Source organism: Castor canadensis, chromosome 11 (genome assembly GCF_047511655.1).
Source record: "Castor canadensis chromosome 11, mCasCan1.hap1v2, whole genome shotgun sequence".
Lineage (NCBI taxonomy): Eukaryota > Metazoa > Chordata > Mammalia > Rodentia > Castoridae > Castor > Castor canadensis.
In genome coordinates, this window is record NC_133396.1 from 32,496,254 (window position 1) to 32,565,474 (window position 69,221).

The following is a 69,221-nucleotide window of genomic DNA, read 5'->3' on the forward strand; positions in this document are numbered from 1 at the left end:
CACTGGCAACTGTTTGACTTCCAAGAGCTGCTCTTAGTTCTGTACCCTGAGCCCTACATTTTGTAAGATTGTATCACCATTAATCAAACACAGATGAAAGAAAGTCCCTCAGCCTGCACAGGGACCCACATGACTCAAGACCAAAGGCAAGCAGCCCAGAGACTCTGGTAGCCACAACAGGCCCCTGAATCAAAAGGTCAGTAACTTTCTGTAGTTGTTAGGATTGTGTCACAGGCCAAAAGACATTGGGCCCTCTGTGAAAGAGGCAGCAGAGTTCTAAGTCTGCGCCACACTAGCAGCCAAAACACTAAAGGCTGGAGCACTGCCCAGCGGGGACCACCACCAAGATGGTCTGAGTAGTAGCATCAGCCAAGCTGGAAAAGAGACTCATGGGGTACAATTGGCGAGGGAATCCTGCTACAAGGATTAAGCAACTGAGAAGGTATGGTGCACGAAGCTGGGTGTGGACTACTGTTCAGGGCGACGGTGGTCAAAAGACAGCAGTGTGGCTGAGAAGGCCCTCTCACCCTCATCCCAGCCTCCGGGATAAGAATTTAAAAGTGCCTCTCTTCAGGAGTCAGGGTGCCCCAGTGCTTACGGGCAGGCCTGTGTGCCTGAGGCCAGGACTATCTGCGCAGCCTGACAGGCCTGGGACTGCCCTAGCGCTGGGGGTGCCCTGTCCACCCAGTGTAATCCTCTCTACCCAGGCCTGAGTATCAGAAATGGAGTTTCCACAGTTAATGTTTTTTTATGGACTGACTCACTCACTCCTCACAATAACCAGCATCACCACTGTCAGGATTCAAACCCAGATCTTAGCACCACTCTGGTGGGAGCTGTGTAAACAGCCACACCACTTGACACTGGGACCTGCTTAGGAAGCACTTCTCACACAGTTTATCTCTCCAGAGCCTTCCCCCTACCCTTGGCGGTGGGGAGAGAATGCTATTAATTCCACTTGGCAGAAGAGGACAGGGAGTCTCAGAGTTCTGCAGTGACTTGCCTCTGGACACACAACTATACTGGGGCAAAGCAGGGCTCCTAGCCCCAAAGAACAGGCAGGTTCTTTCCTGGAACAGGTGGACACTGTGTCTATACCCAAATTAGTCCTCTGGCGGAGGAGGGTAACTTGAAGGACATGTTTTCAGGTCCAGCTGCTGAGACTCAGGTGGGTTGTGGTGGGGGTGGGGGTGCGGTCCTGGGAGTCCAGCTCAGATCTAGAGAAACAGGCAAGACCCAGGGAGGGCTGGGCCTGAGGGAGCAAGGTCCTGTGTCCTGGAGCCACTGCAAACCTCACTGACCTTGGCCAGGCTCACATCTCCTCTAACCACATCAGGATGGTCCTTGTCCCCCTGACAGTACTGTGAAAGCGACATGTGATCAGGTCACACTTTGGGGCTTACAGTAATATAACAATGGGGTTGGTTACACCCGATTAGCCTCTGCTATGAGTTCACAGAGGTAAGGAATGATCCCCTAAGCCACTAAGAACATGGCGGGCCTGGAAGGCCCTTAGGAATCCCCCTCCTCCTGCTTTTGCCCATGAGGACCCAGGTCCAGGGACCAAATCCATGCTCGAAGTTATACATCAGGAAAAGGACACTATGGTGCAAGAGCGCTGCTGTGAGTAACATCCGGCAATTTCTGGGGCTCTGGCCACCCTCCCTGACCACTAGAACTCCAACTCACATGACCTCAAGCCTCTGAGAATGTTCTGTGCTCTGGACTCTACAGATCTGGATATAGGTCTGGTCCACGGGGAGACCAGAAACCACAAACTGTGAGTCAAACCAACCTCGCCCCCTTGTTTGGCCACTTACTGAATTAGTTCTGCTAAGTTAACTTCTCTGGGCCTCAGTTTTCTGGACTGAGAAACGGAACTGATAATAAATAGCTCTTAGGTGCAGCCAGGATTTAACCAGGGAACAAAGATTACCTCCAGGGTTCACATTTGACATTCAAAACTCTAACACCATCAGATAAGCAGACACTACCCTGCCAGTGACTTCCAGTTTTTGCTTCTGTAAAGCATGTGTGGGGGGAGGTAAGGGAGGCAGACAATGAATGAGGGGGAGAGCTATATAATTTCCCTGCATTGTCATGGGGGCTGCCCACCCCTGGGGTACTGTGGCCCCAAGACAGCCCAGATGGTTGCATCCAAGTAGATTTCAGGCTTAGCAGAACCCATGGCGTGGCATTAATGTCCGCGGTGGCCCCTCTGCACATCCCAGCCAGGCCCATGCTGCCCTCTGCACCCTCACCAGCCATGCCCTACCTCCAGGTCGACACTGGCCTGGCTCAGGGGCACAGTGGAGCAGGCCTTGTGCTCCACCAAGCAGATGTGGCAGATGCACTCGGCATGCTCGGGGCAAAAGAATTCCCGCAGGCGGTTGTGCTGGGGACATTTGCGCTGCAGCAGGTCACGGACAGGCGGTTGCAGGGGGTGGTCCTGGAAGGCCGGGCTGTCGAGGTGCGGCCGCAGGTGCTCCTGGCAGAAGGAGGCCATGCACACGAGACACGTCTTCACAGCAGCCTCCTTCAGGCAGTGGTCGCAGGCCACCTGGCCACCTGCGCTGGGGGCCTTGGCGCGGGCAGGCGGTGTCCACTCGTCTTCGGCAGGTAGCTTCCCCTGCTCGACTTGCAGGAACTGCTCCACCACGTTGCACAGCACCGTGTTCTTCTGCAGCTGTGGGCGCGCATGGTAGACGGTGCGGCACTGCGGGCACCGGTACGGCGCCATCAGGGCCGACCACGTCTCACCCAGGCACGACCTGCAGAAGTTGTGACCGCACGGGGTGGTGACAGGCTCCTTGAAGGGCTCCAGGCAAATGGAGCACGACAGCTCCTCAGCCAGCGGGAACAGCTCAGCCATGGCGCTCCGGGGGGGCACTGGACGTCCGGGACGCGCAGGGACAGCAGTGGAGTCCGGCGCACGACCTTCGCAAGGCTGCCGAGGAAACGAAACTGAGCTGGGGAGAGGCGGTGCCCTTGGCTTTCAGGAAGTCACGTGGGGGTCAGAGGGGCCGGGCCGCGCGGGGGGGGGGGGAGGGGGTCCCTTCCCCGAGCCGGAGGTCACCAAGGCCCGGCAGCTGGCGCTCGGAGAAGAGGGTGGGCGACACTGGCAAGCCCGGTGGCTCCTGCCGGGCGAGGATGGGGCGGGCCCTGGACTCGCGACGAAACCGCCCCTCTGCGGCTTCGGGTCGCTCCGTTGCTGAACTGAAGCTGGGAGTGGGCAATCCGGACCGCGGAGTCGGCGTCCATGACCCGCGGGACTTCTGCGCACACTTGCGCACCGAGGCAAGGCCGCTTTCCAGAACTCATCCGCGATCCGAGGTGTCCCCCACTGCCCTCGCCAGCAAGGATACTCTTGTTACCAGGGCAGGCCTGGACAAAACCAAACCGAACAGGACAAAAAAAAAAAAAAATTAGACGTGGGTAGTGGTAGTGTACGCCTGTAATTACGCCCAGCACTCGGGAGGCCTAGGCAGGAGGACCGTGAATTCAAGGCCAGCCTTGGGGCTCCATGGCGAGTTCACCCTCGCGAGGACTGTGTGGTGAGACTGTCTCAAAAAACTGAAGAGTAAAATAAACGAAAAGTAAATCTGTGTGAACTGCTAAAAGACACTGCCTTTTTTCTTTCCTTCAATCGTTCCTCTTCCCTTATCTTAGACTCGGACGCATGATCATACAAGACCATGAAGCCAGAGTCACACACTCAGAGTCTGTGATTAGTGTATTTATTTATTTATTTATTTGATAGGACTGGGGTTTGAACTCAGGGCATTGTGCTTGCAACGCTGATTTATTTTTTCATTCCATGACAGAGCATGCTTTTTGAAAAAAAAATACCCTTCTACTTACCTTGGATCTGGGGACACCCAAGTTTAACGTTTCCTCTCTCTTACACATACACACACAAACACACAATATTGGAACTGAATTTTTTTCCTCTCAGAATTGTTCATTTAGGCATATTTTATTTTAGTTCTGCTCCCCCTTTTCTGGTCTGGGTGCAGGAAACATGGGTAGACAGGAGGCTACAAGTATTGAAGGGGGGATAGGATTAGGAAGAGGGCAGTTTTAGGGGAGTGTTTGTTTGTTTGTGGTAGGGTCTCCATATGTATCCCCAGGCTAGCCTTGAACTTATATGCTCCTACCTCAGCCTTCCAAGTGCTGGAATTACAGAATGCACCACCACACCCAGCTAAGGAAACATCATTTTGAAGAGTTCATTGGAGTTTGTATTGGATGACAGTTAAAAACAGTAAGGACAAGGTAAATGTCTTAAATTATCTAATAATTCCTACTATTTGTGGGGTACCTACTGTGTCCCAGACAAGTCACATGTATTATCCTGATCTTTATAAACTTTGTAACATAGTGTCATGTCATTTTACAGATGAGGTTCACAAAGGACGACTGGGATTCTAGGTCATAGCTGCTGAATTCTGGTTCCTCTAATTCTTGTCATGTCTCCCATTCCTCAGGGCCTTTTATCCCACTGTACTCTTCCATATTTTATTGTTGTTGCTGCTTGCTTAGAGAGGAAGAAGGCAGAAGGATGAGATAAGAATTCGAGACTCGTGTGTAGTATCTCATTTAATTCTCAGGGTAACTCTTTGAGGTAGATAAAATAATCTCATGTTACAGATGAGAAAACTAAAGCTTAGAGAAACTAAATAACTTGCCTAATGCACTGGATATTGGCACCCAGCCTATCTGGCTCCAAAAGCCAAATATTACCAAATGCTGCCTCCCAAGGGAGGAGCAGAACAGTTTCCAGGAAATAAACACCACAAAATCCACCTCTAACCTAGTTATTGTGGGTGAGGTAGTTTGGTGACTCATGCTAGCTCGTGGAATTCTCGTGGCTGAGAAAGGCTGCTTAGACAATGAAGATGGCTAGGAGGATCACACTTCGTATTTATCAAATTCCAAGGAGAAGATATTTACTAAGAAACAGACATTAGACAGACTTCTTGCTGAGGGAATAAGCCTAACGTGGGTATGTCTTGTAATACAGTGAGAGCACAAAGGGGACTGAGAGACCAGTTCCTGAAAGGGTATGGATTCGTCACTGCAAATCAGGGGGCCCAATAATACCTTTTTTGTGGGGATGTTGTGGAAGCAAAATGAAGCACATGCAAAGTGTACTCAGGTAGGCAGGAGTAGGACACCCCAAATGTTAATCCTTATGATGGGCTCACGGGGGCCAGGACTGTCCCTGGCCTGGAGGGTATGATTACTTATCATCGTGACTTCGGTAGAACAATGTCCTAAAGTCAAATATGACCCAGTTGGTCGGTCACCAGGAAACTCTATGACCCCATCCAGCAGATGGTTGGCAATCCTAACCAGATTCCCACTGTGTATGTGGGAAAGCTAGGTGGAGTAATAAACCTCATTTGCCTGCAAAATAGGATTTGCTTATTATTTCCACCACTGCCATTCTTATGAAATTTAAGGTCAGATTGGGGGTGTGGTTCTGGCACCCACCCTCAAGTCCTCAACCCTGTATAAAGAACACTGGCTCATATTCTCATTTAAAAGATGGCCAGAATGGGAGGAGGGAGGATGTGAGGAGAGGGTGTAGGCGGGTGAATATGGTGCAAATATTTTGTACACATGTATGTAAATGAAAAAATGATAGCTGTTAAAACTATTCCAGGAATGGGGGGTGGTAAGGAGAATGATGGAGGGGGTGAATTCAACTATGATATATAGTTGATATATTGTAAGAACTTTTGCAAATGCCACAATGTACCCCAGCACAACAATACAAAAAGTCAAAAAAAAAAAAAAGATGGCCAGGGGAGGGCTGACAGAGTGGCTCAAGTGGTAGAGTGCCTGTCTAGCAAGTGTGAAACCCTGAGTTCAAATCCTAGCACTGACAAAAAAGTTTAAAAGACCACAGGGGCTGGAAAGGTAGCTCAGGGGTAGAATGTATGTTTAGCATGAGTGAGGCCCTAGGTTCAATCCCCAGTACTGCCAATAAAAGAAAAAAAAAAAAGGTCTAAATAACCTAAGATCATACAAGTGGCTAAAGACAGAGAAGGGCCTGGGATCCTGCTCTCTTCATTCAGATTCTGTATGTGTGGAAAAGACTGGTGTCCATGTCCCCACACCATCAAACTTAGTCATGAAATTAAGTGTAATCAATTCTCACAAAGTTCTTATTTTTTCCTTAAGTACTATGATCTTTTGTTAGCTGAGATACTCAATTTACTATTTTTCCTTCAGTAGTTTGTGTTGTTGAAACTATTGCCAAATGAAAAACCATGAAAAGGTATAAGCTTATGCCTATAATCCTAGCTACTTGTGAGGTGGAGATCGGGAGGATCATGGCTTGAGGCCAGCACAAATAGTTCTTGGAATCCCATCTCCAAAATTACCAGAGCAAAGTGAATTGGAGGTGTGGCTCCAGTGGTAGAGCACCTGCTTTGCAAGCACCAAGCCCTGAGTTCACATCCCAGTTCCAACACCAACAAAAGGTTAAAATTTACACCTACATTTTCTTCTAAGAGTTAATTGGTTGGGTCTTTCACTAAGGTCTTCAGTTTTACGCATGGGTCTGGGTATAAGGGTCCATTTTCATTCTTTCACATCCAGTTGTACAAGCACCATTTATTGAAATGACTACTTTCCCCACCAAACTGACTTTGGCAACCTGTTCAAAACCAATTTACCATAATTGAATGGATTTATTTCTGAACTCTCAACTATATTCCATTAATATACCAGTGCCAGTCTTGATTATAAATTTTGAAATCAGAAAGTGGAGTCTTTCAACTTTCTGTTTTGTTTTTTTACAAGGTCTCCCTAAGTAGTCCGGGTTGGCCTGGAACTCATTATGTAGCCATGGATGACTTTAAACTCTGGATCCTCATGCCTCAGCCTCCTGAGGTTACAGACACTTATCACCACACCTGACTCCAACTTTTTCTTTCTCAAGATTATTTAAAATATTTTAGGTTCCTTGCATTTCCAAATGAATTATACCATCAGCTTGACAATTTCTACAAAAATTCCAGCTCAGTTTTGATAGGGACTGTGTTGAATATGTAGACTAACTTGAGTATTATCATCTTAATATGAAGTCCACAGATTCATGAATATGGGATGCCTTTCCATTTACTTAGATCTTCTTTAATTTTAATGTCCTTTTTTTCTTACTTTGCAGCATTCAATTCTCACACCTATTTTGTTAAATTTACTCATATATTTATATATGAATATGTATGTACATATACATACCTGTGGCCCTGGCTGGCCTGGATCTATGTATCCCAGGCTACCCTCAACTTTGTGATCCTCCTGCCTCCACCTACCGCCACCCACCACACCTTGGCTTTATTCTTTTACGTATTTTAGATGCTATTACGGTGGAGTTATGTTCTTAGTTCTGTTTCAGATTGTTTGCTGCTATGTAGATACACAATTGATTTTTCTTTTTTTTTTTTTTTTTTGAAGCACCAGAGCCTACACCTTGAGCCACTCCACTAGCATTTTTTGTGTTAGGCATTTTCGAGATAGGGTCTCATGAATTACTTGCCTGGGCTGGTTTCAAACTGCAATCCTCCTGATCTCTGCCTCCTAAGGCATAAGCCACCAGCTCCCAGCCACAATTGATTTTAAAAAAAATTTTATTAGTGAACATTAATTGTACAAAATGTTCATTATAACATCTTCATATCACAATTGATTTTTATGTGTTTACCTTCTATCTTGGAACGTTACTGAGCTTGTGCATTAGCTGTAATGGTTCCTGTGTAATGGTTCTTTACAATTTCTCATCGAAGTTTTACTTCTTCCTTTCTCATATTTTATCTTTTTTTTGCAGTGCTAGAGATTAAACCCAGGGCTTCACACATGCTAGGCAAGCACTTGACCACTGAGCAACACCCCAACCCTTTATTTCTTCTTTGACCAATTGCCCTGTCTAGAAAACTTGCAGTACAATGGTGAATATAACTAGCAAACATCCATCCATATTTTACTCCCTATCTTAGGGGGAGTTTTCAGTCCTTCACAGTTGAGTATGATGTTAGCTGTGGGTTTTTCTTTTTGGCAGTACTGGGATTTCAACTTATTGCTTCACACTTGCGGGGCAAGTGCTCTACCACTCAAGCTCCCAGCCCAACTCTGGGTTTTTCATAAATGGCCTTAACTACATCAGACAAGATCTTTTTTTGTTTTTCCTTTTTCTTTTATTATTCATATGTGCATACAAGGCTTGGTTCATTTCTCCCCCCTGCCCCCACCCCCTCCCTTACCACCCAGTCCGCCCCCTCTCTCTCCCCCCCCCAATACCCAGCAGAAACTATTTTGCCCTTATTTCTAATTTTGTTGTAGAGAGAGTATAAGCAATAATAGGAAGGAACAAGGGTTTTTGCTGGTTGAGATAAGGATAGCTATACAGGGCATTGACTCACATTGATTTCCTGTGCATGGGTGTTACCTTCTAGGTTAATTCTTTTTGATCTAACCTTTTCTCTAGTACCTGTTCCCCTTTTCCTATTGGCCTCAGTTGCTTTTAGGGTATCTGCTTTAGTTTCTCTGCGTTGAGGGCAACAAATGCTAGCTAATTTTTTAGGTGTCTTACCTATCCTCACCCCTCGTGTGCTCTCGCTTTTAGTCCAATCCCCTTGTTGTGTTTACCCTTGATCTAATGTCCACATATGAGGGAGAACATACGATTTTTGGTCTTTTGGGCCAGGCTAACCTCACTCAGAATGATGTTCTCCAATTCCATCCATTTACCAACGAATGGTAACATTTCATTCTTCTTCATGGCTGCATAGAATTCCATTATGTATACATACCACATTTTCTTAATCCATTTGTCAGTGGTGGGGCATCTTGGCTGTTTCCATAACTTGGCTATTGTGAATAGTGCCGCAATAAACATGGGTGTGCAGGTGCCTCTGGAGTAACAGTCTTTTGGGTATATCCCCAAGAGTGGTATTGCTGGATCAAATGGTAGATCAATGTCTAGCTTTTTAAGTAGCCTCCAAATTTTTTTCCAGAGTAGTTGTACTAGTCTACATTCCCACCAACAGTGTAAGAGGGTTCTTTTCCCCGCATCCTCGCCAACACCTGTTGTTGGTGGTGTTGCTGATGATGGCTATTCTAACAGGGGTGAGGTGGAATCTTAGCGTGGTTTTAATTTGCATTTCCTTTATTGCTAGAGATGGTGAGCATTTTTTCATGTGTTTTCTGGCCATTTGAATTTCTTCTTTTGAGAAAGTTCTGTTTAGTTCACGTGCCCATTTCTTTATTGGTTCATTAGCTTTGGGAGAATTTAGTTTTTTAAGTTCCCTGTATATTCTGGTTATCAGTCCTTTGTGTGATGTATAGTTGGCAAATATTTTCTCCCACTCTGTGGGTGTTCTCTTCAGTTTAGAGACCATTTCTTTTGATGAACAGAAGCTTTTTAGTTTTATGAGGTCCCATTTATCTATGCTATCTCTTAGTTGCCGTGCTGCTGGGGTTTCATTGAGAAAGTTCTTACCTATACCTACTAACTCCAGAGTATTTCCTACTCTTTCTTGTATCAACTTAAGAGTTTGGGGTCTGATATTAAGATCCTTGATCCATTTTGAGTTAATCTTGGTATAGGGTGATATACATGGATCTAGTTTCAGTTTTTTGCAGACTGCTAACCAGTTTTCCCAGCAGTTTTTGTTGAAGAGGCTGCTATTTCTCCATCGTATATTTTTAGCTCCTTTGTCAAAGATAAGTTGGTTATAGTTGTGTGGCTTCATACCTGGGTCCTCTATTCTGTTCCACTGGTCTTCATGTCTGTTTTTTTGCCAGTACCATGCTGTTTTTATTGTTATTGCTTTGTAATATAGTTTCAAGTCCAGACAAGATCTTTACTACTCCTGGTGTATAGAGTACATTTGTCATGTGAGGGTGCTGAATTTTATCAGATGCTTCTTCTCTATGTCTTCTGTCCTTTATTTTATTAATATGGTTCAAATACACTGATTTTCGTATCTGAACCAACCTTGCACTCCTGAAAAACATCCCACTTGGTCATTGTACAATCCTTTGTATAGGTTGCTGCATTCAGTTTGCTAGTATTTTGTTGAGAGTTTTTCTCTACGTCATTGTGAGGTACTGTAGTGCTTATGTGCAAGCAATCCTCGTTTTACCTAAAGATGGCCCCAAAGTGCGAGAACAGTGACGCTGGCAACTCACACATGCAAAAGAATCATAAAGAGCTTCCGTTAAGTGAAAAGATGAACTTTCCTGGCTAAATAGGAAAAACCTTTTTTAGGGTTTGATGTGATCCACAACTTCAAGCACCTACTGGATGTGTTGGAATATATACCATTTCAGTGTCCAAAACAAGGACTGCATTGCTGGGCACCGGTGGCTCACACCTGTAATCCTAGCTACTCAGGAGGCAGAGATCAGGAGGATCACGGTTCAAAGCCAGCTGGGGCAAATAGTTTGGGAGACCCTATCTCAAAAAACCCTTCACAAAAATAGGGCTGGTGGAGTGGCTTAAGGTGTAGTGCAAGCCCAAGTACCGAAAAAAAAGGACAGCATGAAGAGACCAATTATATCGGTGATAATCATGGAGTTGGAGAGCTGGAGTGTCTCACAAAAAGGGAAAAAACACAGACTCAATTGGACATGGACTGACCAAGTCAGAGCGAGGACAGTCTTTCTTTTCTTTCTTTCTCTTTCTCTTTCTTTCTTAAGACAGGCTCTTACTATGATGCCCAGGCTAGGCTAGCCTCCAACTCCTGGACTCAAGCAATCATCCTGCCAAAGCCTGCCAAGCAGCTGGGACTACAGGTACATACTACCATACTAAGTTCCAGAGTCTTTTTCTTATACAGTTAAAGAATTTTAGAACTTAATGGTAAGGAGACAAACTGAAGATGGACAACACTGAGTTTTGGAGAAAGGAAGTAAGTCAGAAGGCTTATATTCCCAAGAATAATGGCAACAGAGTGGGAAATGTGAGGTAGGTGACCTATTGCACTTGAGACTAGGACAGGGCTACTTTAGGGACGGCCACCAAAACACCCTGGGGAAACAGATTACTGAACATACACCAAGCATGGTGCGATTTGGTTTATAAATATCCCCAGAGGCCATGTATTGAAGACTTGGTTCATAGCTGTTGGTGCTGCTAGGAAGTGGTGGAACCTTTAGGAGGTGGGGTCTAGTGGGAGAAAGTTATGTCATTGGGGGTGCACCCTTGAAGGGAACATTGGGACTCTGGCCTCTTTTTTCTCTTTGTTTTCTGGCTGTCATGAGGTAAACAGCCTCCTTCACCACATGCTCCCACTGCCATGATCTACTGCCTCACTACAGGTCCAAAGGGATGGGACCAAGACACCATAGACTGAAACCATGAGCCAAAATAATTGTGTGTGTGTGTACTGGGGACTGAGCCTGTTGTGTGCTGGGTAAGCACTCTATCAATGTGTTACATCCTCAGTCCTCTTTCCTCCTTTTAAAGATGTTTCTCTTGAGCATCTTCTGACAACAGAGAGCTAACTAACATACCCTCTGCTGGTTGGGTGGTCTTTGGCAAGTTATCCAACACTAGCCTAAGAGGGGCTAGGTGAATTCCACTTTAAACCCTCAGAACAGTCCCACAATAGTAGAAGCTGGCATCTGAGTACTATTTCCTCATCTAGAAGAGCTTCTGGAGCAATAGTCCAGAGACAACAGGCATAGACTTGGTACACAGCATGTACATCTTGCTCATACCTTCATTTTCATCTCTCTGCTTCTCTCTCAATCCTAGGTGGATGGCATCCTGAGTCTAACAGGACAAGGACGACCTTGACTTCAAGCAGTAAAAAGTATGTACACATTTTATATGGGGATCCAGTACACACATGACCATATATAAATGAAAGTTTCATAAAGCAATTTAAATTCACTGGGTGTGAGACACTCATTTTTCTAATCTTCTGTATTTTATTTTTCAAAAAGCTAGTTATGGACCTAATTGATTCCCCCACCTTTCCAGGGGACTCCATTTGTCACTATGGAGTAAGAAGGTAACTCATAAGCTGAGTAAAATCAGAAAACACACCCCAAGGTCAACACTTCCCTTTAGAACTGTCAATACTGACTAGTTACATGAATTTGTTTTCTAAACCCGAAGGAAAGCATGCAACACAAAGCCCACTGAGAAAATTCCACCACTTAGGACTGATGTCACTTTCTGGAGCAATATTCTCATTACAAATCAATAAATGCACACTTTGTTACATATTCATGCCATGCAAATTAACACTAGATGGCATCTTCACTGACTCCATGGCTCCCAGATCTGATTAACTCCACTGGACCAGACTCTAACACTATAGTCTTCTGCCAAAGCAAGCTCTTTGTTATAAAAATTATAATAAACCAAGACAACAATTTGCAGTACTCAACTACAGATCTTGACACAGCATGAACATGTGGTTCAATATCATTTTATTTAAAAATCTGCAAAGCTGAAGGAGGGATCTGATCTTTTGTTGAAAGAAAGCAATTTTCACAGTACATATTTGAGCCATTTTAGCTTTGCATTGAAAAACAGAAAAGGAAATTTCTGTTCAAGATCCTCACTCCAGCACACTGAAGCAGGTGCTTGGCATCTTGTGGTAAAATAACACCTTCCCGTGACAGAGGCTCATAGCAAACCCTCTTACCCACATGGAACACCAGTTCTCCAGGCACACAGGTCAACTCTTATTTTCTACTGCTCTGCCAGGGCACAGAGAACCCTTAACTTTAAAGCTCGATAAGGTGATTCTTTAACTCATCACCTGCAACAAATTCAATTATCTGTTAACTGTGGAGACTTGCAAGTATAAAATACTTGAATTTTATAAGATGTTCCACATTTAATGGAACTTACATGTTAAAAAATTAGGTCAAGTACATGCCTTAGTATGTTTAAGTATTACATTAATAAAACATATTAAAACAAGATATGCAGCACGTTCTTGTACTTGGTATTACCAACTCCTGACGATTGCTACTTGATGTCCAAAAAAACCAGAAAAAGAAACCAAACACACTGGTATATAATAATGTCTGCAGGGAATGTTATGTTTTAAATTTTGTTAACTGAAATTAACCTGGAAAAAAGGTCTACAAACCATATTATTTTAAAAGATGAGGTAGATTTTTTCCTATGCAGTATAGTGAAGATAACAAAAAATTCGTACAACTTTCAAATCCTGTTTGAAAAAAGATTCAGCTATAGTCACTTATATAAACAATACACTTATGAACTTGAGGTGGAGGGGGCATCCTCAGACAGGTTCTGTAGCTGAGCTGTTACTGGAAGATTCAAGAATCAGTCTTGGGTCAATCAACTCTCTCCAAAACACAGTGATCTGAGGAAAAATATAAAATACTCAGATTAAGCACTTTATTTTGAAGTTATATAAATTTTAATAAGTTAGAAATTTTAGCTTAGCCACATAAATTCTGACTTGTGCAGAATGACTGAAGAACAAGAATTTGAGTCTTCATAAACTGAGTTCAATTACGGTATATGAACTAATTTACCTGGAAGGCAGCTAAATTTTACATTAAACATATTTCATCCTTTTTTGATTTAGAGTAGGGGCTGTGGGGCTGAGGGTGGAAGCAGGAAGTTTCAATGTGTCAGGAGGATGTGTCCTGCCAACAGGTGGCCTATGGGCCTCTTGTGGGCTACTGTGGCGGAAGTGGGCATTGCTAGGCTGTTGATGCCCTTCGCTCAGCTCTGCAGCTCTTACAGCCGCCTAAAAATAGGAGCTACTTTACAACTTGCCAAGATTAAGAAACCTGGAAGCTTGGCGACAAGGATGAATTATGACAGCCATCTAGTGTTGGAAAAGGGAACTACAGGCTTTTTATTCTCTTACTTAAAAGGGCAGACAAAAAAACCTCCAAGGTTCAATTTTGCAATGCAGTTTTCCAGGAATACATTTCAACAAAAATGTGGGGCTCATACACTGCAAACAAAGAAGTACAGACTGGGCCAAATCTGCTGATTCTATCACAAACTCTAAAAATGTGTTTTTGGAATATATCCTAAGAGTGTCATCTACCTTAAAAAAAAAAAAAACGGGAAACAGTCTGGTTTCCTGTTTACATTTCAGACAAAATGAATTTTCAGGGTTAAAATTTACAGAACATTACCCATAGTATCCCAAATACACACACCTTAAGAGAGAGTGTGTACATTCTGTGCACTTTAAGGCCACCATAGCCTAACAAGCCAGCAGTGGCACTAACTCTGGTAGACAGCTGTCAAAAAGATCTAACCATGTTTCCTAAAATGGCAAGTTAGGAAAATCCTCCCTTTATGCCATTCTTTACATCCTCTATGACATCCCTAAGGCAGGACAACAGTTAACACTGGGTTAGTAGTGGCTGAAGGGCACATACTGGAGGCTTCTGAGGGCTGCTTACATTCAGTTTTTTTATTTCAATCTGGTTATGTGGGTAAGACCACCTGTGGAAATTGTTCAAGCCACACACTCTCGTGTAACTCTATGAATGGACACGCCAGTAAAAAGTTTTTTTAAATACACTCTCTTCTACTGAAATTTTTATATCACTGTAATTTTAAGCAATCCTATACTCTTAAACAAAAGCTTGTAATTTGTGTATATTGTCATATAGGCTCTTTAGGGGTCTATGATGGGGTCTTAATTTGGCACTTGGCACTTGAGACGCCCCCAGAGCCCAGATCCTTTATGGTTTTAATATAGGCAGTTCAGGAAACTGCAATGCCCCCCTCCAGACCCCATATTTTCAGTCAAAAGAGAATTCCTACCCAAGCAACGTAGGAAGAAAAGTGTGCCTACCCTCTTCTCTTGTGTCACAGCATACTCTACTACCTCAGTTCCGTTTTCGTTGTGATAAACCAAATCAAACTTCCCAGGTTCTTTCATGGCTGAAACCAGAAGATAGGGCGGAAAGACAGCAGTTCAGTCATTTCTCATTAGTTAAAACATTCCTCTAAAGAGAATTATATCATTGGGGAAACAGTCACAAACTGCAAATTGATGGCTTACATGCTAAAGAAAGCGCGGTGTGCTGTCACAAGAGACCCTTAGCAAGCCTATACTAGTCACAGCAGGGAGCGTGGCCATTCATCAGAGACACTCTTTCCCTCATCAAAAAGAACTGAGCGTCATGAACCGTCACCAGTACTTCCACAGTACAGTGCGGAAGCACGAAATAATCCCCAAAGACAATCACAAACACCTACTACTGAGAAACACAGGCAGAATCCAACCTTGCACGGTAGTATGGCATTAGAAAAATGACTGTGCAAACTGACACCATGCAAAACAATCTTAATAATCAATGGGAAAATTAGATTGTCTGACAATTTTGCAAGTTTTTCATCAAAACATTAAAAACACTGACAATACGGGTAGAAGAAAAAACAGTAAAAATAATATTTATATAGTACATGTGAATATAAAACATTAAAAACTGAGAAAGTGTCATTTCTTTGTAACAAACTTATCAAATGTCTTTGAGATAATGCTTGCTTGCCTTCTTGTGTAACTTTCGATGCTGAGGATCAGCTTTCAAATTTTTATCTTTTGGGCTTCTAATATGAAATAGGTTCAAAAGTTTGTTTCTTTTTCACTTTGAAATCTGTGTGAAGTTTTTTGCTGATGTCACTTCTGGGACATTTTCATCTTTTTCATCCGAGTATCCTTTTTCCCAGTGCTGGGAACAGTGCCCAGGCCTTGTGCGTGATAGGCAGGTCTCTGCCATTGAGCTCTAGCCCCCTTTCCTCATTTGTGTCAGGAAGCTCACACAAACCTCAGTGCCAACATTCCCACAGTTAACTCCACTTCAATTCAATCTGGGTGGCATGTCAACATGATCACTTTTTGTATCTTCACTATGCTTTCATCTTTGTTGGATAACTCCCTATTTCAGTTACCCATTTTTACATATGATCTTAGCCAAAAGACCAAGAAGCATTTTTAAATGAAGTGTTTGTGTTTTTGGGGTTTTTTGGTGAGACTAGAGTTTGAACACAAGACTTGCTGCTTGCAAAGCAGGTGCTCTACCGCTTGAGCCACACCTCTAGTCCATTTTGCTCTGGTTATTTTGAACATGGGGTCTTACAAACTATTTGCCTGGGTGGCCTCAAATCTGGAGACTCCAGCTCTTGGTATCCCAAGTAGCTAGGATTACAGGGGTGATCAACCAGAGCCTAGCTTGGTTTTTTTGTTGTTGTTTATTTTATGGGTGGTACTGAGATCTGCACTTGCTAGGCAGGCTCTCTACCACTTGAGCCCTACCCCCCAGCTTTTAAAAGATTTTTGCTTGTTTCTTGCTTGGAGTTTGAACTCAGAACCTCCTGCTTGTTAGGTAAGTACTCTACCACTCAAGTCACACCTGCAGCCCTAATTACACATTTAAAAGAAAAAAAGGTATGTAGCTTTACCACTGAGACGGGAGGCAGCACAACTAAGAGCACTGCTATCTGGATGTGAATGTTAGATGCACAGTGATCAATCACTGTAGACTCTGAAAGAAGTGACATGACTGGTCACTGGTCATGCACCTCTGTTATTTACATAGTGATTTGTGGCCTAAAGAGCTATCAGTACTTTATGTAATTACAGTTATCATACCTATTGTTGTTGGGAGACTGATGTAATTTAATCAAATTATGGCAGCTAAAATTCATGCAAATGGAGTCTATGTGCATTTCTATTAGAGAACAAAAAATGTTATTTCTTGATACCCCTAAAAAGAAAAGTTCTAATTGGATGTCCTCATCATCAATTGCCAGATAAGCAGTTATCAGGCTGTGACCATGGAATTTGATCATGGACAAACTTCTTTGTTTACCATTTCTAAGAAAGGGAATTTAGGCTGGGGAGTGGCTCAAGCAGTAAGAGCTCCTGCCTAGCAAGCATGAGGCCCTGAGTTCAAACTCCAGTGCTGATTTAAAAAAAAAGAAAGAAAAAAAAAAAGCTTAAGAAAGGGAATTTCTAACAATGCAGCCTCATCAGAAGCAAGCCAGAAAGCCAGCGTATGATATAACTAATCATGTGCTTAATTTCATACAGGAATTTTACTGAAAAACTCTTTTGACTGATTTCTATTGGAATTTTGAGTCTTTTACCTTATTAGAAAACAACTAATTGCTTTAAGAGTCTGCTTAAAAAAAAAAAAAAAAAAAAAAAGCATCTCCCCTGCATTCTGAAACACATTCTACAGCAAGCTAAATGCAGCAAAAGCCCTTATTCCAAGCTTTCAGAACCAGTAACAGATGGGACTAATCAGGGATGAAGCAGAGAACCATTTAAAATAACATGATTGCCTAGCACATGCAATGCCCAGCACAACAAACAAAAGTAATATACAAGGTGAGAGTGCCTGCGCACCAGTGGCTCACTGGGAGACTAAAATCAGGAGGATCACAGTTTAAGGCCAGCGGGGGCAAGTGCTACTGGACCCCATCTCAACTGATGGCTGGGCACAGTAGCTCACACCTGTCATCCCAAGGTGTGAGGGAGGCTTGAGATCGGGAAGAAAAGCTGGGAAGGTGGGAGCGTAACATGAAGAGCATGGTCGAGCCCAGCCTGAGCAAAGAGTGAGACCTCATCTCCAAAACAACCAGACAAAAAGAGCCGGGGGCATGGCTCTAGTGGTAGAGCAGCTGCCTAGCAAGCATGAGCCCTGAGTTCAAACTCCAGGACCACTCCTTCCCCTAAAAAATGTGAGTGTGTGCATACACCCAAACTGCACTCACTTTATTTTGACTTAATACACAAGTGTTTTCATTTACCAATCTTTTGAAATAGAGCTCAGCAAGTCTTACAAGTTCACTGAACAGAAATGTCTTTCTTTTATAAACCATGCCCCTAACGTATTATCTACAATTTCCAGTTTGTGTTTTTATTTTGGTTTTGTCTTTGGTTTTTTTGTTTGTTTTTTGAGACAGTCTTGCTGTGTAGCCCAGATTGGCCTCAAACTTGTGATCCTTCTGCCTCAGCCTCCCAAGTGCCAGGAGTACAGTTGTTCACCACTGTGCTCAACAGGTTCTGGTTTTTGGGTTTTTTTTAGAAGTGATGCAAGAATGCAAAACTTAGCAAGGCGATCTAAGTACCAAATCTTCTCAGATTTTTGCTGAATTCCTCCCAATCTTGTGTAGCTGACCCACCTACACATAATAGCATTTTTCAGTGATATTCCTCAATTGGCATTCAACTTAGGTTTCCCAGACATAATTCTTTTTGCAGCAGCTTTCACTAGTACATGTGGTATTCTATGAAAGCATACAATTATAGAGATAGGAAGGAGCCCAACAACTTTGAGAACCAATCCAACATCTCTTAGACCACAACACAAGCAAGGAGTGGTGCACAAGTCCCCAGGATGCAATGCACTGTCAGAGGAGAGCACGGATCAATGGTGGTGCCAATGAAGAGAACATCTGTACATAAAGAAACCACTGGAGATACCAGGAGTCTAAGTTTTCAAATTTATTTCTAAAAGACTCACCAGGTAAGGATGACAGAATTTCTATATCTACTTGCTGGGTCTCTGGATTGTGGCTTAATATTTTTCCTTCCTTTCAAAAATAAAAGTCCAAGTCAAAAATCAACATGTAAAACACTGTGCATATACTACAGATCACTCAAGTATAGACTTTAAAATGGTTACAATGGTGAACTTTTTGTGATATAAATTTTATCTCAATAAAAAGTTAAAAATAAATGGAGGGGAAATTAAAACAGTGAACTCATAAACACTCTAGCTGAATATACAGAATACCTTCAGAAATAAAGCAGAACTCTGCAATCATAACTGACAGATACCTTGAAGAAAGGTAAAGATTACACTAAGTTCCCAAAAGTGACTGAAAGAGGAAAAACAGAGTAGTGTGACATACTCAAGTGAGAACTGACCAACACAGCCTGCATCAGGAGAGGCCACACAAAGCCCAGCGGTGCTGCTTCAGTCCCTGTCACTGTTAGAGCACAGTCCCCAAGCAGACACAGGAGATAAGGTCACAATCTCCTGCCCCCCAGGTCTCCTGGTTTGCAAGCTGGTTTTCAAATGTATCAAGAGGATGCACGGGTGGTGATACACTGTGTAATTTCAGCACTCAGGGAGGCTGAAGTAGGAAGTGTGCAAGTTCAAGGCCAACCTGGGCTACACAGTTGGATCCTGCCTCAAAAATTAAAAAAAAAAAAAAAATGGGTTGGTAGAATAGCTCAAGAGGTAGAGCCCATGTCTAGCAAGTGTGAGGCCCTGAATTCAAACCCCACTAATGCAAAAAAAATTGGTGAAAAAAAAAAAAAAAGAATGCACTGCCCTGCACGTGTATGGGCAATGGTGAGACAAATGGGGGCTTTGGGGCACACAGAAACCAACCAATCAGTTCCTTTGGCACCTACCCTAGATTTCTGAGCACAGTTCATAGGTGCTTTTTATTTTTTATTTGTTTTATTTATTATTTATTTATTTATTTAAAAGATAGGGTCTTGTTAAATTGCTCAGGCTGACTGCTGGCCTTGAACTAGTAATTCGCTTGCCACAGCTGCCTGTAGATGGGATTACAAGCATTTGTCATGGTGGCAGGCAACAAGTGCTTTTATTTATTTATTTTCTTTTCTCATGTCAGATGAGTAATACACCAACACCTTTGAGGGAGGCACATGTCATGCAAAGGCGTGAATACCCAATCACCATGCTTATGAATCAAAACGGGATCCAACACATACTTTTAAAAACCAGATTCAGGACTGGGATGCAGTCAGTGTTAGAGCGTGTGCCTAGCATGCTCAAGCCCTGGGTTTGATCCCAGCACCAAAAAAAAAACCAAAACAGATTCAATGAGACTACATCCTTTTCCCATAGCACTGACAGCTGAACATTCTAGAATGCCCAAGACAGGTCTATATACATACATCTTTCCTTCTAGTGTAATAATAATTAACAATACCCCTTTCACTCATAAATATCCTGACTTAGCAAATTATATGATCACTTCATCCATGGGAGAAGCTAAGTGACCAAGAAGATAAAAAATGCAGAATACCAGACTGGAAGCATGGTTCAAGCAATAGAACACTTGCCTAGCAAGCATGATGCCCTGAGTTCAAATTCCAGTACCTCAAAAAAGGGCTGGTGGAGTGGCTCAAGCAGGAAAGCACCTGCCTAACAAGCATGAGGCCCTGAGTTCAAACCCCAGTACCATTAAAAAAAAAAAAAAAAGCCAATTACCCAGAACTAACCCCACCAGATCCTTTCATAAACTAACTCTTCTTCCAACCTGCTTTTGAGGAATGGTTCTTTCCAAGATGTTAAAGTTTTCCAAGGTATCAATCTAGATTAAATCAATTTGCCTGTACTTAATCTGTATTACTATGTTATCATTACAAATCATTATCATTATAAACATACCATTACTCTATATATTATATCAAAATAAAAAAGGATGCCTCTAACTATATTTTCAACAAAATTTTGGTGGATGAAAATAATAGGAAAGAAATAAGTAATTCTGTGATCCTGGTAATTGAGCTAAGGTTTTACTAAACTGTGATAAAGCTCATATAAGCCATGTGTGGTGCACTCACCTGTAACCCACTGACTTGGGCAAGAAGATTGAGAATTCAAAGCTAGCCTGAGCAATACCCTGTCTTAAAAAAAAGGAAACAAACAAAAAAACCCCAAAATACCTCACATGTCAACATAAAGTCTCACAGATTTTTTTTTCTTTTTTTTTTTTTGCAGTACCAAAGGTTGAACCCAGGACCTCACACATACTAGGCAAGTGCTCTACCACTTTAGCCATGCTCCAGCCCTAAGTCTCATATAGATATTAAGTTAGTAATCCTAAGGGTGATATTTGTGAACTACCTGTGGCAGTACACCTGATAGTGCAAAAGAAACCATATGAGAACACAATAACTAGAAGTAAATCACAAGCACATGAAACAGGTTTATATGATGGGGCTGAAGATGTAGCTCAGAGGCAGAGGGCTCGCCTAGCATGCACAAGGTCCCAGATTCAATCCCCAGCACTGCAAAAGGTAAACAAACAGATTGATATGATGAAAAAAATCAGTTTTCTGCTTGAGAGCTATTTACCATTTTCCTTTGAAGTTTAGAATCATGAAAGTGGATACTCAATGGATCCTGAGCACTAGGGTGGGGGCAGCTCAGTGGTAGAGTGCTTACCGAGCCCGGGCCAGGCCCTTGGTTCAATCCCCAGAACCACCAAATCAAACTCATCATTCTCATTCTGCATTCTTCCCAAGTGTAAGGAAAATAACACTAGGAGACATCATAGTGATATTATTTTAAAAGGTTGACAGTAGAAAAGGGGAAAAAAAGTACATTTTGATAGTGTTTTAATCTTTTAGTTTATGACATCATTTACTAAAAAAAAATCTGTACTATTCATGCAAGTATTATTAAATGTAGCTTTAGTCTTATTTATTTATTTTAATTTTTATCTTTATGAGATAGGGTCTCACTATGTAGCCCACGCTGGCCTAGAACTTGAGATCTTTCTGTCTCAGCCTCCTGAATGGTGGGATTATAAATATATGTGGCCATGTCTGGCAAGTTTTATTAATATACTAATAACTTACTCTTTTTTAAAATTTATTTTTAGAGATAAGGTTTCACTATGTTACTCAGTCTAGCTATGAACTTGTTGGCTCGAGTGATCTTCCTGCCACAGCTTCCTGAGTTAGCTAGGACTGCAGGCACACACCTCCACACCCACCTAACTTAATTATTATTAATATGCATTCTTACCTTGTAGTCAGAGACATCAGGAGAGTAATCAGATGTGAGTTCCAAAAGCTAAAAAAAGAAGAAAAATCCTATAGGTACGCAAGCCCTCTTAAGACTCTCAGGATCCCATGGTCCCTCCCTCCTACCCCAAGACAATACACAGTGCAAGTGTGCCCACCAACACCAGTCTGAGGCCCCACCGTAAGCCATGACAGGGTAAAGAATGTTTTTAAACACTACTTAACAAGACTTGCTAAGTGAGTTCATTTGGAAAGGAAGCTAACCTTTTTTGTTGTAATTGTTGCTGTTTGAAAATATACCTTAAATGCAATCTTTTCTCCGACTTGAGGGGCAGCTGCTAACAGGGGTAACAGACTATAGTCCTTCTTGTGTATCTCTACTGGGTTCTGAAAAACAGCATAAGTCATGTGACTTCATTACTGGTGAGAAATGTGAACCTTTGCCAAAGAGTCAAGATACATTCCATGGGGAAAAGAGACGTGAACTCACAATAAACACTACACACCTGGATAATAGTAGATGAGTTTGTTACTATCTCCATTAAGTGCTGCTGCTTCTGATATTCAGTGCTTCTATTTAAGACACAGGAAACAGCACGCCCTCGTCCCCGACCTCTGCCCCGCATGCCCCGGCCCCTTGCTCCCTTCCAAGACAGAAGGTCCTCTCCTCGTCCCCATCCTCTTCCCAAGTTGGTGGGGACAGACACACTGGGAGGAGGACCAGGAGACTGTTTGCTGCCACTTAAGTCAGAAGGCTTCCATCCTGCAGCACTTGGAGTCTGTGACGACGACCCTGGTCCTGGACAACCCTGCCCTGTCAAGAGGCCTGCTGTCTTTAAGAAGCTTGAGGCACACTCCGGCATGCTCTTGGACCCCACGCCCTGGTCATCAGACTCTGAACTGGAGTCTGAACTAGAAGAAGAGGCTCTGGCGGCCTTGCCCTTGCTGGTGCTGAAGGTAAAGGGAGCTTTTGCAGCCACTTTGTTTGCAACTGTATTTTTTGTAGCAAGTACTTCCTTTGATAACTCAGATGAGAGTTTCTGTAAGGAGTTTCCAACCACCAATGTGACATTGCTGAGAACATCACTGGTTGACTCGTGACTAGACTCAGACTCCGAGGAGGACCTGGGACTACCTTTTGAACCCTTGCCTACTCCACTTTTCCTTCTGGCTTTAGCCAGGCTGTTTTTGGCAGAGCCTTTTGGAGGACTACAGTTCTGAGGGGTCCATTCTTTTGCTGCCTGTGCTTTAGGAGACTTGGGATTCCTGGTTTGTTTCTTATATTCACATTTCTCCTTTCTCTTTGGTGACTTTTTTTTGGTCTCTTCGTCATCATCATCCACTGTGCCACAAGTTGCTTTGTTTTTTCTCTTGCTTTTTTTCTTCACAGTCTGGTCTGTGACAGCTTTTAACTCGAGATCCGAGGCCTTCTCGTTATTGCTGTTGTTACCTTGCCTCTTCCAATGCTTCTTTGAATACCCATAATCAGGTTCAGTTTCTTCATCCTCCACCAACTTAAAAGCCCGTTTCTTTGCTTTTCTAGGTGAAAAATGACAATTGCCACCATTACAGATTCCCTCAGAAATCTCAGGAATTTCACTCTCTTCTAACTTAACGCTGTCAAAAGAATAAAAGAGAAACAGTGAGCAATTCATAAGCATGCCCCAGAATGTAGATACAAACACCAAGATGACTCTGCAAACTCATTCCCACCAGTCAATGAAAAACTGTAACATCACTTAAGGACAAGGACTCGTTTTGACAAAACGGCCTATATAGCATCACTGCATAGTCACCTTTTATATGGCTAGTCTTATTTACTGAATGTCTATGTCCCAGACATTTTTCTTACACATTTTCTCTACCCTAAACACTACCACAAAGTAGGTAGCTTTCATTTTACAGGTCACAAAATTACAGCTTGGGTAACTTTCTACTGATAAATAGCAGAAAGGCAACTCGAACTTCAGTTTGTCCAACTTCAAAACTCACTATCTTTCCACTATATGTAGGTGACTTCCCCTAAAGTGACATACATGATTAGTGACAGCAGTAATTATTCATTTTGCAATATATACATATTGGTTTTTAAAATTAATTTATTTATGGTGTGACAGGGGTTTGAACTCGGGGCTTCATGCTTGCAAAGCAGGTGCTCTACTGCTTGAACCACACCTCCACTCCATTTTGCTCTGCTTATTTTGGAGATAGGGTCTCAAAAACTATTTTTCCAGGCTGACCTCAAACCACAATCCTCCCGATAATCAGTCTCCCAAATAGGCAGGATTGCAGATGTGAGCCACTGGTGCCTGGTAAAATTTTATTTCTAATACCTAAAATATGTAATCAACCCAGATTTCCATTGAACAGATACATGGATAAGGAGAATATGGAGGTATATAGAATATATAAAAATATATACATATATTATATATACACACACACAAAACGGAATATTAGACACCTATAAAAGGAATGAAATTCTTTCACTTGCTGCAACATGGATAGAACTGGAGGACATTATGTCAAGTAAGTCAGCTACAGAAGACAAATGTCATATATTCTCACTTATATGTGGAAGTTAAAAGCTGATCTCAAAGAAGTGGTTATCAGAGCCTGGGAAAGGTGTGGGGAAGTCAGGGTAAGGGGTAGAGCTGGATAGAAGGAGTAACTTCTTATGTTCTACAGACCTACCAGGTAACACTGGTTAACAATTAACTGAGTATTTCCAAATAGCTGGTAGAAAGGATTTTGAATGTTCTCAACACAAAGAAATGATACATGTCTGAACTGGTAGATATGCCAGTTACCCTGATCATTAAACATTATATACATGTACTAAAATATCACTGTACTCTACAAATATGTATGATAACTATATGTCAATTAAAAATCAAAATATTTAAGTAATAAAAAATAAAATTTTATTTTGCTTTAATTTACGAAACTACTACATGATTTATGTTTTTTGAGGTAATGACAACTATCCATAAAATTCCATGACAATTTATGATGATTAATTTTATGTTACTTGACTGGGCTATGGGGTGCCCAGATATCTACGGAGTGTCTATGAGAAGTTTCTGGATGAGATTAACATTTAAATTGCAAGACTGAGTAAAATAAGTTGCCTTCCCCAATGTGGGTCAGTCTCATCCAACCCACTGAACGCCCAAAGGGAACAAAAAGCTGAGTAAGGATCGGCTTTCTGGGTCTCCAGCTCACTGAGTGCAGATCCCAAGACTTCTCAGTCTCCAAAATCACATGAGCCTGTTCCTTACAACAAATCGTGTGTGTGTGTGTGTATGTGTGTGTCCCACTGGTTCTATTTCTCTGGAGCACCCTGACAATACACAATACACACTTCATCCAAAATTATTTCACTACAGAAAAGCAATTTTCCTCCATGAACTGACAACAGCTAATCCTGATGTGTGCGGTCTGATGACAGAGACTTGATAGTGTCCTCAATGCTGACAGATAGTAGGTACTCAAAAATGCCTGCTGAAAACACACATCATGATTACAATGCATTTAAATACAGATATGTACTCCATCAGATTTTTTAATGAACAGGGAAAGATGAAGATAATGACATTTGAAAATAAAGTACAAATGGTGAATAAGAGAATATATATTATATATATTTATATATATGTATTATAAACATTCTTGGTTTTTGTTTTGTTTTGTTTTTTAAATAAACTTACGGTTGGGCTAGTAAGTTTCATACTACTAGATTTTTCATACTGAAACTTTATTGCATTTGTATTTGCAGTGCTGGGGATCAAACCCAGGGCCTTGATCATGTTACTCAAGTGCTCACCACTGAGCTATCTTCCTCCCTATAAGCATTCTTTAATTTTGTTTTTTTAAAGCACAGCAATCCTGGGACTGACAAAGTGTCTCAAGCAGTAAGAGCCCTGCCTACTAAGTGTGAAGCCCTGAGTTCAAACCCCAATGCTGCCAAAACAAACAAACAAAAAGCATAGTGATTCTGTACATTTACATCCTTGATGTAGTAGTTGAAAAAAAATCCTTAATAATTCTTCATTAAACACAACTATATAGAAACATACAGCTGAGCACACCTGTAATCCTAGCTACTCAGGAGGCAGAGATCAGGAGGATTGCAGTTCAAAGCCAGCCCTAGGCAAATAGTTCATGAGACCCTATCTCGAAAAAAACATCACAAAAAAGGGTTGGTGAGTGGCTCAAGGTGTACGCCCAGAGTTCAAGCCCCAGTATTGCAATCAATCTATCAATCAATCAATAGATGAGAGGAAATTTGGCCAAGCGATATAAGGAATGCATGCATACAGAGAAAAGACCACGTAGGACAGGCACAGAGAAGGCAGCCACCTACAAGCCAATGAGAGAAGTCTCAAAGAAACCAAACATGCCAACACCCTGACCATGGACTTCCAGCCTCCCAAACTATGAAAAAAAAATTGTTATTCAAGCCACATGGTCTGTGGTATTTTGTTACAGCAGCCCTGGCAAACTAACACAGGGGGCTCAAGCAAATGGGAACACTTTCTTTTCCCAGGAGTGGTGCAGACCACCTCCAGGAGCTGTCAGGAGGGGAGGAAGTCAGATTTCTGGGGCTTAAGAGAATGGGATATGAGGAAATGGTGGCGGCACACTGGAGCCTCCAAGGAAGGCCTTGTTTCTCAGGATTCCCACAACCTTGGCTTTTACTTGCCTTTCCTCATTAGAGTTCTCTCAGTATCCTAACAGTCCTTCTGCTGCTCAGATTTGTCTCTTTATCTAAAGTCAGGCTGGCTTTTGCCTCTACAGTGTGCTTTAGTCATCCAACATCTACCCATCCTTCCAAGTGCTGCTGAGATCCCCTTCTGATATTCCATGCTGATCTCTCCTTTCTGAACCATCTTCCGCACTTCTCAGTATAAGCTGTCTACCTATTCGGTCTAATTGCCTGCATCACACAGGAAGATAGTATTTGGTTAGCATAAAGCTAGTTATTTTGGTCTACTCCACCAATACTAGGTACCTCTGACAAGAGACAATAAATTTTCCTCAGTAGCACTGAAAAACATGATTTATCAGAAGATAATAACTAATGACTGGGAGCATGAAACAAAAAACTTTTCCAAATTTAGTTTTTTCCTATAATCTGCCCCATTTATCACTGAAGCCAGATGCAGGGTTTGTTGTTGTTTGCTTTTTTGTGTGTGGTGCCAGACAGTGAACCCAAGTCCTAGGGCACACTAGGCAAGCACTCTACCACTGAGTTACATTCCTAGCCACTACAGAGGTCTTTCTTGCCATAGGCAATTGCGCATTTGAGGCATTTAGGAGGACTTTGCCTGGCAACAGGTTGTCATTATTACTTGTCACAGCTTTCATGGTCGTTTTGACATAGTTAACACTTCATTGCAAAGAGTGTAATTTCCAGATGCTACATTAATTGAAGTATAACTGTAGTTAGCTAGTGGCAAGTTATTAATTGGTTAGGCCGGGGACAGTTGAGAAAGTAAACTTGAGTCCTTACAATTATAATATTTAAATAGTCCGTAAGTGAAGACCTAGTTCAGTCAATAAACAGGGAAAAGAACTCTTTGAAATTTGGACTACTTCAAATTGTTATTTGAAACAGCTAAACATTACATACAAATCATAGTATTTCTGATGTAAGAAAGACAAAGCCATAGTTCCAAGTTAAATTCCCTCATGTTCGGAAGAAATCGTGTGAATCTGACATGTTCTGAGGAAACCAATATTCAACAACAAGGAGCATGCAAGAGCAAGTAACTGGTTCACAATTCTGGAATGAATTTACTGCAGCTGAGGCTTAGTGGAGTAGCAGTGGGGATAATAAATAAGTCCAAGACATGAATTTGAACTGGGTTGGGTGGGTGGGCCCCACCCCCCACCCCCCACCCCCCACACCTCGCCACCTTACTGAGGCTACTCAACTATGTATAGGCAATTCACACTACAACTGCTCCTGGACACTGATTTCAGTATCACTGTTTAAACATTTCCAAAAACATATTAAAAATGATTTCGTGTCCCGGTTCACGACCGAAGACGACCCAAACGTCTGCTTAGGTGAACCCCAAACGCCGGGTGAGACGGAGAATATCACCCATCAGAAGGTTCAGTGGACCGAGACAGACAGAGGCACTAGCGAGGGGGTGGGGGGGGAGTTAAGGGGGGATGGGGAACCCAAGCCGCAAATTATGGAGAAAACACAACCCGACCCTGACAGCAGCCCGGGCAAGGCCGGTCGGTTCCTGGCACACTTGCAAGTCGCGCACAGAACACGTTGATGGAGGCTGAAAGAAGCGCCGACCCTGCTCAACTCTGAGTCTGCTCCACGTGGAGTCAGAAGCATAATCGGAAAGGACGCGGGGGAGGATGCAATCGACTCACGCAGTCAGGCCCTGCGGGGTTCCCACGAGCTCAGCATTGTCCCAGTTTTACCCCATCCGGGTTTCCAGGCGGCGACCCCCGCCCCCCCACGCCCGGCGTGCGCATGCGCGCCTCTGCCCACCCCCCCCGCCCCCCCACCCCCCTGTTGCGCGCACCTGATGTTGTCGTTGTCGCGCACCAGGCGCGCGCTCTCGGTGGGGGGCAGGAGCCCCCCCTCCAGGTAGAGACCTAGGAGGGCCCCAGAACTGAACCCGAAGCGCTGGCGGATGAGACTGATGAGATCCGTGACGACTCGGCATCTGTTAAGGTCGACCAGAAGCCAGAAGACGGTGCAGTGCGGGGTGGCTGGCGGCGGATAATCGAATTGAAGCCGTAGCCTAACCGTCTCGGAGGCTGCCATCTTGCTCGTGCTCAACGGAAGCCCAGAGCGACCACACGACTACCAAGAGGCGTGCTCGGACGGCCCGCCCCCCGGGGCTGACATGGGCGCCACCTAGGGGTGGGAAGCGGACACTGTAGGCTTGGTCCACGGAGATTCCATTCGGTCTGTTTCGGACAGAGTCATGCCTTTGCCCCTTTCCTACCCAGCACTCTAGGGCAGTCGCTGTCAGAAACATCTTCTAAGATATTTGCTCGTATATGTAAAAGAAGTTTTAAAAACAGTAAATCTGAACATAGTTGACAGTTCATCAAGGGGTTGATAAAGATGTCATTTCTGCTCTATTGTCAATAAATCAAACCATTAATCACTCTTCTACCTGGGCATGATGGTGCATAGCTGTAATCCCAGCACTCCGGAGGCTGAGGCAGGAGAATCGCGAGTTCGAGGTCAGCCTAGGCTATGTAGCAAAACTGTATGAAAAAAAAAGTCACTCTTCTAAATTCCATTATATTGCCACCACCATCCATAGTTTACAATACAGTAAATCCTTGTATTTGCCTCTAGGTAAGTAAATTTTATGCCATTCTTTTTATTTCTTGAGTTAGAATTCCCATTTCTTAATATAATTAACTCATTTAATTTTCATGACATAGGTGTGATTTATGAACTATTATTCTCATTTGAAGGATTAAAAAACCCAAGGTTCAAATTAAATAACTTTCTAAGGTCACAGACTAGTAAATGGTAGATACCCGGCTGTCAGTAAGTACATTGAAAAAAGTTTTCCAACTGGTGGAGTGGCTCAAGCAATTAAGAGCGCCCACCTGGCAAGCGTGAGGCCCAGAGTTCAAACCCCAGTACCACCAAAAAAAAAGAGAAAGAAGAAAAAGTTTTCCTTTCCTATGATTCTAGTGCACTAGGTCTTTGGGATTAAATTACCATTTCTTTCTCTGTGTGGCGCTGGGGATGGAACCCAGGGCCTCGCTCATGCTACTCCCAGCCTTAAATTATCACTGCTGTTATTCGTACTACACAACCAATAAAAATAACATAAAATAGCATATATTTACACGCAATTGGTGCAGTTGCTAACCAGAGAGCAAAATGGATGTGGAGATAGAACGTTGGGCCTTGTTTTGTTTTTTAATCCAAGTATTCATAGATGGGCATCACTGAATGAGACAAGGCCGCAAATCACTTCTGGACCTATTTTTTGTCTTTACACATCTTGTTCATATAAATAAGATAAGAATGGAAAGACTTGCCCTGAGTTCTATCTCCATTACTGCAAAAATTTAAAAAAAAAAAAAAGGAAGGGCTTATGTTTTTGATAATGTCAGTTAGTCTCATATTTCTTCCAAGTTACATGCTTAAAAAAAGTCATCTGAGACTTAATTTTCCTCTTCTTTTTTTTTTTCTCTCTCTTAGAGTTGGGGATCAAACACAGGGCTCTGTCACTGAGGTATATACATATCCCTTTTTAAAAATTTTATTTTGAGCTAGGCCTCAGTAAATTACCCGTGCTGGCCTTGAGTTTACAATCCACCTTCCTCAGCCTCCTTAGTAGCTGAAATTATAGATGTCCACTACCACTCCTAGCTGGTATTCCACTCTACCCAGTACTGGGGGATTAAGCTCAGGGCCTTCCCTTGCTAGGAAAGCAGTCTAGCATTTGAGCCATGCCCCCAGTCCTTTTTTATTTGTTTGTTTTCATTTCTTTTATAGATGGGGAGGATTTCACTAATTTTGCCAAGGCTGACCTCAAACCTTGATCTTCCTACCTCTGCCTCTCAAGTAGCTGGGATTACAGACCTATACCACCACCCCTGGCTTGGAAATCTTTCCTTAAAAATTATTTTCAGCATGCCAGCAGCCAACAACTCAGGTTCTTGTTCCATAATGTTTAAACAAAGAATTAGGAATCACCTAACCTTCAAAAGAAATATGTATGCAGGCCCTGCATCATTCACTTTCTTAATATCTGGCAAGGCTCTCCTGAGACTTAAGTAATTATTATATTACTTATCCTTCCATTTGTTTGTTTGTTTAGAGACACAGTCTTGCTATGTCCCAGGCTGGACTTGAACACACAATCCTCCTGCCTCAGTCTCCTTAAGGCTGGGATTACAGACTACACCATCACACCCAGTTTATTCTAACATTAGAGATACCTGGTTTACAGCACTAAAATTAGATGAAACTGAGGCAAAAAGTGACAATTCTATGAAAAATAGGAATTGTGGATTTAAGATTATCCATTGGCTGTGATCAAAGACCTATATATTCATGACAGGTGGACAGAGAGATGGACAATTTGTGAACTATTATGTATAGATTTATTAACCACTAAATATATTTATAAACATGCATTTGACAGAAATTGGAAGAGCATGTTAACATCTAAGAGAAGAAGACTTAATTCCAGCAAAATGAAGGTGTTATCTCAAGTTCAAGACTTTACTAGAAGTTGGGCATAGTGGCACACACCTGTTATCCCAGCACCCAGGAGGGTGAGGCAGCAAGATTGCAAGTTCAGACCAGCCAAGGGTACATAGCTAGATCCTGTCAGAAGAAAGGAAGGGAGGGAGAGGGGAAGGAAGGGAGGGAGGAAGCAAAAAAGGAAGGAAGGAAAAATAAAACCAAGACATTACTAGATTTTATGTTTCAGTGATTGCTCTTTGCACTACATATTCCCCTGAAGTTAGTTTAAATAACTAGTAACGATAAAGAATAAGAGAGGTAGGTGCCAGTGGGGCAGTGGGGATGGCGACAAGCAGATGCATCTCTTGGGAGAACAGCAAACTGCAGAGGCACTTCTGAGGAGGGCAGTCAACTTCAGGAAGGAGACCAACAGAAAGAGGAGGAGGTGGAACTTGAGTCCTATTCTCCCTCAAGAAGTGTTTGAATGGCTCGGGGTGTAGTTCAGTGTACAGTGCTTATCTAGCCCACTTGGGGCCTGGACTTTGCCCCAGGGCATCAAAAAAAAAAAGTGTTGGAGCTCTGCTGAGAATATACTTCCCCAGCCTGAAGACTGTCAGTCCATGACATGGAAATTTGCCTGAGCATTGTTGCCTAAGCAGTGGATGGCTTCTAAGTGTTTGCCTGGCTGTTCTTTCCCTCCATGGTAAAATACTATGATACCTCATTCTACGGGACCTCCAGTGAAGAGAAAAGATGGAATCTAAGCTATGCTTTTCAAAAAGAGACCTGTAACCCTAGCTACTTGGCAGACTGAGATTGGGAGGATTGCTGTTACAGGATAGTCTGGGCAAATAGTTTGTAAGACCCCATCTCCAAAATAACCAGAGAAAATGGACTAGAAATGTGACTCAACTAGTAGAACACCTGCTTTGCAAGTGCAAAGCCCTGAGTTCAAACCCCAGTCCCACAGTGGTGGGGGGGGGATGAATGAGAACTCAAGTGTTGACATACTTTAATAAAGTTGGGTGGCAGGCACCCAATTCTTCATGCTTTTCTATGTTTTACAATATTCATGATTGCAAACACTTATAGAAATGACCCAAATTTATTGTTGATTCCTTAGATACCTGTGAAGGGTACCTGGAAACATTTGTCTAAATTGTAAATGCATGTGCTGTCTGACCTGGCAATTCAGCTTGTAGGTATTCATCCTACAGAGACATACCTATGAAGCCATGTGCAGATACCCCAGTACAATAATTATGGCCACATTGTTTATAATCATAGGTTACTAGAAACAAAGTAAATGCCCTTCAATAGGGCTTGAATTGAATAAATTAGTGTATATCTATGCAATGTACACTCCTCTCAAGGGAGTTCATGAGTAGAATTACTCAAGGGTGTAATGAGGAGAATTCCTCATTACTTCTGGCCTGTGGTGGAAGTTGTTGGTACAAGGGTCTCGTTCCAGCTAATGTGTGCAAATGGACTCAAGTGAACTCATTTGTTAGATCCTGGCTCCTGGTTCACTCTTATTTTGAGTTTGGAAATTTGGCAATTAAACTGCATTTGGATGCACTACATAGAGGTGAATTATTATTCCTGTTATTACACCTACAGGAATTTAAATTTGGAAACTGAAGTTGAAAATGGAGCTCAATACTTTTAGATAGAATAGACCATCATCACAAATCTTTTTTAGGTTATTCATGACATATCCTTGGATGAACAACTCACACTGCGACTTAAAGCAACAACTAAAAAGTGTATGTAATTCTGAAGGACTGGGTAATCAAGACTTCTGGAAACCTCAGAGGAGTCGCCTGGCCTCTCTGAATTCCCTGTCCTCCCAGGAGTGATCTGGAGTACAGTTCACCTCCCCCGTTTCCCTGTCCTCATTCACCTTTATCAAGCACAAAAACTTGCCTCTGCTGGGTCCTGGGGCTTTGGGGTGTGATTTCACATAGCTGTCTATTTGGGTTCTGATAGTTCGTGAAGAAAAGGAAAGCACTGAAACCAGTTTTGAGTGCATTGGGTTCTTGTCCAGGGTCAGTGGAAGAGTGACAAGCCTGAACAGGTGAGTGGCAAGTGAGAAAAAATTAATTGAAGTAAAGAAAGACAGAGCACCACGCTAGTGGGACTCAGAAAGACTGAGCTGTGGCAACTGTGTTGTCTAACAATTTTTACATAGTTTTTGGTGCACTTTTGGGGTAGACTTTGCATGTCCCTGGAGACAGCTTTCTGATAGGTGGGTCCTTGGGTGGACTTTTATTCCTTTCTTATCCTGAGCCCAAAGTCTCATTCTCAGGGCTCTCTGAGCTATTTCTGTTCTCTGATATCTGTTTCTTGCTGACTTTTAACTGCTCCTTTGTGATCCCCAGCCCTAACTGGCCAAGATCAAGCTAGCTCTTAACAGTACCAGTATCACAGAATTAACTGGCCTTTATCTCAAGTTCAAGCTAGTGTGTGGCTGGCTGCCTAGCCCTCTGCCTGGATACACAGCACCCTTGGTAAATCCTAACTTGGCAGCATGAAGCTGGTGTGCTCAGGACCCTGCATTCTGGTCCAGACTTATACCCCTGTTCCCTTGTAATCTGTGCTCCAACAACTTTCCCATTTCTGGAACCTCTCAGATCCTGCACAACGTAAAAGAATGGTGTTTCCCAAACTTAGAAAAAGTGCAAAATAACACCTGGACTTACTGATATCATGGAAGAGCATTTTCTAATAAACCTGCCTGGCTCATCTGGGATGCTGTCAAATCTAACCTTGCAGTCAGAGTCCACCATCAACAACAGCCTGGTCCTCAAGTCGCAGAGCTCACGGTTCAATGAGGAAAATGAAATTACAGTAAATAAGTACACTAATGAGTATTTAAAAACAATTGTGGCTAGGCACACTGTTTCATGCCTATCAGCTTCTAGGAAGGGGGGAGATTGTGAAGAGCACAGTGATTCCAGGCCAGCCAGGGCAAAAAGTTAGTGTGTGTGTGTGTGTGTGTGTGCGCGCAAACAATGTATACACATGTGAGTAAATGTAAAAATGATAAAATAACTTTAAAAAGTTAACAAATTTCCATCTCAAAGAAAATTGCCTACTTTGGTAGTTTTCCCCCAAACACCTAACATATCATTAGGGATAATGAATCGATGTCCTCCTGATCTCTGCCTCCTGGAGTAACTAGGGTTACAGTGCCTGGCTGCTTTGGTTTTTATTTGTTTGTTTGGGGTTTTTTGGTGGGACTGGAATTTGGACTTAGGGCTTCCCACTTGCAAAGCAGGTGCTCTACTGCTTGAGCCATGCCTCCAGTCCATTTTGCTCTGGTTATTTTGGAGATGGGGTCTCATGAACTATTTGCCTGGTCTAGTCTCAAACAAACATCCTTCCGATCTCAGCCTTCCAAGTAGCTAAGATTATAGGCATGAGTTCCCCAGTTCCCAGCTAGGGCTAATTTTTTTTTTCTTTGTTCTTTTCTTTTTCCTTTAGGGGTAAATTTTTGTGTAAATTTTTTTCTTCTGAGATAAAATTAGCATATTATGAAATGCACAAATCTTAAGTGCATATTTGCTGAGTTTTGACAAATTCATACAATTGTGTGACCCAAACTCATATCAAGATATGCAACATTGAGCTGGGCACCATTGGCTCATGCCTATAATCCAAGCTACTGGGGAGGTTGAGATTGGGAAGATCAAAATTCAAGACCAGCCCAGGGAAATAGTTCAGAGACCTCTATCTCCAAAATAACCAGAGCAAAATGGACTGGAGCTGTGACTTGAGAGGTGGAGCTTGCAGTTTGAAGGTGTGAAGCCCTGAGTTCACACCCAAGTCCCTCCTCCCCAAAAAAAGCTATACAACATTACCATCATCTTAGGAAATCCCCTCATGTGCCTTCCCAGTCAATCTCTCCAGGAAGCATAGTTTCTTCTTGGTTTTTGCACCATTTTCCTTTTTTTTCCCGCTTTCATTATCATTACGGAATAAGCCTACTCCATGACCTAAACAAAATAAAGGGTCAGCACCAATGGCTCATGCCTGTAATCCTAGCTACTCAGGAGGCAGAGATCAGGAGGATTGTGGTTTGAAGCCAACCCAGGCAAATAGTTTGTGAAACCCTATATTGAAAAAACCCATCACAAAAAAGGGCTGGTGGAGTGGCTCAAGGTGTAAGCCCTGAGTTCAAACCCCAGTGCCACAAAAAAAAAAAAAAGAATTTAAAGCTATAAAATAATGTTTGTTGTCTTTTATACAATAGGACTGATGACATCCTTATGACAAGGGACTGAAACTACCCCAAAGGAACAGCAGAGCCTTGCAGGACAGACCACCCTTCAAATGAGGACAATTACCTATAACGATGGGCTGCACCCTATACCCCAAAGATGGCTGAAAATGGGCTATGTGCTTACTTTGCCTCTTCCCATGGTGTGTCCAGGGCTGTGTAAATAAATCTCCTTTCTGTGCCATTCCCTGTCTTTTTATTTAGATCATAGGGAGGGCAAGTGACTAGGCCTGACATGTGGAAGCCCAGGAGCTTGGATCTGGGGTCAAAAACTCCAGTTTCATTATCTCTACTGTTATGTATTTTCCCAGTGTTTGTGCAAAGGCCATCCTCTGAGACCAGCTTTATGGGATTTCATCCATCCAGGACCACCCCATCCCCAAGATGGAGAGAACCTGCCATGATTTCTCTCCTCCTACCCCATAGAACAGCTTGCAGGCGGAACCCCTCACTGGCCCTCAATGGCCAGCTTCTCAGGGCTCTGCCCTTTCTCTGCCAGGCAGGTAGAGGAAAGCAGGGAAGGAAGTCAGGGCCATAAGCACTTTGTTTCATTGTGTGGGCTTCACTATAAACACTTTTGAGATAAAGTCTTTAGAAGTGGCCTCTCATACAGCTTTTGCTGTATCTTGTTTTCTAGCTCTGTGAGGTGAGTTTCAGTAGCCCTTAAAAATGACCACATACACACACACTACCATCCACTTTTTCTTTATTTCCCTTCCACACATCCCAGTATCCTCTTTTAAATGTCTGTTTTGACGATAATGTGACAATAAAGAAGAATGTTGATCACAAATTACTGAGAAGAAAAATCCCAAAAATTTGATTACTGTTTTTAAAAAGATGAAGTATGAAAAAGTATTCCAAATGCTATAATTATGTACATTTTTTCATATTTCCAAAATTCTCATAATATGTGTAATTTTTACAGAAAGATGATCTTAAAAACATCTCCGAAAATGGAAGCTCACAGTTTCCGACGACCAGCTGGGTCAGGCACAATCAGATTCAGGGCAGATACAGGTTTTTAAAAGCGTTTTGTTGGAGAGGGTAGGGAGGGACGGGTGGGGTGGGAAGGACAGTAGTTATTCCTCTGTAGTCTCTCAATCCAGTTGCACAAAGTCAGAGTCAAATAAATGCATTGAATGTCTGCTCCCCGCAGCTCCTTCGCTCAATGGCAGAGAATTACATAAGCAGATAGGCAGAACTGCCCGGGAGCCCTTGAGGAGCTCCAGGGTTGGCAGGCAGAGGGCGCTCTAGACAAAGCGAGCCTCCAGGCACGCCTGCCCCGCCCCTGGCCCCGCCCCCGGCCCGCCCAGTCCCCGCCTCCGGTGGACAGCCTGTCACGTGGTGAGGTCCCGGGTCCAGCCTGTTGCTGATGCTGCCGAGGGGTATTCATCATGGAGCTCGCGCCGCGGGGCTGTCCCGTGCCGCGATGGCTGCTGCTGCTGCCGCTGCTCCTGGGCCTCAGCGCAGGTAGGTCGGAGCAAAAGGGGCACCAGCGACCGGTGCCTCCTTCTCTCTCCACAGATGAAAGTCTGTTGGGGGTGGGGGTGGGGGTGTTGTGTTTTTTTAAACAATTTCTTTTCCCGGTTCTTACCGTGCGTAATTTGTATTGATTTGGAACCTCACTTTTTTTTTTTTTTTTTTAATCAAAGTGCTTTTTCTACCCTTTTCTGTCTTTTCCTTCTTCGGTAGACTAGCAGCTGGGCAGAAACGTATGTTTTCTGCTGATCAAGGAGGTTTCCACAATCCGAAAGCCACCTCCCTTTTCTTCTGTGGTTGGCTGCTAAATGAAGTTACATGGCGTTTTTATTCTGAGCTGAGGTAGGAGGTCAAAGAGACCCCTGAAAGTCCTACTATGAGTGGAACATTTCTTCTCCCCCTGCTTGGTCAGAACGGACAAAATATCTGCCCCTGCCTGCGTGCTTTTAGGCAAAAACGTATTTGTGTTTAATGGGATGGCTTGCAAATTGATTCTCATCCTTTACTAAGAAGAAAAAAAGAAAGTCTCCTGGTCTGAATCAAGAACTGAGAATTTGGAACTGGCTACAAACTTGCTTCTTGATACTCTGCAAGTTGCATAGCAGCTCTTATTTTTCCATTCAAGAAAGGAGACGTGCCAGGAGTTACATTAGGAGAGATCTGAGCCTTATCCGTCCTTTTCCAGGGACTCACGCCTTATCAGTCATTTGCAAGGAGACTATAATCATAAATTATTGAATCTTTAGCCACTTCTGTAATATTCTAGCCCTTCTGCCTTTTCTTAATCTTCATTCTTTTAATTTACAAGGCAATATTTTAGTCTCGTTATCTACTCCCATCTCTTCCTTACTGGGACCAGTTTTTGCTTTTATTTGCTGAGGAACCTTGAAATTTGAAAAATGAGGAAGTAGAAAGCAAAAATGTCAGGTCACCAGGGAACTTTTTTTTTTTTTTGTGAGGGGGAGTGTCTGGATTTGTCATGCTGGGAATTGAATTCAGGGCATTACATATGCGAGGCAAAGGGCTGGGTATGGCTCAAATGGTACATATGCGAGGCAAGCACTCCTACCAACTGAGGTCCCAGCTTTGTTGTTACTGTTTTAGAAGGGGTTTCACTATGTTGCCCGGGCTGGTCTTGAACTGTAGTTTCTTTTTTCATAGCTGAAGTTTGTTCTCTTATCCCCACAATGTATTGGGGTAAGTAAATAGCCTGACATATAAACATCATCTCTAACCTAGCATGGTAACTCCACCAGGCTTGGAATTTACCTGACATTTCACATTCTTCAGGAAAATGACACTGAGCTTCTCTTTCAGGAGCTGTCATCAACTGGCCCACAGAAGAAGGCAAGGAAGTCTGGGATTATGTGACTGTCCGTAAGGATGCCCACATGTTCTGGTGGCTCTATTATGCCACCAACCCTTGCAAGAACTTCTCAGAACTGCCTCTGGTCATGTGGCTTCAGGTAAAGTAGCTTCCTTGCCTGGTGTCAGATGGAGACCGTCTCCTCTTATCTCTTTGCTTGTTCTTCAGGACTCAGCTCCTCAGTGAAGGACTGGAGTTTCCATATCCTTTTGAGACTCTCTGAGGCAAGGGCATAGCTGAGGGGGCTAAATTAGTGTGGAGGGGCCCTATTTACTGTCTTTTGCCAGAGTCTTTTTATATTGAGTGCAGATAGTTGTAGGAATTTTTACTCAAAGCTGCTGATGCTGCATTTTACTCTGTACTGATGGGGAGGGTATTTTTTTTTTCACTTGTTTTTTCTTTTTTCTTGTGGTACTAGAGTTTGAAATCAGGACCTACACCTTGAGCCACTCCACCAGCCCTATTATTTATTTATTTTTTTGTGGTGCATTCTTTTGAGATAGGGTCTCACAAACTGTTTTGCCCAGGTGGCTTCCAACCACGATCCTCCTGATCTCTGCCTCTGATTATAGGCATAAGCCACTAGCACCCAGCTTTACTTGTTTTTGTTTTGTTTTGCCATACTGGGGATTGAACCCAGGGCCTCTAGCTTGCTAGGCCGGCCCTTTTTTTTTTTTTTTTTTTTGTGATGAGTTTTTTTTTTTCCAAGATATGATCTCAAGAACTATTTCCTCGGGCTATCTTGGAACCGTGATCCTCCTGATCTCTGCCTCCTGAGTAGCTAGGATTTACAGGTATGAGTCACTGGCTCCCAGCCAAAAACCTCATCTTTTTTTTTCTCTTTTCTTTTAAACTTCATCTTTTGAAAGAACTGCTACCAGCGTTTCCTATCTTGCCGTGAATGTCAGGCCCTATCCTTCTCCCTACATGTGTTTGCATTTTAACCTTGAGTTTGATTGTAGGATTGAAGGCCAGGAAATATGTTTAGGCTCAGGTGGAAGATCCTTCCTGCATTCTTGACATATCTGACCAGTGGTGGCCTCACCCACCTGGAAAACTAATTTCTAGGGAGGGGTTGAGGAACAGGGTCTTGCTTCAGACTCTGGAAGTTGTGGGCACAGCCCAGCTGGGCTTCTGGTGGCGCACCAGCAAATAAGACACTTTGATAATTCACCTCCATGGGATGCAAATGGGGCTTCCTCCCAAAGTGCCTCCCAACGCCCAGGCTTTGCCTCCCAGGGGGGTTACTGCAGATTCTGCTGAGCTAGAGGAAGATGAGCCATTTTCAGGAAGGGTTTTTCTCTCCTTAGTTCTTCACAGGTGCCTCCTCGGAGAGCTAGAGGTGAGGTGAGGCCCAAGTGTGCAGGTAGGAAATGCTCAGAAGAAGAACCCACATTGCCAGTCCAGGTTGGGCAGCAGAAAATGGAAGTGCAGGGAGAGCCAGGGCATGGACATGCCCAGGCCTGCTCATCACAAGACCTGGGTTTTCAGTGTCGGCTTGCCACTGTGAACCATGGCAAAACACTTACCTTCTCTGGGCCTTGGTTTTCTAGTCAGGGGCAGATTGGGGTGGTTTTGTTGATCAGTAGAACTTCTTTCACACACACACACACACACACACACACACACCCCCAACCCCAGGTGAAAGTTCACATATGGGAGGCAGTGCAGATAAAAGCAGAAATACTGAGGCTGTGGTGGGGCAGGCTGCTCAGTCCTGGGTATGTGGCCTTCTCTTTGTTCCTGGCTAATCATGGGACCCTCTAGGCTTTCCAGAAAACAATTTGAAAAACACTGAATTTCAGATGTTGCAAGATATACTTTGGATTCACTGCAGAGTTGTTTTAACCGAATTAGTTACCGACATTTTAAAGTCACGACATTTCCTTCCTCCTTCCAAAAGTTAGGAGATCCAACAACTTGGGGCCTGACCTCACTATCCCCAAAACTGAATGATGATGTCCTCCTGCCCCCTGCCCTCAGAGAGGGAAGAAGCTGGGCTGATTTGCTTTGCTCATAGCCTGTGCCTGGCCCCTGGAAGCCATCCAGTTAGTGAGGGTTGGTTAAACTGCCAAACTAAGATGTTGTATGAAGCCTAGCAACCAAAGACAGGAAGCTGCTCTTCTCCATTTCTCCCTAGAGGCCCAAGGGAGAAGAAAAAGTATGATTAAGGAAGAAGCAACTAATACAGATTAAAAAGAGATCTGTTTTTGCAGCCTACCAAGGACTCATGCTCTGACTTCTCTTAGTATGTGTGTGTGTCTGTGTAGGGGTATTTGAGAACTGAGGTCATGTCGTAAGTGATGTAGCAAGTGATTTTAAGGATACTTTCAAGTCATTTAAGCATTTCAGGTCATCCAGTGATACATTTACCATATCTCGAGAGTCACTAAGTTGCTCTGGGCTGCAGTAGTACCCACGCTAAGACCTGGACAAAGGACATTGCAATCATTTTTTTGTGTTCAAATAGAACAACTGCTTCCTGTAGTTCCTTCTCCTTGGCTTCTCAAAATCAGAACAGGGGACTGGGATTTCTCCCCCAAAGACCAAGCCTCCTAGGATCCCAACTTCCCCTTTACCCCCAAAGCTCCTTTTGTTTTAATCCTGCTCCAACCTAATAAGCCCATAAGGGGGAAAAAAAAAGGACCGAGCTTTCATTTGAGGGTACATATTAGGTTTCAATTTATTGCATATTGCTTTGTAAGCAATTTTTCAATGTCGCCACATAGTTTGTCATCATTTGGGATTCTGAACAGCAACACGATCCCTCCTGGAGACCTGATTTACTGAACTGTTTCCCCATTGTGGGACATTTGAGCTGCACCCTTCCTCTTGTTGCTGCTGCTATTAATGGCACTATAATGAACATCTCCAACTGGTTTGTGAACTTTTTAACTATTGTGTTAGGAAATCATAAGAAACCAAGTGCCTGTAATTAAGGGGAGTTGGAGCCTTCTGATTTTATCATGGTAAGGTTGGTGTTGGCTCAAATATTTAAGTGCCTTGTCTAGCCATCCCTTAGCCCTGTCTCTCCCTGAGCTCTTTCCTTTCTTTAGATTTCTTTAGGCCAATTGCTCTGGCTTCTGTGTTGTGGAGCTGTTCTTCCTGTTCATCTTCTCTCCTTTCTTTTCTACCCATCCTACTGTGCACAGTGAGACCATGTCCTTTTATTCTAGGTCCTAGGCCTGTCCCTTCCTCAGCTGATAACACTCTCCTCAGTCTCCCACCTCCCCCAGAGCCATATTTGTTCAAAAGAGTTCCCTCCTTTTCCATCCTTTCTCCTCCCATTGCCATCAGGAAGTCCACCCAACTTCCTTCCATTTTGCCCCTTGCTTTCTGTCCTCCCTTCTGCTCTCTGGGCCCTTCAGAGCCCATAGAACTTCCATCCGTCACAGTTGGGTGCTAGCATTGAGCCCCAATTCAGACTCCTGCCTCTCCCCTGCCCCTGGGTGCCCTGCTTGGACTCCTGTATTTGATGAGTTATATGCAGAGAATTGGCCTAACTCCTCAGTCTGGATACCTTATCAATCTACTGGTACCTAAAGGAAAGAGTCTCCCATTTTGGGTGTCAGGGTAAGAGTCAAAGGTCTAGTCCCGTCAGAGCCCCTAATTGCTGAATGGTCCAGGACAAGCCACCTCCCACTCTGGACCTTACTGCTCTTTTCTAAAATGAAAGGAATTGGATGAGATGTGTTTGAAGGTGTCTTCCAATGTGACAGTCAATAAGTCTATGGCAGGCCAAGGCTAAAGCTCAGAGAATCAGGAAGTGAGAAAGTTCCTTTGTGGGCTTCATAGCCCACCTCTGGCCTTTCAAAGAGAAAGACTTGTACAGTTGCCATAGGAGCTTGTTGGGTGTAGAGGCCCCTGGTGCCTTTGTGTCCTTTGTGCAAGGTGACAGGCTATCACTAAATTACAAATTGTTTGTAGTGGATGTGGTCATCCTTTGTAATGACTAGGGTTCGTCTAAATTTTCTCTAGGTTTATGTTTGGTTCTCTCTTTTCCACAGGGTGGACCAGGTGGTTCCAGCACTGGATTTGGAAATTTTGAGGAGATTGGGCCCCTCGACAGTAATCTCAAACCACGAAGAACCACCTGGGTACAGTGACGACAGCCCCACCACCTGCAGCTGCCCTGCATGTGGTGGGGTCACAAAGTTAGCAGTTCAGTCTGGGCCTTTCCTGAGGACTTGGGCACTTCCTCTCCCATAGCTTTCTCTCCAGCCCAGCTTCTCCGTTTCTGTCTTCTCCAACTCAGTGATCTTTCTCTGCCTACTTTCAGAAAGCTCCCCTGTCTCTATCCGTATGCTGACCATCAGCAACCTCATACTCCAGGTCCAACTCTCTGCCCACAACTGGCAGATCCTTTCTCTCCCTCCCACCTTGTGTCTTAACTTCATCCAGTCTTCAAATCCCTTGTCCCTTTTGTGTCTCCCTGGTCCTCTGTCTCTACCTCCCCCTGCTCCCCACACATCAGTTCCTTCCCTAACCCCTCTGTGAACCCTCTCACTCCCCAGCAACCTCATCCTTCTCACTTTACAGCCCTGCCAAGCCCACCAGTGATGACCCACTCAGCTCCCGCTCCTAGGCCACCAAGCACTGACAGGCAAAACTGAGCCATGGATTGCAACTATTACCCAACTGTGACCTTTGTTTTGTGCCTCTGCTCCCCTCCCAGTAGTACTTGCTATTGAGAACATTCTCCTCATTCCTCGGGGCTCCTCCAGCCTTCCTCTCATCAGGAGCTAACTTACCCAGTCTTTCTTGGAGCATCTTCCTGTTTTCTTGGCCTGAAACCCTTCAGTATGTGTGACTTGTGGCAGCAGTAGCAGAGTGCCCCAGGGGCTTGTCCCCAGCCTCCCAGAACTAAGGACAGTAAAGTGGGGCAGAGAGCCTGGAACAGGGAGTTCCCAGGTATGGGCCTTCTCTGGGCTTTGATTTCCTCATCAGTAAAGAATTTTATAATAATTTTAAAGGAAAAATTTTTTTTGTTTAAAAAAATTATAAAAGAAAAAAAAAATAAAGAATTTTAACTGAGCTGTGTCATCACCAAAGATCTTTCCAGATACGTAATTTTATCATTTTCACCTCTTTGGTAAAGGTGGTAGGATAAAGCGTGTAGAATTGCAATGCACAAGGAAGCCAGGCCACTGTGGAATTTAGGTACATCTGGACGAAAACTCGTGTGTGATGTCCAGACTTCACGTGGCCCCTTACTGCTTAGAGTTACTGCTCAGCCTGGCTCAGCCTGGTGCTACCTTCACTGGCTTGCTTTATTACATTTAGTACACCTGTATGTGTGCACAGTGATAGCATAGAGTCTTTGGTCACGGTGTATGTCTTCCTCTTTCCTTCTTGCCTTGCCTTTTCTTTGCCTTTTATGGCTGCAGTCTATATTCCTTTCCATTTTAAAACCCTTTTAACAACATGATTATATGAGCATGCTAACATGGTGATGGAGGGGTTTCTGCTGAGTTCCTATAAAATGATAGGTAATTAGCGACCGACCAGCTGGTTACAGTGTTTGGTTCTCTGTGGCGTGCAGCTCCAGTCTGCCAGCCTCTTATTTGTGGATAACCCTGTGGGCACCGGCTTCAGTTACGTGAACCAGAGTGGCGAGTATGCAAAGGACTTGGCTACGGTGGCTTCAGACATGATGGTTCTCCTGAAGACATTCTTCGATTGCCACAAAGAATTCCAGGTAAGCAAAGACAGACATGGGAACAGCTAAGGAAAGCAGCAGCAGTAGCAACAGTACATCCAGCAGAATAAACAGGAACTTTCCCAAGAGTTCAAGGCCCTGCTGATATCAGAGAAACCCAAGATTGGGCATTTGTTTCTCTCATCTCTAAAGATGGTTTTTGGCTTGAAAGAATGACCCTGGAGTAAGCATTCTAATCAGATATAATAATCAGATATGGGGAAAAACAAAAGCAGACTTGTCTGCAGTAGAAATTAGAAATTCATTTTGTAAATTAAAAAGCAATCAGGTATTTAATTATTTATAAATTCCTTTTCTTGCTAGACAGTCCCATTCTACATCTTCTCAGAATCCTACGGAGGAAAAATGGCTGCCGGCATTGGTCTAGACCTTTATAAGGTAACAGGGAAGATGGCTTTGTTATGGTTTGGACAGAAAACCTATTATGTTACTTTTGTATACTGGCTTGATATTGAATACACTTTGAATAGGGCCTTGTATGAAGAGAATATGTCTGTAATAATATCCATGAAAAGTCCAAGCAAGAATAGCAAAGATTGATTGGGAAGTGGAGAGAATATTCAGTAAATGGTATAGAGACAATTGACTCTCACTTTGGAAAAGAGTAAAGTTGGATTCTTACTTTGCAAAAAACTATACAGATATATAGATATAAAACTCCATATAGATTAAAAATCTAAACATAAAAATAAAACATGAAACTATAAGGGAGTGTGATAATGTAGAAATCAGGTATGCTGGTGTGCACCTGTAATCCCAGCACTTGGGAGGCAGAAGCAGGAGGAGCGTGAGTTCCAGATCATCTTGGGCTATATAACAAGACCCTGTCTCAAAAAAACAAAAAGAGAAAAAAAGAAAGCAAGAAATCTTCAACTTCCCATAAGATAGAGATTATCACTTTTAACACCTGTAGTAGGATACAGCTTTCTAAATATTTTTCTGCATATATGAATAAATTTTTAACCAGAATGAGATCATATCATACACACTGTCAGTCAGTAGTCTTCACCTGTCTGTTTCAGCAATTTTTCTTTTTTTTTTTTTTTTTTGGCAGCACTGGGGTTTGAACTCAAGGTCTCGTGCTTGCTAAGCAGGCACTCTACCACTTCAGCCACTCAAGATAGGGTCTCGCAAACTATTTGCCCAGGCTGGCCTCAAACCATGATCCTCCTGATCTCTGCCTCCTCAGTAGCTAGGATTATGGGCATGAGGTACCAGTGCTCTGCTGTTTCAGCAAATTTTCATCTTAAACATTCAGATTTCTTTAATTGTCCCACTGTGCCCCTTATAGCCAGCTTGTCCAAGCTGATACTCTATCCAGATCCATGACTTACGTCCGACTATGACGTCTCTAAAGTCTCTTTTCATCTAGCACAGTCCTGGGGGTTTTGCAGTACTGGGGGTTTGAACTCAGGGCTTTGTGCTTGCAAGCAAGTGCTATACTCCTTGAGCCATGCCTCCAGCACTATATTTCACTTTTCAAAAAATTTAACAACAGTGCTGGGTACAGTGGCACATGCTGTCATCCCAGTGCTCAGGAGGTTGAAGCAATTGGATCACAAGTTCAAGGCCAGTCTGGCCTACATAGTGAGCCCTTATATCTAAATAAATAAATAAATAAATTTAACAACCTATTTTGGAGATGTTTTCATATTAATCCATCAAGAGCCTTCTCATTCTTTTTTTTAAAAAAAATTTATCATGTGTAATGAAGATAACTATAACTCATGTAGCCCATTTTATTAATAAATATTTAACATTTTCCAAAGTTCTTTTTTTGTTTTGAGACAGGGTCTTGCTAAGTAGCTCAAGCTGGTCTAGAACCATGTAGCCCAGGCTGGCCTGGAACTTGTAATCCTACTGCCACAGCTGTAGTCCCAAGTGCTGGGATTACAGGCCTATGCCACAATGTCTGGCCCTCTTCTTCTTCTTCTTCTTTCTTCTTTCTCCTCCTCCTCCTCCCCTTCTCACTTCCCCATTCTTCTCTTCCTCCTTCTCCTCTTCCTCCTCCTCCTCCTCCTCATCTTCTTTCTTCTTTTCCCTTGGAGAAAGGTCTCTCTCTGTAGTCCAGGCTGGCCTTAAACTCTCAATCCTCTTGCCTCAGCCTCCTCAATGCTGGGATTACAGGTGTGTACTGACATTTTCAGCCTTAGATTTTTTCCAGTTTTCTGGCACTAGACAGGTGTGTACACTAGTACACACATAGAAGGAGCAAAGAGGGATGAGCGTCTCATCCTGAGGCATCTGAGGACATCCCAAGGAGGTCCCCAGCCCTCAGTGATTGCTGCTTGGCAGAGGCAAATGTGTGCAAGGAGCCCCTGAACACCATGGGAGACTTCAGGGGAAGGGATGGCCATGTCTTCCCAAAGATGGCTGGGGACAGACCCCCACTCACACCCTGCCAACTCTGAAGGCCCAGAGGAGCTGAGCAGTTCCTCCTCATTTCTCAATGGCAACAGGAAGGAGCTATCCTTGCTCTCTTGTGGGCATCTGTGGTCTACTTGTGCCCAGGGACCCTTGGAAGGGTGGGCAGAAGGACTGTGTTCAGAGAGGCACAGTAGAAAGCCTACCTCTGCTGAGAAGGATGGAGGTGCCTGGCATTCCTCAGTGAGACTGTTTCTTGGCTCCTCTTTTAGGCTGTTCAGCAAGGGACCATCAAGTGCAACTTCTCTGGTGTCGCTTTGGGTGACTCCTGGATCTCCCCTGTTGGTGAGTATGTAGTTTCTAGCTGTTTCTTTCCTCCCACTATCTCCATCCCTTCCTAGGGCTTTGGATTGTGTTGTCTAAATCAAAGAACAGAGCAGCAGAATTTTCTGGGCCCTTGGAGAGGTCAGCACAGAAAATGTTCACCCCAAGAAACATCCAAGAAATGTGGGGTTGAAAACTCATTCACAGAGCACCCCTGTGGAGCTAAGTCTCTGTATCTCACAACAAAGGTGTCACATTTTACACCTGGAGATGTTCTGAAAACTCAGGTGATGACGTCCGCCCTCTCACATAGCAGGAGTGGCCTAGTAAGGAGTCATACCCAGGTTTTTGTGACTCAGCACAAGGGCAGGTCTGTATTGTCATCTTGTTCCCCTTCAACGCCCTGATGCTACAAGAGCATTTGGAGTGAAATTTCCATCTGTGACTTGTGGTGATGGCAAGACAAGGTTATCATCAGCCTTTAACTCAGAGCCTTCTTGGGGAGCAAGGATAGGAGTGGTTTACGTTACAGACACCCAGCTGTGACTTCAGACACCAGAAGTAGTCATTATCACTGGTGTTCAGCCTCAGCACCATGGACACTTGCGGCCATGCAGTTCTTTCTTGTGGGGAGCTGTCCTATGCATTGTAGGACATTTATCAGCAGTCTCCCTGGCTTCTGCTTCTGAGATTCAGTAGCACCACTCCAGTATGACAACCAAAGATGTTGTCAAATGTCTCTTGTGGAACAAAATTGCTCCTGGTTTAGATCTGTGTTATCACTAGCCACATGAAGTTATATAAGTTAAACTTAAGATTTAGTAGAGTGGCTCAAGTGGTAGAGTGCCTGCCTAGCAAGTGTGAGGCTCTGAGTTCAAACTTCAGTAGTGCCAAAAAAATAAAAAAAGATTGCAGTTTCTCAAAGACACCATTCACATTCCAAGTGCTCACTGGACACGTGGATATTGATCATCACTTCAAACCACACAAACACAGAGCATTTCTACAATTTCAGAAAGTTCTAATGGCCAGTGCAGGTCTACATCAGAAGTCAGCAAACTGCAGCCCTGCTGCCTGCATGAATAAGTAAGTTCTTTATTGGAACACAGCCATGCTGTGGATTTCCGTATTGTCCGTGGCTATTTGGAGGCTGCCAGAACAGAGCTGAGTAGTTGCAACAGAGTTGGGCTATCCTGCAAAGCCCAATTATTTACTGTCTGTACCTTTCCAGAAGAAATTTGCTGATCACTGGTGTAGATCAAGCAGGAAATGGGATGTACTGGAGAAATGGAAACAAGTCTGCATTTCAGGAAGCTAAGGCTTGAACTTGAAGGTTAGTCTGGAGAGGTGAATGACGACTGAAGAATATCAGTCCAGTGAAATGCTATACACCTGGCACTGTGGTCACATACATTTTGAAAATGCTAAATACTGACTCCACCTCTTCAGGGTCCACAGACTGAAGACCTGCAGTAAAGAAATGTGTTGTATTTTGCATAACCCCAAAGGTATTTAATCAAAGAACCTCATTTTTTTCCTGCATATTTCCTGTATATGAAAATCCTGCAGCATTGAGGTTTTTTGAGACATACTTGTAGACACTTGGCCTTAGGGAGCCATCTAAGGTCTCTGAGCACAGGAGTGACATTCTCAAATGTGCTTGATGCATTATTAAAGTCCTTGATGTTTTCTGGCACAGCTCTCAGTGGCATTTGACTTACCTAGGGATGTGGTAGCTATGAACTTGCCTAGGCTGCTCACTGTTCTCTTTTTTTATTTTATTTTATTCTTTTGGGATACTGGGGCTTGAACTCAGGGCCTTCACCTTGAACCACAGATAGGGTCTCGTGAAGTATTTGCATGGGCTGGCTTCGAACCGCCACCCTCCTGATCCCTGCCTCCTGAGTACCTAGGATTACAGGCGGGAGCCACCGGCACCTGACTGCTCACTGTTCTCATTGAGGGTAGGCCTATCAATGTTTCCTCCAGCAGTTTGCTGCCCCAAGGCCCTTAGTAACTTCTGTGTGTTTGCAGACTAGAAATGACTAATGGGCAGGTTAGCCCCAGACACTCGAGTTAATTAGCACCTGGGCAAAAGCCAGTGTTTCCATGCTTGGAGGAGCAAACAAGATGCAAGTGGCAGTGTGAGGGTGGGGAAATAGTTTAAGCTGTCACAAAGCCTAGAAGTCTGCAGGTGAGAGGCTCCACCCACACCCACCACCTGCCTATGGCGCTGATCACTGACCTGGACCAACTTACAGGGCAGTGTTGGGCCAGATCAGTGTGCCATTGGCCCTTAGAATTGGCAGAAAGGTCTCCCACTCTCACCCCACTTTCCACTCACTGAAATAATCTCCCACCTCCTGCATGGGCAGCAGGATGCCCTGGAGCCATCAGACCTGAAGCCACCAGGTTTCTTGCTGCTGTCTTTCTGCTTTACAGGGAAGTCAGTCAGGTCGTTCTTTAGAAAGAGACAAGACACATTTAATTTGTAACTATGTGGTTTGCTTTAGATTCGGTGCTCTCCTGGGGACCCTATCTGTACAGCATGGTAAGTAAATGGGTCTTTGTCTCTGTACTGTCTCTGCAGTACAGCTCTGCTGACCTCTTCTGGCTCTGACTTTCTAATATTCCCAGGAAGGGGAAACTAAATGAGTTTGCATAGATGGTTGATACTGCTTCTTAGGGACTATTAAACTGGATTAAGTTGGAGACCCTAAGGAATAGCTAGTTTGGGGGACAAATTTAAAGAAAATCAACACACTTATTCCATTTTTCCAGGCATAAGAAATATAATTTTTAAATTCCTTAATTTTTTTTTTTTTTTTTTGGCAATGCTGGGAATCAAACCCAGGGCCTTTTGCATGCCAGGCAAGTGCTCTACTACTAAGTTATATGCCCAGCGTTTGTTTGTTTGAGCCAGGGTCTCACTGTATGTCTCAAACTGCCCTCAAACTCGCAATCCTCCTGCCTCTGCCTCCCAAGTGCTGGGATTATAGTTGTGCCCAAACACACCCAATCCAAACTTTCTATTATAAGAATTTCCAAATACAAGGTTAGTGGAGTGTCTCAAGTGGTAGAGTACCTGCCCAGCAAGAGCAAGGCCCTGAGTTCAAATCCCCAAAACTGAAAAAAGAATTCCAAATATGGAAAGGGGGGAGGCAAATATAATCCAAGTACTTCATGTGCATGTATGAAAGTAGAAAAATGGAACCATTAAAATTGTTTTAAAAAGAGGGGAGAGTAAGAAAGAGCAGTAGAGGGGACAAATTTGATTAAAGTACATTATGTGCACTTTTTTCATTGAAAAATCGTAATGAAACCCTTTGCACAAGGTTTGTATTAACACACTAATTTTTAAAAATTGGGAAGCAAAAAAAAAAAGAATATACAAATGTGCCCTGTAGTTGAAAGATCACAGTGAACACCTACATACCTGCTATCTCAATTCAGTTAACACTCTTCTGTATTTCCTCCATCAGTAAATACGTAGCTAGGGCTAGGGATACAGCTCAGCATAGAGCACTTGCTTAGAATGTGCAAGGCTCTGGGTTCCATCCCCAGCCCTACCCCGTGTTGCCACTTGCAACAATACCGTTTCCTGTGTGAGTTCCCCTTGCTCCTTCTCTCCTGCCATCCCTGGCTATGGCAATACCTGATTTATGTGCCCTAGCAAAGTGGACCTTTTTGTTTTCCATTTGTGTTCCAGTCTCTTCTCGATGACAAAGGCTTGGCAGAGGTGTCTATTGTTGCAGAGAAAGTCCTGGATGCTGTTAATAAGGGACTCTACAAAGAAGCCACTCAGCTGTGGGAGGAAGCAGAAATGGTCATTGAAAAGGTAAGCAGAGGGGTCAGACTGAAGTAGCTTATGCCTGTAATCCCAGCTACTTGGGAGGCAAAATCAGGAGGATCATGGTTTCAGGCTAACAAGGGCAAAAAAATTTTGAGACCCCATCTCAAACAATAAAAAGCTGGGCATGCCAGGCTCTGGTGGCTGATGCCTGTAATTCTAACTACTCAGGAGGAAAAGATCAGGAGGATTGCTGCTCAAAGCCAGCCTGGGCAAATAGTTTGAGAATAAAACCCATCACAAAAGGCTGGTGGAGTGGCTTAAGGTGTAGGCTGAGTTCAAACCCCAGTACTGCAAAAATAAATAAATAAATAAAATAAAAAGCTGGGCACAGTGGCACACATCTGTCATCCCAGATTCACAGGAAGTGTGAATAAGAAGATCGTGATTGCTGGCTTAAGTGGTAGAACGCTTACCTAGCATATGTGAGGCTCTGAGTTCAAACCCCAGGACTGCAAAAAGAAAAAAATTTTAAAAAGGATAAATAAATACCATACAATATGAAAGAAAAAAAAAAAAAAAGATGAAGAAGAAGATCGTAGTCCAGACTGGCCTGACCATAAAAGCAAGACCTTATTCAAAAAATTACTAAAGCAAAACAGACTGGAGATGTGGCTCAAGTAGTAGAGCACTCAAGGTCCTGAGTTCAAACTCCAGTACTTCAAAAGAAAGAGAGAGCGAGAAAAGGGAGACATGGCATTATCAGGACTAGAATCTAGCCAGGGTCACCACACACATCTGGAAATGACTGCATGCTAAGTGGGAAATCTTAAGAGTTCTGAGCCATGACAGAGAGGCCCTTATAGGGTCAGAAAACCACCCAGGCCTGCAAGACTTGCTAGACCTTGACTGAGTGTATGGATTCTATAAGAAAGACTATGTCTTATAGAGGTGGGTGTGTGGTTCTGAACCAATACTGGTTATTTGGGTCCTTGCCCAGCAGCATTTTGACTCCAGTTCTGACTCCCTGGGGCAGAAAGGAAGAAGGCCCTGGTGCAGGACTCAGTGTATAGGACCCCCACAGCTCCGTGCTCCCCACGCAATGACCGACACACAGGGCCAACTTAGAACCATTCTCAGACAGCCTTGTTCCTTCCTGTTGTGCAACTTTGGTGATGGAAAAAGAAAGCAAACAGTGAAGGGTACTTCTGTATTTTAGAATGCAGATGGGGTAAATTTCTACAACATCTTAACAAAAAGCACCCCCTCATCTGCAATGGAATCGGGCCTGGAATTCCTTCAGAGCCACTTAGGTAAGTGAACCTTGACATTGCTAGCTCTTAGCCTCTATGCAAGAAGAAACCCATGTTTTTAAAAGCTTTATTAACATATCATTTACATACCAGAAAATTCACCCATTTTAACTGTATAATTCAGAGGTTTTAAGCATATTCACAGAGTTGTGCAATCATCCCCAAATTCAGTTTTAGAACATTTCCATCACCCCACAAAGATCCCACACATCTGTTTGCAGTCACTTCTCACTCCCTCTCCCAGCCCAGGAAACCACTAATCTGCTTCTGTCTCTAGTTTTGCCTTTTCTGTACGTTCCATATAAATAGGAGTCATATGCTAGTCTTTTGCATCTGTCTTCTGCTGCTTAACATAATGTTTCTGAAGATGGGAGCCTCCTCCTCTTCCTTCTTCCTTCTTCGTTCTTCCTTCTTTCTTCTCCTCCTTCTTCTTGCTAGGGATTAAAACCAGAGCCTTGCCCATGCTAAACATATGCTCTGTCTCTGAGCTACACCCCAGCCCCAAGAAAACCAACTTCCATTTATAATTAGTTACAGTGCCACTTCTCAGAAGGGCTGCCTTTAGTGGCCTTTCAGCTGACCCAGCTTGGCTGTGGATGCAGAATGTTTGAAATCCTCCCTCCGTAAAGAGCATGCCAAGGCTGCTGGATGCCCCTGGATTCCTCTTCTCAGCTGGCTTTCTTTATCCACTCTGGATAATCCTAATGGCTCCAAAGTTGTTGGATGCAGCAACTGACATGGCTGGTTCCATCCCTCTTTCCTCTTGCTTCTGATTCTCTTCCTCCCCCTGGGATGGATTACGGTGATGCTTTTCCTTTTCCAGCCGAGAGTCTCCCTCTTCCTGCATGGCATTCCCAGCAGCTTGGGAAAGATGTCCCCGTGGTCCTGTTACCAGTCCTTTTCACTCACCATGTGCCAGTTTGGTTTTAGTTCGACTTTGTCAACGCCACGTGAGACACCTACAAGGAGACGCCTTAAGTCAGCTCATGAATGGCCCCATCAAAAAGAAGCTCAAAATCATTCCTGAGGATCTCTCCTGGGGAGGTACCAATGTGACCTAATTGTCATTTGTAGAATTGAGGGTAAAGGAGAGGTGCAAGTTCAGAGGCCTTAATTTGCAGCATTGGGTTTTGTTGCAGGTAAAACAATATTCCTATTCACAGTTTATAGATGATAAGTCACTGATGTGTCAAAAATTGATTCAAAGTGAGGGATGCCACCAAAAAAACAAATAAAGCTGGGTGCCAGTGGTTCATGCCTTTAATCCTAGCTATTCAAGAGGCAGCGATCAGGAAGATCACAGTTCAAAGCCAGCCCTGGCAAGTGGTTGGTGAGACCCTATCACAAAAAAAACCCATCACTAAAAAGGGCTCATGGAGTGGTTCAAGTGGTAGAGCAACAGCCTAGCAAGTGCAAGGCCCTAAGTTCAAACCCCAGTACCACAAAAAGAAAAAAGAAAAAATCAAAGTGTGGGTTGTTAGGAAAGTGGGTGGGGAGAGAAATGGCACAGGATTGGTTTAGGAGTCAGTAACTGTTGAAGGCTGGTATTTGTCCATAGGCGTCATTATACTCTTTACCTTTGTGTCAATTTGAAATTTTCCATAATAAAAAAAATTAAGATAATAGCTGAATGAGGTAGTACACACCTGTACTCAACCACCCAAATATAGTATTTGGGTGGTTGAGACAGGAGGATCATGAGTTTGAGGCCAGTCTGGGCAACCTAGCCATACTAACTCTAAATAAATAAATACATTTTTAAAAATTAAAATTAAAAAGCCATGTCCAAAACACAGCTGGTCGCTGGTGAGATTTCCAAGCAAAGGACTCTGAAGGATGTCAGACACACGCTGTACTTGGACAGGTTTCGGCCAGCATCTCTCTTGTGCAGTACTAGAGTTTGACTTCGGGGCCTTGAGCTTGCTAGGCAGGAGCTCTAGCACGTGAGCCATGCCCCAGCCCTTTTTGTTGCAGTTATTTTTTAGGTTAGGTCTCATGTTTTTGCCCAAAGCAGCCTCAGACCTCTATCCTCCTTCCTAGGCCTCCTGTGTAAGTGAGATTACAGGCATGCACCAAAATGCTCTCTTTTGCTGGCCTCCTGATGCTGCGTGTGGTTTGCTACATGCTCCATTCAGTTCTAACGGTCATAGCATGGAAGTTGCAGAGTCTTTAGAGACCAGGGCCAGTTAGAAGTCTTGGATAAGTCCCATAGGGAAGCCTTGAGCAAGCAGGCCCGTTGGGTTTCTGGAGAGAAAACACTCCAAGGAAGCCGAGATGGAGTTTTGTTTGTATCTCACATGACCCAAGACTGACTATGAGGTCAGGAGGCCCCTTTTTTGTATCACCCCTTGGCAATTGCCAAAAAGCTAGGATTTGACTTTGATCCTGGTTTCCTCAGGCATCAGAGGTCATCCTCTTCCAACCTGAAGGTGCGAGGGGACTCACCCTAGACTTGGCATCCTCATCTCCCTGGGTTGAATGAAAAGATAGAATGTGGTGTCAGAAGCTGAAAGTAATGGGTACAGTGGTGGGGAGCTATTCTGGTGCTGAGAGATGTGAGTGTGGGGCAAGCCCTTGGGAGCACAACTGTTCAACTCACCTCTCTCAGTTTATCTAGCCTCAGTTTCTCCAATGTTAGGGACCCTGTATGCCTATAATGACTGAATGGGTAAGGTGAATATATTTTTACAGATGATTGCTGATAGAGAAAACTTTCTCGGCAGGGCACCGTTGGCTCATGCCTGTAATCCTAGCTACTCAGGAGGCAGATATCAGAAGGATCACGGTCCAAAACCAGCCCTGGGCAAATAGTTCAAGAGACCCTATCGCAAAAAAAAAACCCCACCACATAAAAAAGAGCAGGCAGAGTGGCTCAAATGGTAAGAGTGCCTACCTAGCAAGCATGAAGCCCTGAGTTCAAACCCCAGTGCCACCAGAGGAATAAAATGAAAACTTTCTTTGGCTTTGGCTCCACATCTGTCTCTATGCGGTCAAGAAAGGACAAACTGTCCTTGGTCAATACACCCAGGGTCTTGAGATGCAGTTCATAGTGAAACTTATATATTTGGAGTCAGCCAGGCCTGCGTTCATGTCTTAGTTTTCCGCTGACAGGCTGTTTCACGCTGGCCACATTTCTTAACCTCTCTGAGCCTCATTTTCTTTAACTGTTATACAAAGTTTGGCTTTTTATCTCCTTATTTGATGGAGCACCAATGAGCTATTGCTTGAAAATGCTTACCTAGCCCAGTGGCTGACAAAGAAATGGTTGGTGCCACTGTTACTGTTGGCATTGAATATGATGATGATGTAGATAGTCGGGAATTCAGCAGAAGCTGGGTGCTGGTGGCTCTTGCCTATAATCCTAGCTACTTGGGAGGCTGAGATCAGGAAGATAGTAGTTCCAGGTCAGCCCAGCCAGGAAAAAGACAAGTTTGCCAAAGGCCATCTCAGTGGAAAAAAGTTGGGCTTGATGGTGTATGCCTATCTAGCAATGGCAGGAAGACTAAAATAGGAGGACTGTGGACCGTGCTGCTCTGGGCAAAAAGCATGACCCTATCTCCAAAATAACTAGAGCAAAAAAAGCTCACACAGTAGAGCTACTGCCTACCAAATGCAAAAGTCTGAGTTCAACCACAGTGCTGCCCTCTGCTCCCCCTGCCAAAAAAAAAAAAAAGAAAAAAAAATCCAACAGGATTCGCTCTTGTTTTGCCTGGGACTTGTTACCCATTTGGCTTTCCTGAGGGCCAGCTCTGAATTGGTTTGGGTCTGGTTTGGTTTATTTTAAGAAAGCCTCCTTATTTGGAACTTGGAATGTGGCCTTGGTATTGCTCAGCACAAAAGGAAAACTAACATTTGGCACAACGCACAGTTTATTCCTGGAGTGGACCAGCTAAAAAGTGTTTCTTGGGCCTCTGCCTCTTTGTTTCCATGGATTTTAGACTTCTCTGGGTTTCAATTCATTACAGATGACATCTTCTGTCATCACAGGTTCCCAAGAGAATGACCATATGTGCTGTGTACACTTCCCTTCCACCTAGCCATTTTCGGGCCCCTGTCCGTGATGTACCTGTCAGTCAGCCTTTGCCAGATGCTGAATGAGGTGACTTTAAGGTGCCAGAGCCAAGGATGCTTGGGCTGAAAGGTACCTCTTGTTCTGGAAGATTCTAAGCTGCTACTTCTTTCTCGTTCCCTTTGTGCAGCCCAGTCTGCTAAAGTCTTCCTGAACATGGAGGAGGACTTCATGAAGCCCGTCATCAACATTGTGGATGAGTTGCTGGAAGTTGGGGTCAACGTGACTGTGTATAATGGACAGCTTGATCTCATTGTGGACACCATGGGTAGGAACTGAGTCTGAGAGACTTTTTTTGCGGGGAGTCAATTCATGGGTTGAGCTAGAAGGGAGCTGACCCTAGATACATCAGTCTTGGTGACATTAATGCCGTTTCATGCCACATCCATCCATCCCTGCCCTTGACTCCTCAAAGAAGAGGAAGCTGTACCTAACTGACCCATCAGAGAAGTCTGGGCACTTCCAGGTTTTGAGGCTCTTTGGTATGACTAAAAAAAAAGAATAATGCCTGTCCCTAGTACAAAACTTAAAAGGAAGCCCTTTTTCTGGCTATTGGGCAAAGGTACTACTTCATTAAGGGAAAACCTTATTTTTGTGCCATTGTAGGAGATGTTAAGCATGGCAGAGTGAATTTAAACTAACTCCTAACAGCTCTCTTGCTCTGAGGCCCCAGGAAAATGTTCCTTCTGGGACCCAAAGTACCACTCTGTTGCCTCGTGAGCTGTGCTCACTTCTGATTTCAGCAGAGTCTCGTGGAAACCCAGAGACTGGTTCTTAGAACCCTCAGGCACAGTGTGAGGCAGGTGATCTCAAGGTGTCATGTGCCTTTAAATGCCCCTCATCCTGGGCACTTCCCAGTCCTCCTGATAGCACTGTCAGCCTCCAGAGGTCCCCGGTTCCCCTCCTAAGGAACAGAGAGCCACCAGAGAGTTAGAGGCCACATATAGCTGTTAGGTTTCTCAGCCCAGGTATTGCTGGGAACCTGTGAGAAATGTAAACACTCAGGCCCCACCCAGGACTCCTGAACCAGAATTTACATTTTAACAAGATCCCAGTTACAGGACCTAGATTTTCTTGTTTGTTTTCTCTACTCTGCCTAGCTCTTAATGCTGGGCCCTTCTCTTCATTCCTCTCACCAGGTCAGGAGGCCTGGTTGCGGAAGCTGAAGTGGCCAGAGTTGCCCAAATTCAACCAACTAAAGTGGAAAGCCCTATACAGTGACCCTAAGTCCTTGGAAACCTCTGCTTTTGTTAAGTCCTACAAGAACCTGGCTTTCTACTGGATTCTAAGAGCTGGTCACATGGTAAGTCAGCTTTTGTTGCAGACTTAAACTGGTGCTCAGTAGGAGTCCTAAGCAGTCCGTTATGCATGTGTCCACTGCCTGGATTGGCCTTGGAAGTGGTATTCCAAGCATAGGAGTGTTTTGAGTTCTTTTTTTTTTTTGTTTTTTTTGGTGGCACTGGGGTTTGAACTCAGGGCCTCACACTTGCTGGGCAGGCACTTGAGCCACTCCACCAGCCATGTTTTGAGTTCTTCAGTGAAATTCTACTATAGGTTGAGCATCCCTGATCCAAAAACCTAAAATTCACAGTGTGTAAAATTCAAACTGATCCCCAGTATCTCACACCTGTAATCCTGACTACTTAAAAGGCAGAAATCAGGAGGATTGTGGTTTGAAGCCAAAAGGCAAATAGTTCCAAAGATCCTATCTCGAAAATACCTATCACAAAAAAGGGCTGGTAGAGTGGCTCAAGCTGTTAGTGCCTGCCTAGCAAGCATGAGGCCCTGAGTTCAAACCCCAGTGCCACCAAAAAATAAAATAAAGTTGTAAAATTCAAAACTTTTTGAGTGCCAATGTGACATCACAAGTGGAAAAATCCACACCTGATCTCATGTGATTTGATACAGTCAAACCAGAAGTGCATCAAATACAGTGCATAAAATTACCTGGAGCTTGTGTGTATAGGTGATGGTACCTTTGGGTCTCATCCATAATGAGAGATCATTATATATATGCAAGTATCTCAAAATCTGAAAAAATCCAAAACACTTCTGGTCCTCTGCATTTCAAATAGGAGCTACTCAACCTATATTAGTGCTTCATTCCTTTGAGAATGAATATAAACTCAATTTAAAGCATAAAGTCCCCCAAGAGAGTTACCTGGGTTCTCTGTCCTTTATTCTTTAGTTTAAATGAGTTAATAAGACACTTTCCTCTTAACAATGTCTCATAGGGGAAAAAGACAGAATTGCCTTTTGGTGACCATTTTCAGAGCATTTTAGTTGCCTATGGAATAATCAAGTGGGGAGTCCATCAGGCACTTGAGTATGTAAATGGGTTAGGGATAATCTGAGGTCAAGATAGACCTTTGTCCTCACAGATAGAGGTTTAGGAATCAGATATAGAAAAGGATAGGCCAGGATCAAAGAGGCAGGAGGTGAAAGTGGAGTCCACAAATGAGACTGAGAAAGAAGCTATAAAAGAAATAGGGAGACGGGCTCATGGCATCCCCAGAGCAGGTGGGAGCAGTCATGTCACATGCTGTTACAGACTCCCATAAAGGATTAAAATGCAGCAGCCTGGTTCTACTAATGCCTCCAAACAATCATGGCTGCTGTTAGTGGAGTGGCCAGCTCAGAAGACTGGGGTGGCAAGATTGCAAAACATGAATGGGCAGTAAGTAGGAGGAGATGACATCTTCATTTAAATGAAGGAAAGTAGCCCACACTTTGAAGATGAAACACAGTCCCCAGGGTTAAGGAGGCATTATTTATGGCTTTGTCTATCTGGGTGCGTCTGCTGTTGACTAGGGAGAAGTTAGTAGAATGTTCTAAAGCAAAACACTATTACCATGAACTTACTTCACGCTCCAGCACCTGAGTTCAGACCCATTTCCTCTTGGTGTGTCACAGATAGAGCAGCAGGCCAGTTGGGGGCAGGCTTAAAATAGTCCTTGGAGACTGTCGTTAAGTTGTCCCCTACCACTTCCCCTTTAGTGGATTAAATGTCATTTTAGAATGCCCCACTGTGCCTTGCTCCCAAGGACTCTTGCTCAGTAGGAGATTCTAAGGACTGTGGTGTGTCAGAAAGACCTGGGAGACCATCTACTCTACCTTTCTCTTTGTAGAGGAGAAACTTAGACCTCTGACCCTCCCTTTTCTGATGGTATTTAAGGAGATATTTTAGAAGATTTATTTTTTAAAAATCTGAGGGAAAGCAAGAGACAATGCAAAAGTCTGGATGCCATCCAAATCAAGGACCGTGCTAAGTTGCAGAAAGTCAACAGGAAAAAAAAAAAAAAAAAAGGACCATGCTTGTTTCTGTCTGTGGCTCTCCTGTTAGCCTCCCTCCCAGAGAATCCCTCGCCACACAGAGAATCCTTTAAAATGTTGGGCATCTTCCTGCCTCCTTGAACAGGCTGGGTCCCAGTACCATAAGCCTGGGGATGTAGCCTAGTCCAGGCTGGGGGAGCAAGAGCTCTCAGGATGGAGCCCTGGGCTTCTTCCAGGAATAGCATGAGGAGCCCTAACCTGGATGCTGCTTGATTCTAGGTTCCTTCTGACCAAGGGGACATGGCTCTAAAGATGATGAGGCTGGTGACTCAGCAGGAGTAGGATGTCCTGGGCTGAGATGAGCTCGCTCGGCCTGGGGACACAGGAGCGGAGTGAAGGATACTGGAGCTATAGGGAATACTGTTCCTCCAGAGTCTAAAGAGGGCTGGGGTGGTGAAGGCTCCTACCGTCTTTCACAGACGACAAGATTATGGCCTTGTGGCAACCTGCTTCTTAAAAAAAACCTAGGTATTTTTAAAAGATGAATTTATTTCAATCAAAATGAAGGATTGTAATAGATTGACTTTTTTCTTATTACCAAACAAATGATGTGATTTATAGAAGAAAAGTAGGAAGTAGACAAAGAACAAAATAAACACTCATAGTCTCCCTTCCTAGGAAAAAACACAGGCCTTTTTTTTTTTGCAATACATACATATATATTTTTTACAGAAATGGAATCCTTACTGTCTGTTACTTTACTGTCTTTGTTCACATCTCAGCATGTCCTAAACACCTTTTCATATCAATAAACATTCTTCTATAATATTTGTAAAGCTGCTTATCATTCAATTTTGTGGTCATATAATTTATTTATCTAATTCCCAATGTTTCCCACAATATTTTCTAATTTGTAAATGGTGCTGTAGTGAGTTATCTTAGTAGTTATTGTTGTCTGCACACTTTTACTCTTTCTTTACAGTAAATCTGTGAAACTATAATTGTTTAGTCAAAGGACTGCCACATTTTCTTTAAAATTAAAATGGCTGAGAACTTTTAATTCACACACCCCATATAAGGGACCTCATAGCTTCCAAGGCCTTCCTGAAAGAAATACCACCTCCTGTAGGTATAGACTGCTTTGAAAACCAAACCCTAAGTCTGTTCCTGCAGAATACAAGGAAAGACTTAAGAGCAGGTTCCACACACACCAGCTGCAGCTTTGGACCTGAGCACACCCTGCACATGTCCCTGTGGGTGGGTCACTGTTCTGCACACTCTTGGAGAAGAACTCTCAAAGAGAACCAGCCTGTGCTGGGTCCCCTGGGACTCTACTAATGGGTATCTTTCTTCCATGCTGCTTTTGCAATATATCCTTTGCTGTTAAATAAAGAAAGGAAGAATAAGGTAAGAGCATAACAGGCTGTTTAATCTTAATACATCAGTGAATCACCGAAGCACTGAATTTCAACACATTGAATTCCCAACCTCACAGGGTCTCTTCTCTTAGAAGTTAGTGCATTGGGCTGGGAATGTAGCTCTGTAGTATGATGTGGTCGGGTGCCGGTGGCTCACACCTGTAATCCCAGCTACTCAGGAGGCAGAGATCAGGAGGATCGCAGTTAGAAGCCAGCCTGGGCAAATAGTTCATGAGACCCTATCTCAAAAACACTCTTCACAAAAAAGTGCTGGGGTGAAGTGGTTCAAGGTGTAGGCCCTGAGTTCAAACCCCAGTATTGAAAAAAAAAAAATGCAGTATGATGTGTGCTTATCATTCACAAGGACTGGGTTTGATTCCCAGCACTTGAAAAAAAGAAATATATATATATAAAGTTACTGCATTTGTTGGAAAGAATGTGATTCTGAACACTGAACATTGGGTTAGGTCACACGGGCAGATTGCAATGGAGTGGAGGACTTCAAATCTTTTGGGGCACTAGAAGCTGTGCTTCCATCCTTTTCTGGGGAAGTTATTCTTTTGCCATAAAACCTGATGATGAATTCCTGGAGTTGCCTGCAGACCCTATTCCCTCTCACTAGATTTAAATGTCCCCTCTAAAAATGCAAATTAAAACCACACTAAGATTCCACCTCACCCCTGTTAGAATAGCCATCGTTAGCAACACCACTAACAACAGGTGCTGGAGAGGATGCTGGGGGGTGGGGGGAAGGAACCCTCTTACACTGTTGGTGGGAATGTAGACTAGTATAACCACTCTGGAAAAAAATTTGGAGGCTACTCAAAAAGCTAAACATTGATCTACCATTTGATCCAGCAATACCACTCTTGGGGATATACCCAAAAGACTGTGACACAGGTTACTCCAGAGGCACCTGCACACCCATGTTTACTGCGGCACTATTCACTATAGACAAGTTATGGAAACAGTCAAGATGCCCCACCACTGACAAATGGATTAAGAAAATGTGGTATCTATACACAATGGAATTCTATGCAGCCATGAAGAAGAACGAAATGTTATCATTCGCTGGTAAATGGATGGAATTGGAGAACATCATTCTGAGTGAGGTTAGCCTGGCCCAAAAGACCTAAAATCATATGTTCTCCCTCATATGTGGACATTAGATCAAGGGCAAACACAACAAGGGGATTGGATTTTGATCACATGATAAAAGCGAGAGCACACAAGGGAGGGGTGAGGATAGGTAAGACACCTAAAAAACTAGCTAGCATTTGTTGCCCTCAACGCAGAGAAACTAAAGCAGATACCTTAAAAGCAACTGAGGCCAATATGAAAAGGGGACCAGGAACTAGAGAAAAGATTAGTTCAAGAAGAATTAACTTAGAAGGTAACACACACGCACAGGAAATTAGTGTAAGCCAACTCCCTATATAGCTATCCTTATCTCAACTAGTAAAAACCCTTGTTCCTTCCTGTTATTGCTTATACTCTCTCTTGAACAAAATCGAGATAAAGGCAAAATAGTTTCTGCCTGGTAGTAAGGGGTAAGAGGGGGTAAGGGAGGTAGTGGGGGGGGTAGGGGAGAGGGTGGGGGGGGAGGGGGGAGAAATGACCCAAACATTGTATGCACATATGAATAAAATAAAAATTTTAAAAAATAAATGTCCCCTCTTAAAGCTCTATTGCAATGTGATTGCCACTGTGATGGGCTTGGGGAATGGGACCTTCAAGAGGTGAGTATGTTATGAGGACTCCACCCTCATTGAATGTATTAATGCCATTTTGGGGGAAGCAGATTAGTAATTATAGGACTGTCTTTGTTATAAAAGCAAGACATAGCCAGGTATGGTGACACACACCTGTAATCCCAACTACTCAGGAGGTGGCCTGCCTGGGCAAAAGAAAAGTTAGCAAGATTCCAACTCACTAATTCAGGCCAGCTATGTGGAAGGAGGAGGCAGGAGGATTGTGGTCTGAAGCTGGTCCTGCCAAAAGCATGAGACCCTATTTGAAAAACAAACTAAAACCAAAAGGATTGGGGGCATGGCTCAAGTGGTACTTTCTTAGCAGTCTCAAGGCCCTGAGTTCAATCCCTAATATTGCCACAAAATCTTTTTCTTTATAAACTACCCAGTTCGTGCTATTCTGTTAGGGCAGCAGAAAACAGACAGCCCTTGCTATAGTTCATTCTCCCTCAATGGGAAACCATGCCTTCATGGGGATTCCCTCTAATCAGGTGCCTGAAGGAGGAAACTCCCAGGCGTGGTTTATACTCAGTCCTGGGAGGATGCTGGAATCCCCTGAAAGAGCACAGCTGCAGCCCCTGGCGCCACTCTTGGGACAGCCCAGAAAGACTATCGTTAGGGGAAACCATCCCAGTGAGTGAAACCTGCAGCAGTGCACCTGGTCGCTCATTCTGCCTGACCTAGAGATGGATAGAAAGAATAGGTCTGTACCATATCCCAGTTTAGCAAGGTGGTCCAGGTCTTGGAAGAAACATGACTGGAATCTTAATGACAAGTTGATCTGAGGAAGAAACAAAGTACTCTGAGTGCAGATTAGGAAGATGCTGTGCCCTGTGTGAATGCTTCCCTGAAGAGTAAAGGAGGATTGGTGCATGGGACAACCCATTCTGTGGACAGACAGCCTCCTCTAGCCATTCCTGTGGCTGGCTCATGTACAAAATGTAGGTTATGCATGCACTCAGCAGCATGGACTCCCATTCGTCAAGGCTGATCTGGCTACAGCCACTGCTGGGTACCTCATCTGCCACAGAAGAGACAATGCTGAGCCCCTGACATAGCACCATGGCCTGGGGATCGCCAGCTACCTGGTGTTAGGTTGATTACATTGGATCATCTTCATTATGGAAGAGGCAGCTCTTTGTTCTTCCTGGCACTGACACTTGCTGTGGACATGAGTTTGCCATCCCTACCCACAATGCTTCTGTCAGAGTTACCTCCTGTGAACTTAACAAAATCCATTGGCTGTGTCATTCACAGTAAAGGAAATGCAGCCATCAGTTTACATGCGTTGAATTCATGGATCTCACCGTGCTTCCCACTGTCTTGAAGGAAGTGCCTTGACAGATGGCCAAATAGCTCATCGAACATTCATTATAGTGCCAGCTAGACCTTTCAGGACCGGGCACTGTCCTCTAGTATGTGTCGTAAGTCAAAGTCCATGTTTCTCCCACACCCAAGACTCGACATAAAAATGAAAGTCTTAATCCACTATTAACCCCAGCTATCCATGCAACTTAAGCTGGGTTCATCTTTGTTACAAAGGGAGAAGTGTTTTCACCACTGAACTGGAACTTGAAGCTGCTTTCTGGCTTCTTGGGTACTGCATCATCAGGCAAGGCCACCTGAACCAGTGACTGACCTTGACTGTCCTGTCAGGGGGAAGTTGGGCTGCTGCAATACAATGCACATAAGGAGAGGGAGGCCTCAGGAAATCCGTAGGGCCACACCTTTGTTCTCCCATAGTCTCTGATTAAGGTCAATGGAAATCTAACAATTCAGTTGAGACTGATCGTACTCCAGACCCCTCCCAAAAGATCTGGGTCATTCCATAAGGCAAGGAGCCATGACTGAGGTGCCTGCTGAGGGCAAAATAAAATGTGAACTAGTAGTGGGTGACAGTAACTGAGACCTAGTGACCATTGTAGGAGTGAGCACTGCATTGTTTATGAGTATTTCTTCCTTACGTTAATGTAATCTGTTTTACACACATGCACTGGAAATTAATGTGAGTCAACTCCCTGTATAGCTATCCTTATCTCAACCAGCAAAAACCCTTGTTCCTTCCTATTATGGCTTATACTCTCTCTTCAACAAAATTAGAAATAAGGGTAAAATAGCTTCTGCTGGGTATCAAGGGGGTGGGGGGAGAGGGAGGGGGTGGAGTGGATGGTAAGGGAGGGGGTAGGGGCAGGGGGGAGAAATGACCCAAGCATTGTATGCACATATGAATAATAAAGTAATAAAAATTTTAAAAAATGTAATCTGTTTTAATGATACCAAGTAGATAGATGACAGATAGACAGATAGATGATAGATAGATAGATAGACAGATTTTCATCTCCTCTCTCAAACTCTTGATCTAAGATGTGCTAATGGTAGATAACTTTCTATGTAAATATGTTTCAAGATGTCAAGGAGTTGGAGAGCCTCAATGGTAGAGCACCTGTCTAGCAAGGGCAAAGCCTTGAGTTCAAACCCCAGTACCACAAAAAAGAAAAAAAAAAAAAGCTGCCAAGGAGAGCATGTGAATCATAAGGAAAAGAATGAATAGGCAAACAAAGGGTCTCTGATGTCCTTCTGGGGAAAGGTTGGAGTTCAGGGTTGTAAGAGGAACAGTGGTGTTATGTTGAACAGGGGCTGACTTTGTTATTGTCTCTATTTGGAGACTGAGTATAATTTAAGGGCGCATGTGTGGGTGCCAGGTTGACAAGGGGTGGACTGTAATGTCTTTGTGATGTTTCGACATGTCTTGACTAAATTCCATTCTCCAGAACTGCCTTTCCTCTTCCTTCCTTCCTCCCTCCCTCCCTTCCTTTCTTCCTTCCTTTCTATCTTTCTTTTTTCTTTTTGGTGGAACTGTGGTTTGAATCCAGGGATTCACACCTGCAAAGCAGGTACTCTACTGCTGAGACACACCTCCAGTCCACTTTGCTCTGTTTTTTGTTTGTTTCTTTTGGAGATCGGGTCTCAAAAACTGTTTGTTAGGGTTTACCTCAAGCAGTGATCCTGCTCATCTCAGCCTCCCAAGTAGCTGGGATTAGAGGTCACCAGTGCCCAACTCTTGTATGTTTCTGAGTAGGGTGGCCCACAAGAGAGATCCTTATGCAGATTTGGAGGATAGAAGTGAAGCAGCAGCCATTTTGAGCTCAAACACATAGTCCTTTGGCTGTTAGCTCTGCTCATTGGCAGCCAGGCCCACACCTGCTCCACCTCTGCTTGGATGCTCTGCCTCCCACACAGAGGGGAGGTTGCCCAGCACCGTAAAGAAGCATGGAGAAGTGGCTTACGTTTCTGTCTCAGGCACAGTCCTCATGGACTCCACTTCTGGCTTGGATTCACACTGTTCTTGCTCCGCACTGGGCATCCATTGTCCTTTTCTGACAGCTTGCCCCTGTACCATAATCTCCAGCATCGTATTTGGAGACAAAAGCCTTGTGAAGACTGACCGGCCCCACACTGCGGATATCCTGTGACTACTGTGACTTTCTCTCTCTCTCTCTCTCTCTCTCTCTCTCTCTCTCTCTCTCTCTCTCTCTCTCTCTCTCTCTCTCTCTTCTCTGTATCCCTCCCTGTATTGATTGATTGGAACCTGCATATTTAATAATGCCTTTCCTATTGCCTATGCCTTTTCCCCCCTCAGTACTGGGGATTGAGCGTGGAGCCTCACACTTGCTGGGCAAGTGTCCTACTGCTTGAGCCACACCCTCAGTCCTTTGCTTTTAGTTTTGTTTTTTAAATAGAATCTGACAGTAACTTTGCCTCCAAAGTAGCTAGGATTATAGGTGTGCACCACCATGGCTAACTCGTTTTTGAGATAGGTTCTTGCTAACTTTTGTCTCAGCAGCCTCGAACCATGATCCTCCTGTCTGCCTTCCGTAGATGTAGAACTCTTGCATCACTTTTTGTGTGTGTGGGGAGGAGGGATGCTAAGAATGGAACCCAGGGCCTCACACATGCTAGACAGGTGCTCTGCCATTTCAGCCACTCCACCAACCGTGTGTGTGTGTGTGTGTGTGTGTGTGTGTGTGTGTGTGTGTTGAATCTCAGACCTTGTGTATGCTGAGCATACATTTACTACCACTGAGCTACACCCCCAGCTCCCTAAATCTAACTAACTAAAGTGTGGTTTTAGAGAGTAGGAAAAGCACTGTTACACTCTTCAAAAACCCAGAGAACCTGGGCACTGGTGGCTCACGCCTATAATCCTAGCTACTCAGGAGACAGAGATCAGGAGGATCACGTTCAAAGCCAGCTTGGGCGAATAGTTCGAGAAACCCTATCTCGAAAAAACCCTTCACAATAAAGGGCTGGTGGAGTGGCCCAAGGTGTAGGCCCTGAGTTCGAACCCCAGTACCACACACACACAAAAAAAGTAATGAACCTTCAGCTGGCCAAATGGTCCCTCTATGTATGGGCTCCAAGATGTTTCTGATGTTGTAGGACTTTTTCAGCGTCGACATTTCTCCTCCAGGGTGATAGGGTTGGTTGTAGACTGTGGCTGTGGAATCCATCCTCTCTTGAGGAAAAAAGTCTCAGATTCAACTTGAATCAGCAATGGGCACTTCTAACGTGCATTTAACATTCCACCCTACTGTGTTGACCAGGGTCATGGCTCTTTGTTAGTGTGTGCTCTTTCCTTAGAACCACTCCCTTTGCTCCTTGCTTGCGTTCCCTTTAAGGACTGCAGCCCTTTAACTGGCAAAGTTCCATGTGCCCTCTGGTCTAATTGGCATGAGGTGAGGATTTTCCAACTTGGGAGAGAAACAGGCTGTTGGCCAGGGAAGGCCCTTCAAGGGCAATTGTACACTGCCTTTAGGGGCTAATCCCTCTTGCTGCTAGGAGGAGCTAGAAACCCACAGACAAGCAAACAGCCCTTTGGAATCAGTAACCTTTGGAGACGAAGAAGTGGGGGAAATGCCAGTGCAGGCAAAGGCAGCTGGGCTCCATTCCCCTCCCAAGCTAAATGTAATGGCTTGACAGTGCTGCTGGGATGGCCGTTTCCATGGCGGTCATCTTGTTGCTAGACAGCTTCAGAGTGTGGGGTTGCTCAGGAAGGTCCCTGCAGGGAGAGCCCCACATTTCTGTGGAAGAAGTATGTGAATGAACCACCTGGGCTTTAAGGAGACAGTTGGAGGGAGGAGGATCCTGGATAAAGACAACTGGTGGCTAACAGGAGCAGGGCTCCAGGAGGAGGTGGTGTGTGTCCAGGGGGAGTGGGACAGTGAGGAAAAAGGGAGCTTTCTGGTGTTAATCGTCACCTCTCATCTGCTACAGTTACTCTCCTCACCTTACAGAGGACAAAGCTGAGGCAAAGCAAACTTAATAATTTTCTTAAGATAACAGTTAAACAGAATGTAATTTTTTTCAACTTTTAAGGTGTGGTAGGTAGCTCACACCTACTCACAAGGCAGTCCCAGCTACTCACAGGCAGAGATCAGGAAGAACTTGGATCCAGAGCAGCCTGGGCAAAAAGACTCCCATCTCAACAAGTAAGCTGAGTATGGTGGCTCAGATCTATAATCCCAGCTACATTGGAGGTGTAGTTAGGAGGATCACAGTCTGAGGCTGGTCCTGGGCAAAAAAAAAAAAAAAAAAAAAAAAGTACTAGACCTTATCCAAAAGCTAACTAAAGAAAAAAAAAGGGCTGGTGGCATAGCTCAAGTGGAAGAGCCCTAGCTAGCAGGTGGGAGTCCCTGAGTCCAAGTTTCAGTAGTGCCCCCACCAAAAAAGAAATAAAAATGAAAAAGAGTTTGGCATTGGTGGCTCCACCTATAATTCTAGCTACTCAGGGGGCAGAGATCAGGAGGATCATGGTTCAAAGCCAGCCTGAGCAAATAGTTTGTGAGACCCTATTTCAAAAAAACCCATCACAAAAAAGGGCTGGTGGAGTGGCTCAAGATGTAGGCCCTGAGTTCAAGCCCCAACACTGCAAAAAAAAAATTGCTTTTTATATGTTGTCTAAGGGTTGGTGGAGAGGCTCAAGCAGTAGAGCACCTGCCTACCAAATGTGAGGTCCTGAGTTTAAAACCCAGTATCACCATAAAGAGAGAGAGAGAGAGAGAGAGAGAGAGAGAGAGAGAGAAGAGTATATGTTGTCTAATTATCATTTACTTCCAAACTTTGCATTTATAGGAATACTGTTCAGAGTTTTAGAATTTTTTTTTTTTTGTGGTACTGGGGCTTGAACTCAGGGCCTACACCTTGAGCCACTCCACCAGTCCTTTTCTGTGATGAGTTTTTTCGAGATAGGGTCTTGTGAACTATTTGTCTGGGTTGACTTTGAACCGCCATCCTCCTGATCTCTGTTTCCTGAGTAGCTAGGATTACAGGTGTGAGCCACTGGCGTTCAGTCCTGTTCAGAGTTTTGAAGAATATTGACAATGGTGTAAAGTGAAGATCGACATTAAAAAGAGGGCAAAGGAAGCTATAGTGGCACAGAAAAGTAGAAAGCTCAGTTCGTTGTGTTAAAAATTAATTCAGGACTGATTTAGCTTGACAGATTTGAGAATGTGTGTTACTAGTGTGTATGCCATGCTGAAAAATTAGGTCCTTTACCATAATTTATTTTAGGACTATTTAAGAAATATTATGGCTGGTGGAGTGGTTCAAGTGGTAGAGAACCTGCCTGAGTCAAACCCAAGTACTGCCAAAATAAAACAAAATAAACATTGCGTAAATATTAAGCATCGCTTAATGCTTAAGTCTACTCGGTGCTTCAATCGCGAGTTTTCAATCTTGGACTTTGAAAACAGGAATAAATGTTATATTCATGCGGATCAGACTAAGAGGAATGCCATCTTTACAACTCTGCTGTACTTAGCTCTTGGATTTAGAAGTACAAATAAAGGATCTCCGGCTTTCTATTTTTAAAAAAATGACCGTTAAAAAGTGAGAGCTTTGAGATTTGAATCCATGCGGTGGACCAGAGCCCAACACTTAACCATGAGACACAAAACGGAAGCACATAGGTGAGGTTACCCTGAAACCTATGACATAGCTCACGGCCTGGCGCTGGTGGCTCACACCTGTAATCCTAGCTACTCAGGAGGCAGAGATCAGGAGGAGCGTGGTTTGAAGCCAGCCTGG

General features: G+C 43.7%; 3 protein-coding genes and 1 pseudogene across 10 annotated transcripts in view; 1 reads left to right on the forward strand and 3 right to left on the reverse strand.

Annotated features, from left to right (window-relative positions):
- The window catches only part of Trim25 (tripartite motif containing 25), a 21,777-nt gene extending 18,805 nt beyond the window's left edge, over nucleotides 1-2,972 (reverse strand). The window contains exon 1 of the mRNA XM_020179872.2: nucleotides 2,276-2,972. Coding sequence (XP_020035461.1) covers nucleotides 2,276-2,872 — 597 coding nt within the window. The 5' untranslated portion in view covers nucleotides 2,873-2,972. The remainder of the gene's footprint in view (nucleotides 1-2,275) is intronic.
- A 9,467-nt stretch (nucleotides 2,973-12,439) lies between these two features.
- Nucleotides 12,440-28,613, reverse strand: Coil (coilin). 8 transcript variants are annotated; one of them, XM_074046111.1, is made up of 8 exons: nucleotides 28,337-28,613; nucleotides 22,289-23,399; nucleotides 22,047-22,169; nucleotides 21,784-21,831; nucleotides 21,109-21,294; nucleotides 18,511-18,580; nucleotides 14,801-14,920; nucleotides 12,440-13,367 (listed from the first exon to the last, which is right to left on the reverse strand). In XM_074046111.1, the coding sequence occupies exons 1-8, from the start codon at nucleotides 28,579-28,581 to the stop codon at nucleotides 13,339-13,341; spliced, it is 1,932 nt and encodes a 643-aa protein (XP_073902212.1). In that variant the 5' UTR covers nucleotides 28,582-28,613; the 3' UTR covers nucleotides 12,440-13,338. The 8 variants fall into 8 exon arrangements, with proteins under 8 accessions (XP_073902212.1, XP_073902213.1, XP_073902215.1 ...); XM_074046112.1 differs by having other exon boundaries at nucleotides 14,832-14,920; nucleotides 22,083-22,169; nucleotides 28,337-28,612; XM_074046114.1 differs by having other exon boundaries at nucleotides 14,832-14,920; nucleotides 21,199-21,294; nucleotides 28,337-28,612.
- Nucleotides 19,631-19,725, reverse strand: LOC141414131 (small nucleolar RNA U13; annotated as a pseudogene).
- Nucleotides 28,614-36,592: 7,979 nt separating the features above from the next.
- Scpep1 (serine carboxypeptidase 1) lies at nucleotides 36,593-59,802 on the forward strand. The gene is made up of 13 exons (XM_020179873.2): nucleotides 36,593-36,739; nucleotides 38,066-38,214; nucleotides 42,122-42,211; nucleotides 43,657-43,812; nucleotides 44,137-44,211; nucleotides 46,470-46,542; nucleotides 49,035-49,072; nucleotides 50,231-50,359; nucleotides 51,531-51,624; nucleotides 52,555-52,668; nucleotides 55,824-55,961; nucleotides 56,833-56,996; nucleotides 59,246-59,802. The coding sequence occupies exons 1-13, from the start codon at nucleotides 36,664-36,666 to the stop codon at nucleotides 59,306-59,308; spliced, it is 1,359 nt and encodes a 452-aa protein (XP_020035462.2). The 5' UTR covers nucleotides 36,593-36,663; the 3' UTR covers nucleotides 59,309-59,802.
- Nucleotides 59,803-69,221: the final 9,419 nt, after the last annotated feature.

Coding starts and splice junctions, on each gene's coding strand:
- Coil (XM_074046110.1), bottom strand. CDS start 28,581: ATGGCAGCCTCCGAGACGGTTAGGCTACGGCTTCAATTCGATTATCCG. Junction 21,832..22,046: donor CAACAATTACAACAAAAAAG/GTTAGCTTCCTT, acceptor TTCTTTTTTTAG/CTTTTGGAACTCACATCTGA. Junction 14,921..18,510: donor AATTCTGTCATCCTTACCTG/GTGAGTCTTTTA, acceptor TTCTGGTTTCAG/CCATGAAAGAACCTGGGAAG.
- Scpep1 (XM_020179873.2), top strand. CDS start 36,664: ATGGAGCTCGCGCCGCGGGGCTGTCCCGTGCCGCGATGGCTGCTGCTG. Junction 44,212..46,469: donor TTGGTCTAGACCTTTATAAG/GTAACAGGGAAG, acceptor CTCCTCTTTTAG/GCTGTTCAGCAAGGGACCAT. Junction 55,962..56,832: donor TCTCATTGTGGACACCATGG/GTAGGAACTGAG, acceptor TCCTCTCACCAG/GTCAGGAGGCCTGGTTGCGG.